The sequence below is a fragment of the Mastigoproctus giganteus genome, chromosome 7 (assembly GCF_048544385.1).
Source record: "Mastigoproctus giganteus isolate SK-2022 chromosome 7, ASM4854438v1, whole genome shotgun sequence".
Taxonomy (NCBI): Eukaryota; Metazoa; Arthropoda; class Arachnida; order Uropygi; family Thelyphonidae; genus Mastigoproctus; species Mastigoproctus giganteus.
This window is the reverse complement of record NC_143581.1, coordinates 124,985,781-125,057,869: the sequence shown is the minus strand read 5'-3', so window position 1 is coordinate 125,057,869 and position 72,089 is coordinate 124,985,781.

Sequence of the window (72,089 nt, the reverse complement as noted above, 5' to 3'; positions counted from 1 at the left end):
CGGCCTTTCTATGGACGCCCCCCTCTTCCTCGTACTGGGGCATCAGCCAGTGACTTAGCAATTGAAACTAGTCAACGGGAATGACATATCGAGCATTTTTCAGATATTCTGGAATCTGAACTGGGAAGAACTTCTATAAACGATTCATCTATCTCTTCATCCTACCAGAATTTCAATGACTCTAACTCTTGTGAAAATACCTTTCTGCCATGTCACTTGCCAACAATTAAACCAAATAACTTATGCCTTACTACAGCATCAAAAGATGCAATTACTGTATTCTATATGAACGCACGCAGTCTTGTAAAACATAATGATGAAATCCTCGCGCAACTGACATCGTGGAATCTCCATCCAGACCTGATGGTTTTTACTGAGACCTGGTTCTCCCCTGAAGTTTCAGTCCGATTTCAAGACTATGCTCTCTTTCACAGTTGCAGATGTGATTCTAAAGGGGGTGGAGTTGCTATTTACGTTCACAATCATCTGCGATGCTCTGCCTTTCCTATCACAAATCTGCCTGATCAAGCTTGTGAAATCACTTTTATCCGCATTGCTTCTCTGGTGATTGGGTGTCTATACCGACCTCCCTCAGCTTCAGTCAACAGTTTCCTTGTAACTCTTGACAATATTCTATCTCACTTCACAAGCAAATCCCTTAGTCTTCTGCTGATGGGAGACTTTAATATTAACATACTTCAAAGCTCTTCCTCTCAAGTGCAAGACCTCCTAGATGTCATTTCTTCCAATGGTTTTTCTCCTCTGACTGATGGAATTATCCCGACTAGAATGGGAGAGTCCCACAATTCCCTTCTTGACTTCGCAATTGGGGAATGCTCACTAACCTATGCAGTACTGGATGCAACCATTTCTGATCATCGTCCCATCTTAATGGTAATTGAAAATGAAGAAATTGTGGAAGAGATCATGCACACTCATAGATCTGTGACTCCAGGCTCTCTCAATCAGCTCTGTTATAATCTCCAGCAGTCTTCGTGGGATGGAGTGGCTGCTACAGATGATCCTGAAATTGCGACGAACTTCTTCTTTGAGCATATCCTAAATAGTTACGAAAAATGCGCATCATACATCAGGATCCCAGGGAATAAAAAGACCACTAGACCAAGATGGAAATTATGCCCATTTATGTCAAACAAAATTTGTAACATGCTAAAGAAAAGGGACAAACTTGCAAGAATTGCTAGAGAAACAGGAAAGGAGGAGGATAAAAACAAATACACAACGTACAGAAACAAAGTCACCGACAGTATTAGGTCGGAGAAAAGGAAATATTATAGTTCCCAACTTAAAGGCGTCATTACAAGCAAGGAAAAGTGGGCAGTCTTGGACAAGCTACTACCTGGAAGAAAAACGAAACCACAGAGCTACGTTGGAGATGTAGTTGAGAACGAGGTACTCATTTCGGATGACCAGGAAAAAGCCGCAGCATTCCGTAATCACTTTATCTCAAGCGTGAATAACCTTTTTAAAGACGAAGTTGACTCTAGAGATAATGCAACGAAAGAATCTGTCAAGCACTCAATGAGGAGCTCTTTTTTCCTCGCTCCGCTCTCAGATCAAGAAATTTTAGAAGCAGGACATCAATTAAAAGAAAAGGGAGCCCCTGGCTTTGATGAAATATCTCCTGCTCTGCTGAAAAAGGTCCTTAACTCAATTCTAACACCACTGAAGTATATTTACAATCTTTCCGTTCAATCTGGTAAATTCCCCTCTCAATTCAAAAAAGCAGTCATTGTTCCTGTTCCTAAGGGGAAAAATTGTAACTCTATCAACAATTTTCGTCCAATAGCTCTACTCTCAGTTTTTGCAAAATTATTCGAAAAAATTCTTCACGGCAGACTCATGAGCTTCCTGGAAGTCAATCAGCTTATCCATCAACAACAGTACGCTTATCGTTCAAAAAGATCCACTGACCTGGCAATTGTTGACTTCTGCTCCAGGATCACAGACTGTCTTGAAAAGGGTCACTATGCAATAGCACTGTTTCTAGACCTATCAAAAGCTTTTGACTGCATAAATCATAATATCCTACTCAACAAGCTCAACAATCTTGGCTTGAGAGGAAAAATTAACCTTCTCCTTGAAGACTACCTTAGTGATAGGCCATTTGTCGTTAAAACAAACCAGTCTTTTTCAGACATTTCTTATTTCTCTAGGGGAGTACCTCAAGGCTCACTTCTCGGACCGATCCTATTTGTTCTTTACATTAATGAATTTCTCTCTCATCTTCCATCTTCCCACCTAGTAGCGTATGCCGATGACATTTCCATTCTAATCACTGATAAAGACCCTAACCAACTTCAATGCAAGATCTCTGCCCTGCTCTCTGAAATGCATAGTTGGCTTCAAAAGAATCAGCTGATACTAAACCCAGAAAAATCCAAATATATGGTGTTTAGGACGAAAAATAAACCATTGAATATTGATTTCGAAATAACATACAAAGGAAAACAACTGGAAAGGGTGAATGTTACCAAGTTTCTAGGAATCTGGCTAGATGACAAGCTGAGTTGGGATAAACAAATGATCACCTTACGAAAGAAAACTTCGTCACTAGCAGGAACACTCGCCCGAGCCTCTGCCTGGGTACCTCCTTCCCTTCTCATACTAGTATTCCTTTCCTTAATACAGCCTCACTTCACATATGGAATCATCTCATGGGGTACGACCAGTCAATATAACCTTACGAGAATCAATTCAATTGTCAATCGATGTGTTCGTTCAATTTTGGGCCTTCCCTGGAATGCATCGGTGACTTCGAGATATAAGGAAGCGAGACTCTTAAGCATCTACCAACTGATACAAAAAGCTGAAGTCTTTGTCTTTGTCTTTGTCTACAATGCTTTGAAAACACCAAACTTTCCTCCTCTCTTCAGATCCTTTTTTATAACAATAGAAGAAGAAGGAATAAGATATAATTTAAGAAATGAAGCGAACCTGAAGGTTCCGCTTTTCAGAAAAGCCATAGGCCAGAAAAATATAAAATACAGAGGCGCAAAAACCTGGAATAATCTTCCTGAAAACATCAAAAATGCCATTTCACTAAACGAGTTCAAGAAGCTCCTGATTGAACACATCACCAGGGGGGTCTGATCTAAATCACCTTCCACTCAACTCCTGAACTTTCCACAATGCATACCAGTTTGGAAATTGTGTAAACAAGTTGAAGGAATAGCTGTCATAAATTGTAACATTCTATGCAATTATTTCATAATTTTTCTTTCATACTTGCTATTGTAAAAGTACTCACAATGTAATTATAAGTATGTACTGTTGTTAACCACGCGACATGTGTGGTTGGTTTACGTAGTCTCGGTAATGGAATGTAGAAACATGTCCGATTCATGATGTATCTGTTTTTATTGTTATCTTTTTCAAAGGGAACACCCCCTAAAAAGCCTCTGGCTTATGTGTTCTCCCTCCCTTCTTGCTGTTATCTCCCAACAATTGTAACACAAAATAGGGATAAATAAATTATCAATTATCAATTATCAATTATCAATCGAATAGCATTTAATAGCTTCTCATAGGATCTGGGAAAGGATCTTCATAGGATCATAGGATCTTCCCTGGATATGGGAAAAGCATACCAAAGGAACCTCGTGAGGTACAGAAATGATGAAGGAAACAACATCGACACAACAACGGAAACAAAACGGTACAGAGTTACTTTATTCGAAAATGGCAACATAGCACTGGCTGCCGTGATAGAGATGCATCACTGCCAAAGATGAAGCAAAGGGAAGAGGTTGTCCTCAGTAGGAGATATGGCCACCCTAAAGTCGATGCAAGCTTTGCACCGCCTGTCCATACTTAGAATAATGTTGTTGATAAGTTCTTGCGGTAACATCATCAAATCCTCTGTCGGCGCTATCTTCAGCTAGTGAACATTTTCTGGTGGGTGTGGATGTGCCGCTAGGCGTCTCTCCAGCGCCTCCCATATGTGTTCGATGGGATTTAGATCGGTTGAATGGGCAGGCCAATCAATACGAACAATGTCCTCACCGTCCAAAAGCATATCAACAGCTGCAGTGCGATGGCGTTATCATCCATAAACACGAACTTGGGGCCAATGGCACCTCGGAACAGACGCACACGGGGAAGGATTACCTCAGTACAGTAGCGTGCATCGGCTACAATACCGCCTTCAAGTATGTGGAGTTGTGTACGTCCATAAATGAAAACGCCTCTCCAGACGAGAACACCTCGACTACCATATCGATCCCTTGCAGTGATAATTGCGGGGTGGTACCGTGTGCCAACCTCTCGCCAGATTAGCTGACGTCCAGATTGAATCTACTCTCATCAGTAAAGTGTACCTAAAGTAAAGATTTTGTAGTTGTAACCTTTAGGAATAGCATTGGTCCTTAAGTTTCCACACTAGTGTATTACTTCGCTTTGCCCTAACTATTAATAAATACCTCACAAAGAAACAAATATCTTTTTTTTATTTGTGATGCAATAGGATTCAGGTGATAGGAAAAAAGGAACCGGACGCAAACGAGTCTCTACGCCAAAACAGGATCGCGTTTTGAAGCGCTTATTCTTTAAAAACCGTAAAGCTTCTTCGTCTGAGCTGAAAAGTGAATGGGAAGAATATACAGGAGTGGTAGCAAGTGCAGTAACAGTCAGAAGACGCCTCTTGAAAAATGGACTTGTAGCCCGTCGTTCTAAGAAGCCCCTCCTCACACAAAAAATGAAAAAGGCCCGATTAATTCGGTGTAAGGCGCATGTGAAATGGACCCCCGAGCACTGGAAGTCAGTTATTTTCTCGGATGAAAAGAAATTCAACCTGCATGGCTCTGATGGGAGACAAACGATTCGCCGTAGACCTGGTGAAGAATCTATCCAGACTGTATGGTGTTTACAGCGAAATTCCCTACCAGCCAAATGATATGGGGGCGGGGGGTGCATATCGTATCGGGGAGTAGGTCACCTGCACTTTATAAAAGGTTCCTTAAATGCCAATGGATACCTGGCTATATTGGAAGACAAATTGCTGCCAACCATTAGAGACCATTTCAACCTTCTTCTTGTCTTCTAAACAAGCTTCCATCTTATGGTTTGCCAACTGTTTTTTGTAATTCGTTATCCAGTTTTCTCTCTGATCGCTCACCGATGGTGATGGTAGATGGCTCTTTGTCTTCTAACTTCTCCACTAATGCTGGTGTCCCCCACTCTTTTCCTCTTGTATATTAATGACCTTCTTCCATTGACTGGAAATTTTGCCGATGATAGCACATTGCATTCACTTTCCATTTTGAGAAACCTTGCTCTACTCAATCAGCTTCAACTTCTCGAATATCCGCTACGCAATTCCTTAAGTGCCGATCTCCAAGTAATTTTCCAGTGGGGCAAAGGCAACTTAGTTGATTTCAATCCTTCTAAAACTTAGTCTTGTCTTATATCTCGCAAAAAGGATTCTTCTGCTCCTATGCTTATCTTTGGTGACACTCCGATTTCTAGGCAAAATGATATATCTCTTTTGGGGATTACCCTGACTTCTAATCTCTCTTGGCACAAGCACATTACAAATATTGCTTCCTCTGCATCTAAAAAACTTGGTTTTCTCTTCCGCTCTCGGCGTTACTTTTTTTCCAAACAGCTGTCCTCTCTCAGGTTTCTTGATTCCATTCAGAAGAGGGCAGTTAGGTTAATTAATGATTCATCTCTAACAGAATCTCTCCACTCGCTTTCTCATAGACACACTGTTTCTGCTGCATGCCTCTTCTACAGATACTTCCATGGGCACTGTTCTTCTGAATTAGCTTCTATAATTCCCGCTCTCTCTTTAAAACAGTCCGAACACGTGCCTTCACCCGCCAACATCCATTTACTGTCCAACTTCAAACCCACAGAACCAACTTTTCATCATCCTCATTTATTCATTCAACTGTCGTTTTCTGGAACAACCTTCCTTCATACGTATTTCCTGAAAATTACAATCTACAGATGTTCAAGTCCAATGTCAACAAATATCTTCTTTCGTCTTCTGAACCTCCATCCCAAGCACGGTACTAAGTACTATAGGTTCTAATACCTTTCGTGTTTGGGGTTTTCATAATAAAAAAAAAAAGATAGTTGTAAGAACGATCCATTTCAACTGTTAGTTGGCCATGGAACAGTCCGGACGGACCTGCAGTTGCCAGAAAGAGACAAACGACCCTTCATGAACTTCATAATTCGTGTTTGGAACCACGAACTATCAGTTGATTATGTTCAGAAATTAATCTGTCAATGCCTCGACGGTGTGCTGCTGTCATCAGGGGCCAGAGGCGGTTCAACTAAATATTAGTTAGCACCTGGTGAACTTTTCATTTTGTTTTCCATTTAAAATGATAAACTGAAGCAAATTGAGGGCTTCTGATAACATATCAGCCCTAATTGTCGTGTTTACCAAAACTGTTGCATAAAGGTTGCAAATGCTCATTTTTGAATATTTTGAGAGCAGCTGTCAAATATTACTTAGCTTTGCCTTAACTATTAATAAATATATTTTGTTTATATTTCTATTTGTGATGCTAGTCATTAAGGTAACATACCATCATGAAAAAACGTTAGAAATGTGAAATTCCTAGGTTATGCACTTTCTTTGAACACCAGTGTGTATGTATATATATATATATGTATGACATACGGTACATATATAATACAACAGCTAACGTTGCCCCTTCTTGTTTAGTATGATACTTGGTTTGGTAAATAAACATACCACTGAACTGTAGTAGAGATTGCAGTAATAATCCAAGTTTTTTCAGATTAATATACACCGAATTCAAACGCGAAGTTTCATCTCGCTGATGCCGTTGGTACTTGCTACGATTCCTCATAAAACACGTGATTAGCGACCATGTTTGTTTATATAGTGCATTATATCAGAGAGCGCAGGGCCAGCACAAGGGTATGACAACCCTACGCCACATCGATTGATGGCCCCCCTCGCCGACGGGAAAATTTTCATATTTTAGGATGATTAATTTTACATTTTATTTACTTACAAAAAGTAAATTATACGCAATATAAAATATGTAACTATAAATTATAATTATGTAAATTAGTAAACTATGAATTTAATATTTTTGTTTTTAACATGTTAACGCATGAAATACATAATTTTTCTTGCAGACTTTGTTTTCGGGAGGGGGGGGGAGCAGTGGCGTTGGCACTCCTAGGCCAGTGCCTAATCGTCCTTACCCTAAAGCCGGCTGTGACTGAGGGTGAATTACGACAATGATTACGCGCCAAAGTTATCAAACTGTTGGTTTTAGTTCCAAATTTTTTTATCAGAGGAACTAGCTGGAGATGGAACATTCTAAAAAGCTGACTTTGAGAGCAAGAGAGGCCCAAGCGCCGCAGAATGCGGCTACGAAAGGTAGTCGAGAGCTGTGTACTGCAGCTTTGGCGGCTTTGAAAAGCATCATTTGGCGCCGATTTTGTGGCAGAGCATTGGGAAACACGTCAACAGCCTTATTGTTACAATCAACAGTTACAGAAGACGGGGGGCGTTATATCGTTTACTTTCTTCTCCCCCTGCCACTTGTCTGTTAGGGTTAACGTAAGAGTTTCGGAGGCCAATAAAACGCCTTACGCGTGTCGCGTGGTTTGGTGAATAAACACACCGCAGTCGACGCGTCCCTTTCACCTCGCTATCGACCTTACCTCGCGGTCACAGCCTTTCAGCGCTTTTCGCGCATGCGTTTTAAGGTAGACCGTGAATGTTCGCCTCCTAGCGCCGAAACATTCGCGCCGCAACCGGGCTACGGTTGAGTAGTACGTAGGACAGGAAGCTGCCGCCGCTTTTTTCAAATTCCGAAGCCGTAAAAACAATACAAAGTGTACGAATTACGACAGAAAAACGTGGATATTGTTCGGTGTGACCAGACAGTGCTAGCGGAAGAAGATGGGTTTTGTTTTCGCCAGGCGTCAGTTAAACTTCACACATTAGCGGCTTCATTGAAGGAGTTCTGTATGCGCTTGCCCCAAGGTTTTCACGATGACTACGGTAGTTTATGGATTAACCGTTATCAGGTAAGGACTTCTCAGCTTTCACAACAGTTGTTTTGACGGGGTCACACTCACGGAGGGAGAAATTCGAACCTCGTTCATATGGTTAATGAAACGGCGTTCAAATTCACGCCCGAATCATTTAAATTCTGATTTCTCTTTTTTTTTGTCACTATTCCGTACCCGCTGAAAGAAAATTTTGTTGCATTGGCGAACTAATTGAATTATTCGCTGTGTGGAACCTACCGCTTAAACATTTTTTATCGAACGATAGATATTTTGTAATTTTAACTCGAATAGCGATTCTCAATCGCAAGTTCCAGAAATTTTAGCTTCTAGGAAGCCACCCACGATTCCCAGGAATCTAAGGGATCGTGGGCGGTTCCTAGATGCTCCTAGTTGTCGTGCTATGTTTCTGTAGATCCTTGTAGATTTTATTTTTCGTCACTAATTTTAGTTTGCGAAAGGGTTCGGGAGAAGTGATCACACGCAGATGGAACTTGTTCCATAAAAAAATCGGACGAATTTCTTCTTGACGAATTCGGTACAAACAAACGTAGAAAACGTATTTAGATTCAAAATGCAAATTTGTGCCGGTGTTGAAATGGAGGAGCTCTTGTGCATTTTCTTCCCGTGCAAATAAGTAGTTTAGGACGAGCGTTTGTTATCTTCCGATTAGTGGGAATAATAACAGTCACAACCACAGTTTGTTACTTAAGGGACAAAAGTGCTGTTTTTTGGTATCTCCCCCTACCTCCAAATATATTTTTCAAAACGCATTTCGCTCTCTTTAATTAAAAACCAGAAGTCGGCGCCTAATTGAACCCCCACCCCTTCCTTTTCTATCTGCAATCGTTGTCTCCTTCAATTGAACTTCTTTATCACGGCTAAATTGTTGAAGATATCTTACTTTCTGCGGTTTTGGTTCTTCTAATGGGATCGCAATCGCTTTTAAATTAGGCTAGAAACGTATCGCGAAGTTTTGCGAAACACTAGGAATTATGATTCTGTTTCTTTATCTCAGCTTTTGATAAAGAGGGTTATGACAGCTGTAGAAATAGTGGCTGTTCCATCACAGCGTGTTCGTAACGTTAGAATGAATAGAAACTGCGCGTGAAAAACAGCACATTGACTGCGTTTGCCCCCTCCCACCCGTGAGATGGAGTGCAAAATCTGTACGATGCATGTTGCAGCCGGACATTGTAACGAAGTTGTTGCGAATAAGAATTGTCATTCTCAGCGAGTGTCCTTATTTTTACTAAAACAAATGTACTTTGCAGTTACTATTTATCGGCAAAAACTTAAACTACTTTATTGTATTGGAGCTTTGCGTTGATAAGTGTGGACGAGGCTTAATTTCGACATCCGGTAGTCACTTTCAATGAAATTTCACTTTCAGATATGAAGTACTGCGTTGTGAGCATTTGTTTGATTCTTTTTGTTCTGAGAACTTAAGATTCATTTGAAACTAAATATGATATAAAGGTATCGCTATGTTATTTGCAATTGGGACATGGAGGTTTGGATTCTTGTTTGTTTTGTCCACTTATGTGCCTTTAGCGGAAATACATGCATTCTACTGCAATGGTCACGGCACGGATTGAAGGCGTCCGTATCAAAGGAGAGACGAAAAATGCGTTGGGGATGGTTTGAATTACTGAAAAAAAATGAAAAGGCGTCACCCCTTAAAAGGAATAAGTAATTGGATTTCTGTTAAGTCGTGAATCAATTTTATTTCTTAATTTGCGCAAGAAAAATTTCAGCCGCTATTTCACTTGGATGCAGCATCAGGTGATACTTGATCAAGGTCATGATGCGGAAGGACCTCTGTTATCCGAGGTGACCGCCTCACATAATGGAAACTCACCTTTGCAATGGGTCCTTGAATTCAATTATTACTGTACAGTATTCGTTATTACTTATTTCCAGTAAAAATACACATGTACAAAGTAATTCAAAAAGATTAAAAAAAATAAATAAGCACAAATACAGCTGAATATATTGTAGTAGGCACTAAATTAACGAAGTTGTAATTTTACAAATTTCGCTTCCTTTAACAATCTTACAAATTTTATTACAACGAATATTCTTACAACTTTTCTGATCCTTAATTTTTCTGGAAAAGATCAAAGCCAGATTAGCGTCATCTTGTAGGGGTGATTCCCTTATTCCATTCTGAGATCAGCGTGTGGAAGATGTGTATTAAATTCGGTCGGGGGGGGGGGGATCAAAGCCAGGTTAGCGTCATCTTGTAGGGGTGCGATTCCTTTATCCCATTCTGAGATCAGCGTGTGGAACATATGAATTAAATTCGGTGGGGGGGGGGACGCACTCGCCAAGAAATAATCGGTTCTTTAGTTTGTTGGACTATCAGGTACTCTGTATTTGAGCCTGCTGAAGGTACCGCTTGCTGGACTTGGCCTTTCAACCTTAAAATAGTAAATCCATTGTGGCATGTCACTTTAAAGCTTTACGACCTTTGGGTATTATCCTTCAACAACTGTAAAGAGAGACTCCTGTAGCCTCATTTTGTTGTTTCTACAGATATCGATTATTTGTTTTTTCTTGAATAATCCATTCTGTTTATACTCCTGCGTGACCTAGGTCAGGTCATTTCGACAATGAATACAATCATTGGCAGTATTTACCGATAAGTTGGTATGAGATTCAGAGCTTGAAACTACGGTGTTTGCTACGAATATATATCTTTTGTTTACTTGACTCAGATATCCCAAACTGTGGTGGTGGAGGAGGGGGCTCTTGCTGTTTTTATAACCTCTTTGTTTACGAAATATAGGCAAATAATTCAGGGACACGAAGCGTATTTTATTTCGGTCTTTGAGAATTAAATGTATTGAAGTATATATTAATTTATAAAAGAAAGTTTGTATAGTCAGCCAAATTTTGTCAAATCTGTTTATTTGCAGCTGTTATGGAAGATGGGGAGGGGAGGGGAGGGCTTGAAATTTATTTTAAAGGTGCAGGGTATAAAAGTTTGGAACATGTAACCTAATCTGTGCGACGATCACATAGTTATACAATTAAGTTTACTCAGTGACTTCTCTAAATTAATTTTTAGTTGGATAATATAGTTAGGAATATTGAATGGAATATCAGAATATGAATTTAAATGACCTAATTTTTTTTTTTTTTTTTGGTCAAAATCCCGAAATGCATATTATTTAGTGAATTACAGAAACATGTGCTGTGAATTTAATACACAAAATATTCTTCTTATAACGAGTTTCATAACTGCTGAGGTCTAAAAACAGTGATCACGAGCCTTGGCGAAACTACCATATTGCCAGATCTGCTATCGCGGGGAGCCCGATGGCTAGTGTCGTATTGTGGTTATAGATCACTTGGGGGACGTTTGGCAAGCTGGTTGGGGGTTAGTTTTTATTTCGCTTCTGATCATGAAGCCAGATTAGTGTTTCTTGTTTTAACTGAAACTGCTTACAATAAAAACCCTCACGAATAACTAAAGCTTATGTCTTTAATCCAGTTTGCAGACAATCGTCTGGTAACTGGATTAAAGATTTCTCTAGGGAAATTCCTCAACAAATAGTTTTCGATACGCATTTCTTATTTTTTTATTTTGTGCCTGCATCTATTTTCAGTATTTACCATTTTGAGAATTCTGCGTCGTTTGAATTTCCACTAACACGTCTTATTATCACTTATTACCACCAAGGTCACGAAGCCTAATAGCATTCTGTCACAGTGAAAAACTTTTTTTTTTTTTAGGCGTATTTGCTATTACATGCGGACGGACAGACGTCTTCACTATGGCTGCCCGTCCATTCGTCTGCCATGCCGTCTGTATGTAACAACTCGACTCCTACCGGACGGATTTTCATAAAATTTTATATTTATTTCTTTTAGAAAGGTTCGCCGAGCCACCCCAAATTTCATTAAAATCGGACAAATAGAAATCTGGCAGTTATTATTATTTTTCCCCCCCCCCCATGCAGTTCGTATGAAAATAAGAAATTCATAGATTAAACGTGGTTTTAACGTGGTATCGTTAACATTTAGAAAACAGTCCTGCACGCTTCGCGAATATTATACAGGGTGTCTCAAAAATATTGGTACAAACGTTTAGGGGAGGCAGGTAACATCTAAATTAATGTGAATCGCATAGGGACCCATAACCGGAACTTCACAGGAAAGCAGTAGCAGAGGCACAAGAAGCAGAAATGACATAAGACAGTAATTAGTGGCAAACATTTATTTGACATAATATTAACAATGGAGTACGAGATGGATGTATTTCATGATGTTACAACAGATGCTGGAAGGTTCCACCATGAGACTATCGCTCTTTTGGCAAACCTTGGTAAAATCCTTGAAAGGTTAATGGCATTACGGGTAACCGACCTGCTAGTGCAGCAGGATATGATATCGCCTCAGCAATATGGGTTCACTCCTGTGAAATCCTGTGAAGATTGTCTTGTGGCATTTCGAACGCATATTGAGAATTCTACATCCAAATATGAATTAGCAATCTACGTGGATTTCAAGGGGAATTTGATACTGTTTGGTGGGAGGCAGCGATGGCTCAGTTAAGAAACGCTGATTGTTCCAACGAATTATATATGCTTTTCAAGAGTTACTTTTCAAATATATGCTAGTGAAGTCCAAGCACTTTGAGCTACGAAAACAGGTTGTGAGAGGGTGTCCTCAAGTCCCGTCTTGGGACCCCTTATTTGGAACCTAGTCTTACAGAATTGGTTGGCTCGCACATTCCCTAATTGTAAGGTGCTGGCATTTGCAGATGATCTGACAATTATAATTGCAGGACGATCTCGCTCACTCTTAGAACAGAGAGCTAGTAGTGTGCTGACAGACTTAAGTTCTTGGGCTCAAAGCTTTAAGCTTGCTATTAGTCCTTATAAAACTAAAATGATGTTATTTAAAACAGCTTTAGATATAAATCGACCTCCTCAGATCAAGTTGAATGGTGTACAGTTACCTATGGTCCTTAATACCAAATACCTGGGAATTATTGTGGACAGTAAGTTATCATTTCACCAGCACTTATTTTATTTAAGCAATAAAATCAGAAAATTTTCTGGTGCTATCATTAAAATTTCAAAGTCTGACTGGGGCCTATCACATAAAACACTGTTTCTGTATTACAAGGCAGTATTCCATCCTATAACTACGTACGCTGCAGGAGCCTGGTTCCATAGAGTTAAAATAGCTATCTTTCGGTAGCTATTTTTAACTAAATTCCATACAACGCATCATGCTTCTTGGTATTCTAAGAGTGTGCAGACCGGTGTCCACTGCCGCGCTGCAGGTGTTAGCCGGAGCGCTACCCTTGGATCTACATTTGTTATATTGTGGTTTTTGCTACCGTATTAAGAGGGAAATTCCTACAGAACTTTTTGGTATAGAGATAAATATTCGCTCTGACTGCAGAGGCGAAAAGAAAAGATGTATGAATGAAATAATCAAGTTATGGCAGACAAGATGGGATACCATACCTACTGGAAGAGTGACCAACTTGTTTATCTCAAACGTGACTTTTCTAAATGATAAAAAGGTTCGCAATTGGTTTACACATAGTTTACAGTCGTCATTTTGTTAACAAGGCACGGGTCAATGAATGAGAAATTATATGCATTAGGACTAAGTAACACGGACCTTTGTTTTTGCGGGGCCAGGGAAGGCTGGCGGCGCATACTACATGATTGTCGAATATATGACAATGCCAGGACAGCGATACGTGAAATTCTTGAGAGTATAGCTCCAGGAGAAGAAGCTATATTTTTAAGAGACTCTAGTAAGTTTCAGATGCTCGAGGTATTTGCTAAAGAAGTATTTGAACTAAGGAAAAGTATGATTCCAGTGATACGAGGTTGATCAAATCCATCTGGCTGGAGGCACCGAAGTGTTTTTATGCTGCCGTTCTTACTGGTTGCACAACTGGAAGATCTACTCTTTTCTTTATCTCTCTCTTCCCCCCCCCCTGGTTTCCCTTTTCACTTTTTTGTATATATATGTATGTATGTTTGCGTATATATGCTAAAAACCAATATATATACTGTACTTATTTATTATTATTTATTTATTTATTTATTTATTATTATTTTTATTATTTTTTGTTATCTTAGTTAATTATTTTTATTATCATCCTTTCGGGTTTCTTTTTCTTTTTCTTTTCCCCTCTGGAGTGGCCCCAGAGAAGGATTTTTATTTTTTTTGTCTCATACTCTGAGACCATATGTGTCCCATCTACTGGAACTGGGCCACCTTCCTGTGGCGTGGACGAGTACCCAGAATCATCTGTTCAGGTGACTGATGCTTCTGGGTAGCCAAGTGGCCAGAACATAACAACAGAACACACACATAATACACACAAACCGACGTCACACACACATATCTGGCCCATTTGTAGTGATACTGTTCTTCATAGAGACACGAGGCGGAGTTAAACTGACGTTCTAGGAGCTGCGCCTTACATAAACACATGTCCACATATCGATGCATTCTCTTCGTGCGGCGACTACTGCTTGAATGAGTAAACCAGAAAATTTCCCTCTCGCGAACTGATGAACAGCGCCGTCTACCGACTTACGGTGACTCTTCCGGTTATGGGTTCCTATGCGATTCATATTCCTTTAGATGTTATCTACCTCTCCTAAACGTTTGTACCAATATTTTTGAGACACCCTGTGCAAGAACTCGTGAATGTAGTGTCGCTTGTGAAGAGATATATGGACAAGAAGAAGAGACCTAAAAAGTATAGGGAGAAGAGCCCCCCCCAAACATGCACTTAATTTTAAAGTATTCTCAACCAACCGAAAGATCTGAAATATCAAGGATTCCTATATGCGATCATGAAGTGTTTTTGTTTTTTTTTTAATTTCTGTACTAAGTCCTGTTCTTAACAGAAAAACGCATGCACTTTCTCCAGTGGATTTTGTATAGCTAAACGGTTACAAAAAGATTGCAGATATTCTGCCTCGCTTGTCAGGGACTGGCGTCTCCGTAGCCAGGTGGGAAGGAGCAGCAGTGCGTAGCACACGCTTCTTGATTAGACCGGGGTTCGAGCCCGTCACCACCAAATACGGAGGATGCGGAAAGGTCAGGGAATGACCACCGCATATCCCGGAGCAATATGGCCTTAGTTGCTAATGCTCCTAAAAAAAAAAATTGTCAGGCACTCATGCAAAATATTTGGAGGTCGGATAGTAAATTTTCCTATAGCATATCAAAATCAAGCAAAACCATGCTGGAACTCACACATCATAACTGTTAATCCTAATAAGGAATTGGATGTATTTGGTTTCTGTTGAAGTTCTAAGCGACTCCAATTTCTCGATACGTCAAAGGCTTACCTTCTCCCTCCCCATCTACAACTTTTACAAGGAGTATCTTTACCGCTCGTTTAAAAGCCGATAAGAGAAAGTGAAAGTTTGTATCCTTTTCTGTATAAAAATAATGAGAGTTGATGGGAAATTCACCAATCATTGGAGCTTGCTGGTCCGGCTACATAATTGTTGCCTCCTCTAGTTTCGCAGTCGTTTTAAAACACGATATAAGCCACGGTCCATCTGCAAAATCAGATAAATTTGCTTGAGAAGGAATACTTAATTTATAGCTGTGGCTTGTACAAAATCATACAGAATAAAGAAAAGAGAACTTTCTGATTTTTTCGTTTACTGATAAAATCATTTCCTTTTGCTATTTTTCAGCAACATAAGTGCACAGAATCCTAGTTCACAGATGCACAGAAAGCTGTATTCATGGATTGACTGATCTGTTTGAAAGATTTGGATGGCAAGAAATGTGCATTACAACAGTGAGTGCCTAAAGCGGCTTAAGACAGTGACATAGTATGCCACTATGGCTTAAGACATACGTAAACCTTTTTGTATTTAGGAGATTAATGAATTCATTCATTAATACTTCTCTTTGATTAAATCTCTCAACATATTTGCAATGCGTATTGCTTTTGTATAATTCACGATTAAACTCCATATTTATGCGTATTCATTTTGTTTTCAAAAAAGTAAAAAATCTATCAGAAATCGGAAAGTACTACGTGTGCAAACGGACTTTTCGCGCTCAGTTGAGGGAGTAACTGCTAGTGCAATAATAAAGTTGACAGCGTTGATACACCTTATTGTGTACTCACTCCGAATGACGCAGCAACGATGGAAACGCAGGCAAACAAATAATGAGCTGCAATGTATTATCCGTTTTCTTTTTTTCCACGCCAGATTAATTGAGGGGCGCTGTCGAAAGAGAGGACTGCTGCAAAAATGCGTTTCTGCAACCTTGGCAATGCTAGAGCAGACAGCGATTTAAATGACATGTATGAAATGTGTGACCCATTGATTTCATAGTCCATAATTGGCCAATCTGAATGCTCCTTCTGAAACATTGTGGGTAAGGCCACAAAATGTTGGTGTCCTACAGAAGCGGCGCCATCTGATTGGGAATTAATTCCAGGGCATTTTTTATAGGTGAAACATTTTTGACCGATTGATAAATTAATTCATTCACAAATACGATTAACTGACAATTGTCTTAATTGTTAGAATATTATGCAATCGACTAGTAGGACGGGGATGACTTATTTTATAATTTATTATTATAAAAGTTTTTTTTTTTTTTTTTGCATTCAAAGCTACAGTTTTGTTCTTTATCAGCAGATATGTCAAGGGAAAAGTATGTTAACAATACAAAACTGCATAACATGTTATAAAAGAAAACCAGTAATATAATACAAATATAAAATGATGTGGCCATTTTTTACTCACCCATGTGAATAATAAAATTAATAAAATTATAAAGTAAAAAACGTTAGAATGGAAAAAGTTGGTAACTCACACTCTAAAATAACAGTTAGGCCTCTTTCATAATAAAGGAGTTCAACGCCAAGTGAATCCTGATATTTAAACCATGGACAGGAACTTAATTGTCATATCAGACAATTTTAGCCTTTAATTGTCATTGATGAATATGGGCTTGGCACGCCCAGGGTCTTGAGCTGGATAACATCATTCTTCTCTTTCTTGGTGATTCCCTTCTACTTCTGACTTTTTTTTCTCTCTCTCAGGGTAACTCAATTTTTTTTTGGCTGGTGTAGCATAAGCCTTAGTCTTCCTTGCATCACATGGCTAATAATAATAAAAGACACTTAAGACCAAAGTACGACCTAAAGGATGTATTAATGTATAAATAAAACAAAAATACTGTTAAGTCGAAATATGTCTTTGAGTTTATCTTGTGGTCAGCGAAGTCCTAATATCTTATGTATTCTTGCGGATGGTGATAGGAACTACACCTGAGTCCCCATCGCAGGTGCAGAGAAAGTTTCCTTAAGCGTTTTAACCTTTAAGTTAGTGCTCAAGGGTTAAACCGCTTAGACGGCAGCTCTGCGGAAAGTTATATTGCTAACTTCGATCGCTAACACTAATTGGAAGATGTGTATGAAAAGGATTATTAAAAAAATAATAATAATAACAGAAGGATAAGTAGTTAATATTTTTCAAAAAAAATATTTTTTGCGCTGTACGAAAAGTGAAGAATGATCTTACGAAACGGAAGTACAATAGAATATTTACTAAGAAAATTCCCGATTTATTCAAAGAAGGACTACGATTGAAGATGGACCCTTCTACTTTTGATTAAAATTTTAAGTTATTGATGTTCAGCACACTAATTAAAGTTTTTTTGTTTTTTTTTTAAATTTCGCATTCTTTGTGTTCTTTTTGATTTGAACTCTTTATATTCACTCTTTTTTTTTGGATATAAGCATTGTCATAAAATTTTCTTTCTCTTTTCGATTTATTCGTGTCCTTATTCCATTCAAACGAACATATTTGCTGAATAGTGGATTAATTTCCTTATTTTTACGTATCGGGACTTGAAAATATTTGCTTGCACCATATGTCTCATGAGTCTAATAAGTTGTATAATCCTAAGCTTGAATTAAGGGCACGTTGCCATAAATAAGATTTACAAGCTAAAGTTATGAGAAATTTGACAATTCTATACTTAGCACATTTTTTGAAGAAATGGAACTTACCTCCTAACCCCTTAGTTAAAGCATGAAGGTAAGAATTACATGGAAAAGAAATTCAATAACTGAAATCCTAAATCCCCTGGAAAAAAATGGAAGGGCACGTTTTCCCAATGATTCGTTGTTTAGAACAGCGGTTCTTAAACTGTGGTCGCGAAAAGATTCTGGGGGCGCAGCAAACACTGATAAACATGTGTAAATTAAATATTTATTATAGAACTAGAAATTATTAAACACTACAACCTTTAATTCTATATTTGTTTAGTTTATTGCAGAAATAAATAAAATAAAACCCTAGTCACTAGAATATAAAAAACTTAACTTAATTTAACCAGTACTGCCAAGGGTTGCGGATAAAAAAAGAAAGTTTAAGAATCTGTGGTTTAGAACTTAAAATCCTAAGCACGTTGTTTATGATTTTAAGTTCTAATCCCTTAAGTTCTTGACTTTCTAACCTTAAGCACATTGTTTAAGGTTAGAAAGACAAGAATTAATACTGATGTATTTATAACGTATGTATATATTTTTACACAAATTCAAGGCATGTCAGAATTATGTATACACACTTTAATAATCCATAATTTGTGAATCTCATAATAAATTTGAATACTATTTTAATTTAACTACTGAATTGAATGTTCGACTTATATAAAAGAAAAAAATCATTTAAGATGTTCAAAATATTCTTCATACCGCAGGTATGTACAAAAAACATCTTTTTTCAACGCTCCTAAACAGTTGCACGAGTCAGTTGAAATTTTGCGTGTTTCCTTTTCTATCACTATCCACAATCCTCCAATGTTTTCTATTTTGGAGGGTACATCTTATCTTTTAGGCACCCCTTGCATAAAAAAGAAAAAAAAATCGAATGCCGGAACTTTGGAGGATATTTAGAAGGACTCCCCCTACTTCCTACTTTGAAGGAGATTTAGGATCTATCCATTTTTCACGAACCATATCCTATCCAGCTAATCATGGACATAGCATGAAAATGTGGAGGTGCGCCATTCTGTTGAAAAAACAACATCGTATCGATATTGGATGCTGCATAATTCTTTATCACCAGTAACAATGCCATTGAATGAATTTATATCTGAAAGATTCACTAATCCCGTGAGAGGAGATTCCTATCCACACTATTATCCCTAGGAGGTTAACATCTTTCTGCAAGGTGAGATAAGAATTTTCACTGGACCGGTAAATGCAGATGTGATTCAAATGTCCGTTTAGTTTGGATGGGGATTCGTTTGGCTATACAATTGCATTCTTAAAGCACCGGTATCTAATTTTATGACAATACCACAACAAACACAAAATTGTATTCAACGATATGGATCATCTTCCTGCATTACATGTAGTAATCGAGGTCTAAAAGGCGTCAAATTTTTGTCTTTTAAGATTCTTATAACACTTATTTGCAGTTCTCGTGAACACTACCTTGTTGACTTCTGCGGGGGGGGGGAGTTCAAATTCATTCATGACAACTTCAACATTTTTGATATTTCTTGATGCCCTTTTTCTTCCATTGCTTGTATTATTGATATTGTGTGCAGTTCCACGATTATCAAATCTATCTCGCAGACGGATTATGTTTAGACGAGTAGTGCTCTTGTTCCTCATTGCCTTTCCCACGCACGCTGAACCTCAATGATATTTTTAAATTTCCACTACCATTTAAGAATCCCCTTTCTCTCATCAAAACTTAATTGCTCGTTGTCCATCAGTTCTGTGCCTATCTGAAATAATAATAATAATACAAATCGATCACCTAATTCACGAATTACGGATTGTTATCTTGTGTATGAATTATTTTGCCTAATACTGTTTACATTGACTTGCCTTTTAAATATATAATATTTAAAACTTTATCCATACTTTATCCATAAATTTAACCACATAAGTAGTGTAACCGCATCGCTTGATTATATCTCATATTGTGGCTACCTTCACAACGAGATACCAGGTATTGCACTACTTCGAATAAATAACGCTTCTTATAGAGGAAACTACTGTTATTTATTCTCAGTGGGCATCACCATCCAGACGCGTTTCGGAGCTTGTCGGTGGGCAGACATGCAATTTCGGTTGCAAAGTTAATTTCACCATATGAGAGATGCCAAATGGTGAAGATAATGATAATATGTTGAAGACATAAATGCACAAGGCATAATATGTTATGGGTTGCGATTAACTACATATTATTGGTATAAATACACCATAGTTTACCCATAAATTTAACCTACATTCGTAGTGTAACGGCATCGTTTGATTATATTTCGTATTGCCTTTTAAAATAACAGAACTTTTAATTTTCGAAAAGGGTTCATGGTATTCGTAGTTATGTTTTGCGTGTTTACTTTTCGGGTTCTCGAAAAGTAAGCTTTCGATATTGTCATTTTCTTGTGCCTTTCCAAATTGAGGCGTTGTTTACAGAGAAGCCAATTTTTACAGTACTGCACTGAACAGGTAAGACGGAATAGCTCGGTTACATAAAGCCTTCCTTGTACACGTCTAGCATCAAATAAGAGAGATATCGCGTCGTCACCTGCCTATAAGCTTTGCTTTTGTAACCTTCTAAAGGGAGTGCTGTATAGGCTTACCGTTTTGTTGACAGTTTTCTGTGGCAGTGTAATAAAATGTCACAATGTAAACTTTTAAAAGGAAGGGCAGAAATAATTGAATTAGAAAAGTAAACAATGGTGTTCAGGGCAATGCAGAGTTTACTATAATACACCATCACACGAATGTGAAAAAGGGTTTAAAAATAAAAAAGGGATCGACTTATATGGCGAATATATCATCATTGCGTTCTGTAATTCGAACTAACCCCACCCCTATTAGATCTAATTACTGAGATTTCACTGTAGTCCATTTTTTTTAAATGAAAAAACATGTTGCTTTCTTGTGACTTCCACTCTCCTACTCGTAACCGCATCGTAACAAGTTATCCGAGTTCTTAATCTGTAAATGACCCCACTGCATTTTATAGATAAGCTATTTCAGTAAAGGTTCTCATTCAAGGTATCAAAGTATGATAACTGAAATCACAACTGGGTTCATGGCATCAAGTTGTTTAAATAAGAAATAATTTTGCAATAACGATCGTACTTTTGATCAAGCCAATTCTATATGCACATAAAACATCTTTAAAGTTAATTGTTTATCTCTTACTTAACTCTTTCACTTTCATGAAACCGAAACGCATGACTGCCTACCGATAAATACTTAGTGTGGAAGAAACAGGTTCACATTATCCTTACAAAATGTTTTTCAACAAAGTCACCGTAAAAATGGTGACTTAGTTGAAAAACACTGAAAAGGCGAATTATCCAAGCATCGATTATTCGGATCGATCAAGGAGTGGAAGATAGTGCCACCTACATGCGCTGTCATATTATCAGGATGTTTTACATCAGTTAAAATATTTTAATAACAATAAGAATTTAGCTAATGAGAAGGCTGGAATTTCGTTTAGCAATATCAGGTGACAAAAACCCAAATGAGATGTGTTTTTATTTTCTTTTAAGACTATTGACGTAATTGATTTTGAAATAGAAATATCATTAATCAGAACAAATGATGCAAGGAAGGGAACTTATTCTGTATCGACCAAAAAGAAAAAAAAAAAAAAGAGAATCACAATTTTCCCATTTATAAATAACAGCCCAATTCTCTGTCAGACTCAATTACCAAGGCAGCTTATTCCAAGGATCAACAACACGTTACCCGAAGATGAACTTCATATGATCTAATCTTCTATTACTTCCAAATTTTATTTGAGTACACTTGTTCTTCTTTCACTTGACAACTTGAAAATATTTCCTTCATTCATTCTGCTTATTTCTTTAAGAGCTTTAAACACCTATCAGTTCACCCCTGAACCATCTTGTCTCCAGGCTCTACAATTCACGTCTTAGATGGGGACAACATCGTTCTCATGCTGTAACTCTAAGTATTCCCAACCTGTCTAGCTGCTCTTCTTTGGAATCCATCTAGAAGTTACGTCCTTTGTTAGGTGAAGCCTCCAAATCGGAATAAAACGTTTAAAACATGATCTCTTGGCCATCTGTTGAGAGGTTTGTATGCGCTGTATCTGCATTAAAATTGTAGTTCGGAGTTGTGTAGAGGGATAAGAGTTATTATTCGATCTGGCTATTGTGTACATTTGTTTTGGAAGATGCTCGTAGGTTGGCTGCCTTCGACAGCCTCTAATTCTGCTCTTCTCATCGTTGTTTCAAAGAAGAATAATAGCATCCTTCTCCCACGCAAAGGTTCTAGCGATGACTGATAGTACACATTGAGCCGTGGCCGGCTGCAAGGAAACTTTGCATCTGTTTTTATTGTAATGATTAAATCATTCTCATGCTGAAATTCTGTAAATAATTCATGTAAATAGTTCTCGTGCTGTAATTCACCTTTAATTCTGTCCCCTAGTCTACAATATGTCAACCAGGATCTCTTTTCCTAAATGCAAAATTTAGGGAAAATTTTGCTTTTCATTTAAGGAAAACTGAGCAGTATTAAACTTCGGTTGCCAACTTTTCATATCTTATTATGTAATCAATCTGAATCATTCTGAAGCGGCATAACTTGATCCCGATTGTTTGCTATCATACTTACCTTTAAATCATCACTAAACGTTGACAGCATATGCCTTCATTAATATCTGAGGAAAATGAAAAACACGAGAAGTTCAAATACTGAATTCTAAGGGCCACCGCTCGCTACATTAGTCACTCTGAAGAAAGACGATTATTGCGGATTTGAGGATCATCCCAGTCCACATCTTTTCATCATCCAGTTTATACAATAACTTCTTATGGGGGGAATATTATCAAAATACTAAAATCTAGATATACAAGTACAATATCGAATTGCTAAAACATCTAAATGATTTATGAATTCGCAACAGTAATTAACCAGAATTGTCAGGCAAGACTTTCCCTTCACAAAGTATGCAGTGGAGGACTTATTTTAGGACTTCACTTAGTCCATTTCAACTCTAACATAAAAAATATTAGAATAATGATAGTAAAGAACTGATTGATTTTTAAGCACCTGCAGTTAGTTCATAGAAGTTGCTGCCTCCAAGAGAAGCGACATGATGATTTATGTTAAACACCAAAGCAACCAAGGCTATGACAAGTCAGTTCAATGTTTTCTACAATTGTGTGTATATTCTCTTCGGTCGGTTTGTCTCTTTGCTTGTCGAAAAACCTCATATTTCTGGGACCTTTTCATGTGGAACTCATTCAAGCTCTTAAAACGCTTGACACTGTCTTTGCAGTGAAAATTCTTAAGTTTTCTTCACTTTATTAAATGAGTTTTTATATCAGTACAATCACTATTTCTAATATTTCATGTTATGTGCGCTGTGTATTCATCTTCTTCGCAAAAGATTTTTTTTTTTTTTTTTTTTTTTTTTTTTGCCTGCCCAGGGAATGTTGCAGCCTATCTTCTTCCTTATAAAAGAATTTATAAGGAAGCCACACATAGCCATTTTAATGAACGGGGAGATAATAAAATAATTTATGCTCAATTTTATCAATAATTATCGTGATTATTTTAGTCTGAAAAGAGCACAACCCAATGTTCCGCTTCCTCGCATTACCTCTGTCAGCAAACAGAACATACAACTTGCATGGTTGCTGTATTGCGATTTCCTCATGTTCCCAAAGTGTTAACTGCAAAATACACGCGTTTCTATTTATTAGAATAATGTTAATTGTCACGCTAAATCAACAATTTATATATTATTAATTTTAACCGCATATATTTATTTCAAAAAAAAATAGTATTGAATGAAAATCGGAACAAAACACCATCCCCAAAACTTTCTTTTTTTGGTGGACATTGCGCTGAAATCAGGATAATTTTTAACAAAAAGGAACATCTGGCCAGCCGATATCTCCGCCAGTTATACTCTTGTCCCTACTTGGGACAAAGGTCCCAACTACAGACGAACGCTGATAATCGTGGTCAAACGACAACAAGACTCCCCTAACCTATCCGAGATTTTGCACGCATAGTATAAAAGGTGAGTGAACCTAGACTAGAGGGTGCTCTTGCGCTGCATCACTTAAAAATAAACAAATTGCATTCAGCCAATACGATAAACAGCCTAAACATTTAATGTGCGGTAGTGTGTATTAAATCACTGCTTTAGCCCTTCCTTTAACCACTTTTGAAAATCTTGGGACCGCTCCTACTCGGCTTAATTTCATTCTAGGTTGCAGTTCAGTTGTAAATAGCAGTACTGTTTATGTTATATTTTTTAATATTGACCACTTCCTCTTTTTCTTATAGCAGAATCGTCAAAATAAGTAAACGCGTTCCAAAATATTTCCTTCGATACAAACGTTTACGGCTGAGTATGACTTCTTAATCCACAGGTTGTATTGAGGGCTGGCTCGTGGTATTGGGGGATGAGAAAAGAAGCGCGAGTCTTATAATGACAATATTTTTGTTTGCGTTTAATTTAAACGATTTTACTTTTTTTGCAAAGTGATTGGTAAAAGTTAAGAATTGTACCATTTGATTTTCATATATAAAAAATCTGTTCGGCATAAATAAAATGCAGTTCGAATTTGAGCTTTAATGCAGTGGTTCCCAAACCTCTGAGATCTACGGACCCTACGTATGAACACTGGGTTTTGTGAAAAGAAAATTCAAAGTTTTATGTTTAAAACAACTCAAATTTATACCTATTTTTACATAAATATATAATTTAGTTTATCGTCAATTTGACGTTGTAGAGCGGATATCATCTTTTAAGGGCACAAAAGGTGATATTGTTGTAAACGTTGGCACTAATCATATTAAGAGTAGGAGACCGGCGGAATTCTTAACAAGTACAGGTCACTGTTGAAAAAAAGCCGTGAATTAGGATTGAATTTAAAAGTGCCTGCAATTCTGCACAGACAGGATAGGAGGGGGTATATGATGAGAGCCCTGTCGATCAATTCGGCCCTGGAAAGATTGTGCAAGGCTCTCAAAGGGTAGAATTTTTTTCAGCCTGGTCTGTACTTGTTAACAGGAGAGACTGCTTCTACAGGGATGGAATACACTTCTTGCACTGCTTCTATTGGAATGAGCAGCAGCCTGAAAAATAAGATGCAGGATATTTCAGAGACTGCTGGGAATCATTGGGGTACAGGTAAACACATGGGTTGTGTTAGGGTAGCTAAGAAAAAGAACAGGTGCATGTATACTTGCGTGTACACCAATGCTAGGAGTTTAGTAAATAAATTTGATGAATTTTGAGGTATTGCTCAAAACATCAAAGGCAGATATTGTTGGGATATCAGAGACGTGGTGTCACACAGATATAAGGAATGCAGAACTGGAATTTGGGGAGTACAATGTCTACAGAAAGGACAGACAGGATAGGAAGGGAGGAGGGGTTATGCTATTAGTTAAGAAATACATAAAATCCAAGGTAATGAAGCCAGTCGACATAGATGGCAGTGCAGTGTCGAGTCACTTTGGTGTGACATAAGCATTGGGAGATCAAAATTGAGAGTACGAGTGTGCTATAAGACTAATGACTCTGATAAGTATAATAAGAAACTGTTCGGAGAAATAGAGTGGGCCAGTAAATCAGAGAATCTTATAATGGGAGATTTTAATTTCCCAGATATTGACTGGAATTTGGGGGCTGGTCACTCACACACTAGCAAGGCTTTTGTGGATTTATTGGATGATTGTTTTCTACATCAGCATGTTCGGGAGGCAACTAGAGGGAGTAATACTCTTGATTTGATTATCAGTAGTGATTCTTCATGCATTAAGAATCTGCAGATAAATGAACCACTAGGTGGCAGTGATCACAGTGTGCTGAAGTGGGATTTACTCAAAGAGGTAACTACCATTAGAGGTAAAGGGAAGGGTTATTGCTTTCGTAAACGCGACTACGATGGATTGAGACAGTATTTAAATTCTATACAGTGGGACCAACTGATGATGTTACCAGCAGCAAATTTAAAATGGGAAGCATTCAAAGAACTTATCTTGGAAGCTACTAGGCTTTACATACCAACTAAGAAGTATTCTTAGTTGGTATGTAAAGTTTTAGGCCTAAATGGATGTCAGATGAACTAATGAGACATATGGCAGAGAAGAAAAATGCATGGGATACATACAAATTAACACGTGACACAGAAGCCTATGATAGATACAAATTGATCTGTAACCAAGTTACAAAGGAGGTTAGGCAGGCGAGGGCAGATTACGATAAATCTTTGGCAAGGGATGCAAAGAAAAACAGCAAAGAGTTCTTTACTTATGTCAACTCTAGAAGGAATGGGATGAATCAGATTGGTCCACTTGATATCGATGGGTCAACTGTTGATGATGCTGCTGCTCAGGTAGCTAACAAACTGAATGAATATTTTGCATCGACATTCACACATGAGGAGTTATTCAGCGAGGGGAATGCCAGAGGTGTATTCAAATCTGGCAGTAAGCTAGAGAATCTTGTAATAACTGAGAGTAAAGTGGAGGAGAAATTGTTGAAGATAAACACAAGAAAGGCACCTGGGGTGGATGGGATCTATCCAGTTATATTAAAGGAGGCATAAAGGAAGTAAGCAAACCCTTAGCCATAATTATGAGAGCTTCCTTGGACTCAGGGGAGGTACCCATGGACTGGAGATGTGCAAATGTGATCCCAATTCACAAAGGAGGACCAAAGGCTGACACAAGTAATTATAGACTTGTGAGTTTAACTTCTGTTTCCGGAAAATTAATAGAGGCACTGGTTAAAGAAGCACTGCAGGATCATCTAGACAAGACTTCAGTTATAGCTCGGACACAGCATGGTTTTGTTAAGGGGAAGTCTTGACTGACCAATTTGATTGGATACTATGATGCAGTCACAAAAGAATTGGATGCAGGGAATAACTTTGATATTATATACTTGGATCTTAGAAAGGCTTTTGATACTGTTGCACATGAAAGACTGCTGCACAAATTGAAGCAGTGTGGCGTTGGAGGCAAATTGCTGCTATGGATAAAGGGGTGGTTGAGGGGGAGAAGACAGAGAGTGGTAATCAATGGACACTGCTCATCGTGGACTAATGTTATTAGTGGAGTACCTCAGGGTTCGGTATTGGGTCCATTATTGTTTTCTGTATTTATAAATGAAATTGATGATGGTATATCAAGCTTAATGCCCAAGTTTGCAGACGATACGAAGGTTGACAGGTTTGTCAAGGACACTACTAACACTATGCTGCTGCAACAGGATCTGGAAAGGTTGGGCTGAGAGGTGGCAAATGAAGTTTAACATTGACAAATGTAAAGTACTACATATGGGAAACAGCAACCCCAGAGCAACGTATCAACTCTGTGGTACTACACTGACAGTGGTAGAGAATGAAAGGGACCTGGTGGTGGTTGTGCAGGCAGATATGACGGGCTAGCCAGGTAGGTAAAGTGCCTACCTGGCAACCCAAAGGTCGCGGGTTCGATTCCCGCCTCGGGCTTGGATCACAGTAAAATACAAAAACTTTGGGAGATGCATTATGGCCATAGAAGCTGATGCGCCAACAAGTAACAAAAAAAAATAATAATAAAAAATAACAGGCAGATATGAAGTTCTCTGAGCAGTGCAGACGGGCTGCAAGAGTAGCTAATGGTGTATTGTTATGATATATAGGAATTTTTCTAGCAGGGATAAGGAGATGATTATTCCCTTGTATAAGGCAATGGTCAGGCCACACCTAGAGTACTGTATACAGGTCTGGAGGCCTCATTTCAAGAAGGATGTAGAGCTGCTGGAACGAGTACAGAGAAGGGCAACAAGATTAGTGAATGGAACAAAGGGGTGCTCTTACGAAGAAAGGCTTAAGTTTTGCAAATTACAGTGTCTGGAGACTAGGCACCAGCGAGGTGATCTGATAGAGGTGTATAAAGCCTTGAATGGTTTGAGCATGCTCAACGCTGATGGGATTCTTCCTCTTGCTCAGAATAATCACCTGAGAGGGCATAAATTGAGGAAAGACAGATGTAGGATAGACGTGCGGAAATTTGCCTTGAACCAACGGGTGGTTGGTTGGTGTAACAGACTTCTATCCATTGTCGTGGAAGTTGATAGCCTAAATAAGTTTAAGGCTTGGCTGGACAGGTATTTCGAACGAACAGAGGGGTGAAGTGGAAGTGGTTATTTTTTATTTATTTATTTATTTATTTTTTTTTGGCTGATGCTGCATAAGCTTGCTTTCTTGCATCAAATGCCTCTACTAATGCTACTTCTAATTTGCCATACATAGAACGAATAATTTGACCTGTTCCACCCCCCCACCCAGAAGTGGTCTACGGACCCCAGTTTGGGAAACTCTGCTTTAATGTATTTGGTTGCGTAATGGGGAGTGAGATAAGAGCTTTTATAAAATATTTTGTAGATGTGGATGGGAGATTCAATAAAGCTAAAAAAAAAAAAACAAAACCGTTAGGCAGTTAGTGAAATACATTAAACTGCCCACCAGGATTTTAATTATGTCCTCGTTGTCAGCTGACAATCATCTCGTACATCGCGGATAATCTCGTACGTTTACTTCATCCGAACCCAAAATAATTTAGAATACTGCATGACAGCTCCAAACGGACACTTCTGATCGTATACGTTTCTTTACTGAGAGACCTATGAAACGAATTTTTTTTTTTTTTTGTGTGCGCGCGCGCGGGCGCGCGCGTGATATTTTGCTCACGTTTTCAGTCGAAACGAGACTCGCATATCAGTCTCCATTCTTTCTTCGGTCATTAACTTACTTCAAAATGTCATTGCGACGTAGAAGGTGTATTATCTCGGAGTATCGGCACGTGGCACCACTTAGAGGGTTCCATTAATTGTAGCAGTATTTGTAACCATTCTGTTTGAAGGGCGAAAGTAATTACCAGTTCCGTGGCACGCGATGATAAAGTTGCTACGATGATTCCGGTTACTACTGGTCTGCCGACCCTAAGACTTGTACACATTTCACCTGCCACTAAATCCACACTTAGAATAATGATGTTTCACATTGTATTTAACGTATACTTATCTCCATTAACCATGTACAACTCGTTAAGAAATCCACCTACCTAGTACAGATTAAAGATCACTTATAACGCTCAAAATGTTTTATAGATAAAATCTGCTTTAAATATACAAGGCCATAAATTCACAATAACCATATAAAGCTCTGTAAGAAAGGAAATATCTTTGCACACGAGGACTGCAAGTAACCAGGGTCGTGGCACAGATGCTTCCTGAGATAAGACAATCAAATGCCGCCCTCAACAAGGGTGACGTATGAAGCAGTCCTTCAAGGCCCTAGAATAAACTTCTCTAGCAGCACTCGTACAATTGTTTCGTCAACGTAGTGTTTAATAAGGGTAAAATACTTCATAAATATTTTCCGGAAAGGGGGGGGGGGTTCAAGTATTGTTCCGACAGGTGAGAGGAAAATTCTGAACGAAGATAAAATACTTTAATTTTGAATATTTTTAAATATTACAAAATATTTATACAATATTTAAAATAAATAAAAATATAAAATGAAGATAATAAATTATAAAAAATATATATTAAAAAATGATATAAAATATTTTAAAATATTAGATAAAATAATAAAAATATTTTCTACAGCAGCATGTTCAAGAGGCAACCAGAGGGAGTAATTCTCTTGATCTGATTGTCAGCAGTGATTATTCATGCGTTAAGAATCGGTAGATAAAAGTACCACTGAGTGGAAGTGATCACAGTGTTCTGATGTGGGATTTACTTAAATATGTAACTACCATCAGGGGTAACGGGAAGAGTTTTTGCTTTTAATGGTGACTGTGGTGGTCTCAAACAGTTCTTAAATTGTATACAATGGGACCAACAGATGATGTTACTAACAATAAATTTTAAATGGGAAGCATTCAAGGAATTAATCTTGGATACGATGTGATCACAAAGGAACTGGATGCAAAAAATAATTTTGATATCATATACTTGGATTTCAGGAAAGGTTTTTTGTTACTGTTGCACATGGAAGATTGCTGTACAAATTGGAGCGGTATGGCATTAACGGCAAGTTGCTGCAATGGATAAAGGGATGGTTGAGTGGGAGACGGCAGAGAGTGGTAATAAAGGGACATTGCTCTACGTGGACTAATGTTATTAGCGGAGTCCCCCAAGGTTCGGTGCCTGGGCCCATTGTTGTTTTCTGTATTTATCGATAAACGCATATCACGCTTGATAAATAAAGGTTGGCAGGGTTATTAATGACAGTAACGACAGTACGTTGCTGCAACAAAATCTGTAAAAGTTCGGCAGATGGGTTGAGATATGGCAACTAAAGTTTAATATTGACAAATGCAAAAGTACTGCACGGCAGAGCTCATGTGCGTGGACTATGAGCAATATAAATCACGTTTCAAGCAATCGAATCTTTTTAGTATTGTCATTTATTGTGGTCACTTTTTGAAGCCGCACTAAATAGCGGAACTTTCTAAAATTTTCATATTTTTTTGTATCGGTTTCTTATTTTTCTGTTGTGTAATTAGCAGGTGAGTTGGTGACTTGAGTAGCCCTTCCCACCAATGACAGTGCAGTATTTTTCTTGCTTGTTATTCGTTTGGACAGGACTAAGTTCAAATCTTTTGGGAGAATGTGAGAATTTTTAAAGGCCCTTCATTCAAGGCTGTATATTCGCTGATTTTCGCTGGTTTATTCAGGGTATTTTAAACAATAGAACATGTAAATAGACTTGTATTGATACGCCAATAGGACTGTAGTCGGTAAAATTTCCGAAGAACAAGTCTGTGAACCGAATATCATAAGCTGTACGCATGGCATGAGTTGTCAGTTATTGTGGATCTGAATGTCAAAGATGACGGCTAGTGTACTAATTTTTTGATTGCTAAATCAAAAATGAGTAGTCAAATGATATTTATTGAGCGATAATTAGCACGAGTTCATTCATTGAATTTTTTTGGTGAGAAAAATTTGAAATTCTAATGTGTGATATTCTTCCTCCTTTCGAGGCAGGATTTTTTTTTTTCTGGCCCCATTCGTTTAGCCTCAGCAGTGCAGTAATGCTGGTGACATTCGGAGGACCTGTGCAACCGTCTATGGGTGCGAAATTAGACCATAACAACAGTACACGTATGGTTCTGGTCCGTCTCCTCGTGGCATAATCGGGTACTGTGACGCAGCTATCCTAGTGATGGATGCTTCCTGTAGCAAAATGGCCAGATAAAACTAAACACACTACGTAAACATAGCCCTTATTCACTTCTGGATTGATGCATTTTGCAGAGTTATGTATCATCACCATGTACTACGCCGGAGTTGAACTAACGTTTAGAACCCACCTACATAAGCCACATCACACCTTTACGTGGGCTTTCAGCTGTTTTTAGCTTTCGTTCACGAAATATACCGAAATGAGACGGAGGACCAGTTTGCACTTGCCAGTGGTGGGCAGTAATTGGGATCCCTGTTTCAGAACTAATGAAAGTTCTAATTCAGAAAATGAACTCATCTTTTTATTATTTTAGGTACAAGAAACCGTCGTTAATCAAGAGTATTATATGCTTTTAGGTTGCTTTGAATGACAATTCTCGTCTTCTTATGCGCTCTAATAACACGCAATTCACACGTGATTTTTGTAAAATTTAAATCTTTTTGCGTAATCTTATATTGCATTACCGTTTATTTCTTATTTCAAATTTTATACCATTTTTCCAGTTCATCTCTCTTCTATCCCTTAATCTTCTGCGACCGAATCGGCTCCATTATTTATGTTAATACGTGCTATAATTTTTGAAAGGAAGTTCACTGTTGCAATTTTGTTATTTTGTTTTCGAAATATCGCTCATTTAATTATCTTGATGGTAATTTTATTACACGAATTAACTAATTTTGATTATTGTGACTGTAGATTGGCACTCATTTGAATTATTATTGCTTAATAGCAAGGTTTAGTGCAATGGGAATAAATTAAAAATATTTTTAAAAAATATGTGCGGCCAATTCATTCATTCTTTTAAGAAAAATATTGCAGTTATGACAGATTGTCTGAAGGGTGAGGAGGGAAGGACAATAGGAGGAACGTGCTTATTCTGAAGTTAAAATATTTCATTACAAAACCTTTGTTGATGGAAACTGCGCGGACATTTCACAAAAAATTGCCACTTAAAAGTCTAATAAAATCTTAATATAGTAATAAAAATCTGTTTCATATTTATGGACTGTCAGATGATCTGTAGGGATTGCCCTGCTGAGACGAGGTAGCAAATTCAGTAACACCAAGCATTACAATGTTAGGTCCAGGTTAACTTTCGAGAAGTAAGAATGTTATCGCATGACAGTACTCTTCCCTGTTGCTGTCTCAAGGTGATTGTTACCAGTTTGAAGTCTTGAGGTCATAGTAATACAAAAAGAAAATAGTAATAATTTCTTTATGAGCGATGCTTCAGCATTGTATGATCGAGTTGTTTCAATAAGGAATACAGTGTGCCAAAATAAGGTATGAAAAATTTTTTTTTCATCCATCTCCAGAATAGAAGCCGAAATGCGCCAAACAAACGATACAACGATATCTTGATGGAATCTTTGGCTGGTACTCGATTCAACAACTTATTCATATTATCGATGGTATAAGGCAAATCAACAGTACAGTAATATTGAAGTTATAGAATCCGTAAATTGGATTGCATTAAGATCTCTCCGATTCGGGATTTGTAGAAATTGACCACGATTTATATAACTGTAAAATCTGCATTTTAGAAAGTAGCCCCATTTAAAATAAGCAGTTCTGATTGACAAAAATTCGTAATTTCTGCTTCATTCTCATTAGTAGGGTCTTTTCGGCCGTCGTTGAATGTGTTGATACCCTCTTGCCCAATAATCGGTTTCATCACTAGCTTCATTAACGTGGGCAGTGAGGGCACTCAGGTGATGCTGTTGCTCACTCGTTTGCATTAGCGATTGAAATTTATGAAATTAACTACACCACTAATCCGCTGGAATTGGCTTGAATTTGTGAGAGCAGAGCCTAGTCGTTTAGTTCATGGATCGGCTAGGCTATTGTATTATCTGATATGTTTAATTATGTTCCTAATTAAGACGAGAAACACGTTCATCCTGTATTCACCTATGCTGTTCACCTGGAACGTGTCTTACGGTAATTTAATCTCGATGTCAGCTCCAGTTATCGGGCGAGTTCGGTAATTACTTAACCAACCTGTTCACCTTCGGGCGAACTGATTAATAATTGTTCTGATCGATATTTTAATGCCATTGTAAGGAAGTACTTAAAAGCATATCCCTCACAGTGAGGAAGAAACCTTTGCCTTAACTGCTTTCATGCCGAAGTGTGAAATTTTTTGTTTAAAAAATCCATTGCGACAAATTTGATTTGACATCGAATATTTTACAGTGTGATGATACGATTTTAATTTCTCAACCTTAACAAACTGATATTAAAACTTTCTGGAAGATAATTTGTAGTTTGATAAGCACATCATTACATCACTCACTATCCTGATAAAAATTGCAGATTTAGAATTGTGCTGTGCCATCTGATCCGACTTCCAGGCTTTTTGGCTGTTACGCTGTAAACCAAAATCCCAGAAAGTTGGGCAGGTTTCCGAATTTGTCATTGAGTGAATCTCGATATAATTTATAAGGACTTACAAAACGGCTTTCCGGAAGTGCGCCATTCGAATAGTGATGATCGACTAGAATAGAAATTTATGCATTTATTGCAGAAACCGGAAATTTTTTGTCATTTTAATAACATGCGGACTTTACTTTTAAATTCTATGATAACTGTAATGGGCAACATCGCAAACCGCAGAAATGAAAGATTAGTTCCTTGAAAGCTTTGTTTTTATGGGAATGACGGTTTTTTGTTTGTTAGAATATTGCTATTTAAATTACCCGGAGGTCTAGTGTAAGTGTGTGTTGTTGTCTTACGGCACCAGGGGTTCCCCCATCTCCGCGTTGCTTTCATCGTGGTGAACCAGTTCACTGAGAAATGCCAGAGATTTAAAAGTGTGTGGGAATTGTTCATGTGTTGTTCTGTACCGTTGTTCATCTGGTCATTTAGCCGTTGGATCCCTATTGAGGCCCAACGTTGTCCCACTTACGCCCCGTGGAGGCAGACCAGGAACCCAGTAGCTGTAGATTCACTCTGGCAGGTCCTGCCGCTTAATTTTCTGGGATTTCGGCGGCTAGGACCTTAAATAAATAAATAAAAAATAATAATAATAAAATAAAAAAATATAATAATAAAAACAAATAAGTAAAATAAAAAAAAATAATAAAAAAATATAAAAATAAAATAAATATAGAAAAAATATGAATAAGTGAAAAATCTTCGCTATAGTAGGGGTAATATCGCTTTGGTTTGCTAGGCCGAGTTTTGGGCGTAAGGTAATTTTATCATGTTAAGTTTTTGACGTGTGGGGCTTTCGCTATGATGAAGGTAGAGAGGGGAGGGAGACCGAAGACTGGGAGGAAAAGACAGAAATATGGGGCCAATAGAGTAGATAGCCCCAGTTTTCAGTTAGGCATGCCCATGCCCCACCAGAGTAGAAGTTTGGGGGTGGAGGAGAGGGAACAAAAAACGTCCCCTCCCCCCAAGGAAGTGGGAATAATAGGTGAAGAGGACTAAGGTGTCCTCTTCAGATCACCATCAGGCTGTTTGCAGCTGTGCTGCGTTCTGTTCTGCTTTGTCACACGTGGGGCGAGCCCCGTCCTTGCTCCTCTTTTCCGTGTGATCAGCACTCTTCTTGCCCAAGTACTGGTCCTCTGCAGGGTTTCAGTTTTCTGTCACATTTGGCAGCGATTTTTTTCAATCTCTGTGTACGTTGCTGTAGATAGCTATTAGTGTTTTTCTCCTGGTGAATAGATCTTGCGCGTACTGGGAGAGTGCCCTATATTCATCCTCAGTGTCCAGGAAGTGGTGCTCCAGTCCTTTTGGGAAGTATCTCAACCTTGTTATTAGTAGCCTGCTTAATTGTTTAATTTTCAGTTTATCATCGTATGGCTATGAAAAAAAGTTTTTTTTTTTCCTTTTCTTTTTAATCCTAAAAAAAGCGCGCGAGACTAAAATTCGCTACTCTGATCCCTAGACAGAAGCTCAAAAGCGATGCTATGCGCATATGAACTTAGGGAATTGAGAGTCAGTTTTAAAGTGACACGTCGCTTCGACTGGGAGGATAGCATGTGTAGACATAGTGTTAATTGTGTGGCAGCACCGGGGGGGGGGGATCTTCCCGAACTCCGCGTATTAATTCGGTAATGCATAAGTTCACTCTAAAGGCAGAATGTGTGAGTGCAGTGTTGGAATATGTTATTCTTCTGGCCGTTTTAGCTGTTGGGTCCCTGCCCGGATCCCACTTTGCCCGTCACTACCACGTGGAAGTAGGTCAGGTAGAAGAAAGGGTTGTGAACTCTAGCTGGACCCGACAGAGTCGCCTGAACTTTCTATGACAGGCCAAAAAAAGACAAAAAAAATTGAGAGTAAGGGAGATAGATGGTTAAAGTGAGTAATAAAAAGGGAGGACGAGGAAAGAAGGTGTCCTCCAGCTGAGTGAGGTAGGGAAGAGTGAAGAGTTTCGTATATCCTGGGGTTGAGAGCCTACCCAGACCCAGGGAAATAAAATTAAATCATCATATCAGGGTCACCCGTAATTGATTACATATACCCATATATGTATTTTGTCTGGAATTGCATGTGTTTTCTCTGGTCGATTTGCCTGTTTTGCTGGACGGAAAAACCTCAGTTTCTGGGGGGGGGGGAACCTCGATATATCCACCCCTGAGCCGACTAACTCAGCCACCGAGTGAAAAAAGCCCATTAAAGTTCCTCGCCTCATCGACGGGATTCGAACCAGGCCTTTTCCACCTGGTGTGAGGAGGACGGTGACGATATACCGCGCAGACAGACCTAGGGAAAGAAAGAAAAGTTGCAGGGCTAGAGTGCCATGCAAGATGAGCGCCATTTTCATGGGACATCCGGAGGTGTGGTCGAGAGACAGCTGAAATCTTACCCAGTCCAAAAACTGGGTTAGCAGATTCTACCCTGGAGTTAGGGTTTGCATATTGGAGTGGGTACTTGGTCTACTACGCGAGGTGTCGGCAAAAATCCAGCAACTAAGGTGGCTCAGGTGGAGTCTGGTTTCGGGGATCAGGAAGTGCTCTGTTGTCTTGGCATTGAGCGGATTTATAGGGCTACCTCACAGCGTTCTTAGTCTAGTAAAGAGACCTTGCGCAAAGCAGGAGAAGGCTTTGTGGTAGATCTCATCATTGATGTAAAGATGTTCCTGTTCACGAGGAATGTCTTGGATCCTGGTACGAAGATCTTCGCTTGGACATTAATAGGTAAGGTGTTTCCATTGTCAAGTGAAATGTCAATTGACAATGGAAACACCTTACCTCTAAAGACTCAGGGAATTGTCAATTCCCTGAGTCTTTGTAAAGCTTTGGCATTCAATGTCCGTGTTTCACAACCATGTGTTAGGATAGGGAGTTAGGATATCAAAAACTTTTCGTTTATGACAGAGTGGTAAGTTTGTCTTAAAGACTATATTAAGCTATCCAAATGCATACAATACGATCTAAGCCAGAAGGCCGAGCATTTTATGGTTATAAGCCTCAGATTGCGAAATACTTAACTGACGTATAAGTTAGTGCACGCGCATCATTTCTACACTCAGTCAGCTACTAAGTAACTTCTTCTCTGTGCGCCATCTCCTAACGGAAGTCGGCGACAACCACGGCAAATGGCTTTCTGTCTCTGGTAGCTCTGAACAGCTGCTTGGTGTTCAGCCCTGTCCAATTCGTAATGTTATCAAGCCACGATGTACGTCTTCTCCTAGGCTTTCTTCTTCCTTCCATTCTCCCCCCAATAATTAGCCGCGGAATTGCGTGTTTGTTGTTCCTCATCAGGTGTCCAAGATACGCCATTTTTCTTTTCTTTATGTCCTTCAGCAATTCGTGGGTTTTTCCAATTCTCTGCAGGAAAATCTCATTGGTTATTCTTGCTGTCCATGGCATCTTTAGCATTCTTTTGTATATCCACATTTCAAATGCTTCTAGTTTTTCGCGGTGTTAGTTTTCAGTGTCCATGTCTCGGCACTATACAACAAAACTGACCGAACGTAACATCTCGTCATCCGGATTCTAAGGTGGAAATCCATGTTTCCATTGCACATTACAGGTCCCATTTTAAGAAAATAGTGCCTGGCCATTTCAATTTTATTTCCGTATCCAGTTCATTTTTGTCATTAATCCAACAGCCTAGATATTTGATTTTGTCAACCCTGTCTATCAGCCTTCCGTTTAACATGAGGGGAGGTGTTGGCTTTGCCCCATTATGGACCACGAGTTTAGTGTTGTTGATATTAATCCCGAGGCCCATGCTTTCACTTTCTTCACACACGATTGAGGAGTATCTGTAAGTCCTTCATATTAGTTGTACAAAGTACAGTGTAATCTGCATAGCGAAGGTTTTTAATCTTCACTCTACCATTGATATATATTTCTTCTATCTAGTGCTCTCTTGAAGATGACGTCCGAGTAAATGTTAAACAGAAGGGGGTAGAGTACACATCTTTGCCTCACTCCACGTTCCATGTTGATGTTTTCTGCCATCAACTACAACATATTCCATTTGGTTCCTGTAGAATTGTTTAATTATTCGGATGTCCTTTTCATCAAGGCCGGACTCCTCGAGGAATTTGATGGGTTTGATATGCTGGACTCGATCAAAGGCCTTCTCAAAGTCAATAAAACAAAGATGGGCATCAGTCTGTTGGTCTTTGCACCTTTCCATCATGACCTAGGCACAAAATAGTGCTTCTCTTGTACCCAGTCCTTCCCTAAATCCAAACTGCGCATTATCCATTGATCCCTCACAATTCCTGAAATTCTGATTTTGAATTATTTTTAGGGACATTTTGAGGACTTGGCTTATCAAGCTGATTAGTCTGAAGTCTCCACAAGTCCTGGTGTTTAGTTTTTTGGGAAGAATGATGACCATTGATAGTCAGTCAGTTCCGAGGGATGTTGCCTGTGTCGTAAATTCTGTTAAATAATTCAACGATTGCACTCCCTCGAATAAGTAACGCTTCCCCAATGGAGAAGACTACTGTTATTTATTCTTGGCGGACACCACCACCACCCAGACAGCACCGTTTAGGAGCTTGTTGGCTGCTCATCGTGTGTGAGCACGTACCCTGGTGATGCAATGAAGACAACCCAGTTGCAAAGTACAACTCCACAATATGAGAGATTCCTAGTGGTGTGCAAGTAATTAAGATCATAGGGCACTTTAGGGCTATAAGTCTCAGTTTGCGAAATAGTTATCTGACATGTAAGACAGTGCATCATTTCTACCTGCAGCCAGCTACTAAGTAACTAGGAATTGGCATTCATCCACCGAGAATAAATAACCGTAGTCTTCTCCATTGGTGAAGCGTTACTTATTCGAGGGAATGCAATACCATAGCAACTCGTTGTGAAGGTATTCACAATATGAAATGTACTTAATGATGACAATTCCTAGTTACTTAGTAGCTGGCTGCGTGTAGAAATGATATACTTGTGCTAAGTTACACGTCAGCTCTCCAAATGCTTGCCATCCCAATTTTATTCGCCGTTCAATTTCCATCTGTTGAAATTTCTTGTCCAAGGTAAACATACCTTTCCTCAATTTTCTAGTTCTTGTCTGTCGGCCATGATTTTCTTTGGTCTGGTAAATTTGTTGAACATAACCCGTGTTTTCTTGGTATTCTTCAAACCAAACTTCTTGCTTCATGCTGCAGTTGTTCAATATTTTTCTGCAATTCTTCCCCATCATTAGCAAAGAGAATGATATCATTTGCAAATCGTAAGTGTTTTGGTAATCTCCATTTATCTTGAGTCTTTTATTATTCGAATTTAGTTTGCAAAAAATTACGCCTCCCAAAGTAATTGAGGTTTCATTAAAAACTGTCCGGGTAGCAGTTAGAAACGGTATTACATCTGAATTTATTTCAAAAGAAAAAAAAATCAGACAGATTTGCGTGGTTACCTACGATGCGGTTGAGTCAAAGGGTCTTGCAGATCTGAAAGGAAACTGCAAGAAGTGCGTCGAGCATTGTTGAACAAAATACCTTTAATGAATGCATTCACTGCGGAGGATTATTTTCTGTAAGCAGAAAGAGATGAGTGAGCTGAGAATGGTCTGTTCTGGTTAGGATTACTATTTCTTTTCTATTTTTATGGAGGCTAGAATTCCATGATTGTGGTTTTGGTTGAAACAATTTATTTGTTTGCATTTTCCATAGAAGTGTCTTGTTCCATATTCTCCGTATATTGTGTATATAATCAGGATATGGAACTAGGTAATTTGTTGAGGCTATGCTGGAGGGATGCTTTTCATAATCACATTCATTTCCTTGAATACCCTGTGGTGGACTGGGATCCTATTGAACATAAGTTTGCTGATGCTCACGAAAATGTCTTATGAGCTAATGTCTTATGAGCTTTAATAAAGGATTATAAGGTGAAGAAGTGCTTTTCAAAGCTAAAAGTGTACTCTATGAATCAGTATATATATGCTTTTATTTATTGACAGGAGTGATATGTTTTCCAGTACAAGCTTAATGCCATAGAGCTCAGCTGTATAACTACTGCATTCGGCAGGAAGTGAAACTGAAACAGCTGTATTAGGAAAGACAGCAGCTGCATCCACTTTATTGTCATACTTCAATAACCATCAGTGTAGATCTTAGTAAAGTGGGGATACTTTTGTGAACGAGAAAAATGAGGTCGTTGGATGTCAACATTTTCTATAGCACCTTTTCTCCATTGCTGTGTCTGTTACGGGTGTTTAATGTCGCATAAGCTGTTGTAGCCTTCTTTTTTTTATGTTGATCTGAACTTTATCATTGTTGACCTTTATTGATGCAGTCGCCTTTTCATGTATTGATTGGAAAATATTGATGTAAACTCTGTCTACACCCTTGGTTGATTAGAATGTTGATTGTTTGTTTTGTGACCGACCGACCGAATGAATGTTTATGAATACTTTTTCATAGTCGATGAAGGCTCTGCATAATCGAAGGTTGTATTCATTGTGCCATTTTCGGATAACTTGCTGCATTGTTTGAATGTGATCACTGTACTGAAGCCGTTTCTGAAACCTGCTTGTTCTTTGGGTTGTGCCGCATCAATTATTGTGTCTATCCTTCTTGAAAGTATCTTTGTGAAAATTTTGTAAAAAGACAACTGGCAATAGGCTTTCTGATAGTTTTTTTTTTTTAAATCTGCCTTATATATATTCATCTTTTGTGCAGTAGTATGGCTTCTGCATTTTTCCATGCTACAGATACTTAGTATTAGTAATGGCCGCATGGTGCAAGAAAGCCTATGGCTTATGCTGCACCAGCCAAAAAAACCGAATAAAACAATGATAAAAAATTAATAAAAAATAATAGTAATTAATAAAATAATAGGAAATTAAACCTATCTTCCTATGCGCTTCCCTGACCCGAAGGTACTATCCAGATGACCTTTGAATTTCCCCAAACTGTCAGCCACACATGTAGACAACTTATTCCAGTAATGTATAACTCGCTGGCTAAAATAAAACTAACAATCTAAACATTTCCCCCCGTAACTTGAATTTATGTCCCCTAGTTCTAGCATCATTTATAATCTTGAATATTTCGTCCTCATTCATTTTACTGATGCCTCTCAGAGCCTTAAACACCTCAATCAAATCTCCTCTAAGGTGTCTAGTTTCCAAACTCTGCAACCCACATATTCGAAGTCTTTCTTCATAAGGACGTCCTTTTGCCGATCTCACCAGGCGAGTTACCCGTCTTTGCACCCTTTCAAGAAGCTCGATGTCTTTCTTTAGGTGTGGTCTCCATACTTGAACACAGTATTCCAAGTGTGGTCTAACAAAAGCCTTGTATAATGGAATTATCACGACCTTATCTCTACTTGCAAAAGTTCATTAGATCATCGATAGGACACCATGGGCCTTCCTTGCAACCTGTTTACAATGATCAGAGAATTTCATGTCTGACCGTATCGTAATACCCAAGTCCCTTTCCTCCAGTACTGGGTTTAGTTGAACTCCACCAAGTGAATAAGTTATTTTGGGATTACTGTTTCCCAGGTGTAATACCTTACACTTTGTTGGATTAAAGCATAGCTGCCATTTTTCTGACCATTCCTGAAGTCTATATAGGTCTCTCTGAAGAAGCTCAGCTTGACAGTGATCATTAACTACTCTACCAATTTTAACATAATCTGCAAATTTGGACATCACACCCTCTATCCCTTCATCGATGTAGTTTATGAAAATTAAAAACAACAGTGGTCCCAGAAGTGGGGTTCCTTGGGGAACCCCACTTCTTACATCAACCCATTCTGAGGAATAGCCATTTATCACAACCCTCTGCCTCCTGCCCTGAAGCCATCCTGCTATCCATCTAAGGATTTTCCCAGTGATTCCAACCTGTTGCAGATTATAAAGCAACCGCTCATGTGGGACTGAGTCAAAAGCTTTGCTGAAATCTAAATAAACCATGTCGAAATTATTCCCTAAATCCAGCTCATAAGTGACCATTTCAAAATAGCGAACCAGATTTGTTAACATGATTTTCCCTTTACAAAACCATGCTGAGTATCCTTGAGAATTTCAATTCTATCCGTATGATCCTGAATTCCACCCTTGATCATTGCCTCCATGATTTTCCCTACCACTGAAGTCAGACTGAAAGGTCGATAATTTCCCACTTCACTCTTAGAGCCATCCTTATGTATGGGAGATACATTGGCACTTTTCCAATCCAACGGAATCTCCCCAGAGTCTAGTGATGCTGGTATAATTAGCCTCAATGGTTCAATGCACTCACTTGCCGCCTCCCTTAAGATTATAGGGTGTATTCCATCAACTCCAGGAGCCTTACTGGGTTGTAGGCTCGAAAGTGTTTTCATTAAATAATCTTGCAAAATTTCAATATCATTAATTACATATTTTTCCACTTCGCTCCCACAATTTCCCATTGCCACAAAAGGTTTTTCATTTGTAAATATCGTTGCAAAATAACTGTTGAGTTCATCTGCAACGGCAGCTGGTGTATTTAATACAAAAAATACTATCCCCTTTCTCTTACGTAAAGGTCCGAACTGGTTTGTCCTGCTCTTCTTGGCATTTATATATGTGAAGAATTCCTTATCCCCCCTCTTTGCTCTGTTTGCTAGTGATTTCTCATAAACTGCCTTTGCCTGTCGAACCTTTTCTGTGGCTCTATTACAGATCATCTTGTAGCTGTTATAGGCTTCAGTACTTTTTATTGCTCTGTAACCTTTCCATGCCACCTTTTTCTGCTCAAGTAATGTGGCAACTTCACTATTCATCCAACTTGGAACCCTCTTCGTGGAGTATTTTGTTAATGGTAATTTTTGTTAACGCATTCAAGGCATCTGTGATTAATGTTTTAAAAGCATACCACAGTTCAAATGTATTCATTCTCTGTGCGATATCTACCCAGTTAATAGAGGCCATGTAGTACCTTAAGGCATCGTAATTTCCTTTTCTGAAATTAAAACCCATTCCTTTGCCTTTTACTGCTGCAACCTCTCTCACCATCATCCACCGTAGAACTCCGTGATCGCTTCCTGCTACTGGTTCCTCTAATGTCATCCCTGTTATGTCATCTGATTCATCGGTGATGATGAAGTCTAGGATATTCTTTTCTCTAGTACTTTCCCTGACATGTTGATACAAATAACAGTCATCTAGTTGATTTAAAAATTTTGTTCCCCATGTCGAGTTTCCTTCCCATTAGAGGCAAATTGAAATCACCCATAATAAGGCACTGACGCTTACTTGCCCATTCCATTTGCATGTAGATGCTTATGTCATAATCTTCACAATCACCTGGTCTGTAGATTACTCCTACTCGCATTATACCTTTATTTCCAACTATCTCACAGCATACAGATTCTATACTAGCACGTGAAACTTCTGAATCCGGGAAAGCTATCGTCGCACTCAGGCTGCTTTTGATAAGAAGCATTACCCCACCACCCCTTCTACCTACCCTATCCTTCCTAAATACATTATACAAGCCATACTGAAACTCGTCATCCTCAATTTCCGGGTGGCACAACGCCTCCGTACGCCCTATTATGTCTGCGTTACTTGTTTTAACCAGCAGTTCGAATTCGCTCGTTTTATTGACGACACTTCTAACATTATTGTATAAACAATGAAGACTTGCTGTTCTTGTATTTGTATATGTACCCTAACAGAACCCTTGAAGTTTTTAGGCTCTCTTCCCTGGCATTAGCTACCCGCTCACTTGAAACGTTTCTGCCCCCAGAACATCTAGATATGTCCAGTTGGGAGTAACAGATAAGAACTCTTGAGTTATTTGCAAGAGTTACTTTGACCAATATTATCAGATAAACGCGTGTCAGTATTACCCACATCTCCCCTAACTAGCAGTTTCCCTGAATCTTTAAGGTATCCTCAATAATACTGGCAAAAACTTTTGCACCACCTTTGTTTAAGTGAATCCCGTCTCTTACAAAACAAATTCCTTCTACCTACAAGTGTGGGCCATGCTGACAGAAATTTCCCTCCCTAAAGCCTTTCAGAATCCTTCAAGTCTTGAGTTAATCAACGAGGCTTTTTTTAACATATAATCCCTCCTATCGTGTCTGGGCAGAATTGCAGACACATAGACATTGTGGCCTAGCTCGCGGCATTTGCTCAGCATGGTCCTGTATTTTTCCAACAAATCGTCAGATCGTGTACGTTTAATGTCATTTGTTCCCACATGAATAATAATATTCTCTTTACTCCCCTTAAAATCTGACAATCTGTTGGTGACATCAGTAATAGTTGCTCCAGGCAGACATACCCTGGTTCTACTCCACTTATCCGTATTACAAAAATGCCTTCGACTTTGTTAAGTAGAATGCATTTTGAAAATAATCTGGTCAGAGCATTACATACCAGTTGACCTCCAGCTTTCAACATTTCAACAGTGACTATCAGGTCCTGCTGCTTTGCCATTTTTCATCGATTTTATAGTTAATTTAAGATTTATAGCCAAGTTAATTTAGAATTAAGATTTAATATTATTTCTGTTTATTAATAGTTTCGCCCATTGCACAACCACTTGGATAGAAGGGGGGGGGGTGCATAGAAAGATATAACGTCAAACCTACAACGGATAACACAAAAAATTACCGGCCGACCGGGCTAGCCGGGTGGGTAAACCGCCTGCCTGGCAACCCAAAGGTCGCGGGTTCGAATCCCGACTCGGGCTTGGATCAAAGTACTGCAAAAACCTTTGGAGGTGTATTATGGCCACAGAAGCCGATGCGCCTATAACTACCAAAGGAAAAAAAAAAAAAAAAAAAAAACAAGAAATTACCAAATTACCAAATTTCTCCGTATTACAAAGAAATTTGGTTGTTTAACATATGTTTAAAAAAATAGTTTGATTGATAGATCTATTCATAAGAAACATCCAAATTCACGATGCATTTAGAGGGAATTTATAAATTAAATTTGACTTTGCAAAGAAATAGTTGTATCGACAGTTCATAAAAATAATTTCAAGAACTAACTGGGGAATTATATACCGGTCAGTCTGATTTCAGTGGTAAGGAAAATCATGGACGTGATGATTAAGAATGCAATGGCAAGGTAATCTAAATACAAAATGGTGTTTTCAAGGGAATTCAGGATGATTTTTATAAAGGGACCATGAGCAGTCAGTAGATGCCAAAAATCTTACTTAGACTTCTACATTTAATTATTCATAACATCCAATACAAAATAAATTCACATCAGTAATGAACAATTAAATTTTATTTTGTTTTTAAGTTTTTCTGTTCAGTGTCGCTGTTCGCAATACCATGTTATTGTCAGTTGGCACAACTGGCTGACTTCTTTCCTTGAATTAGCAGAGAAATGGGTGGGAGGAAAGTACTAGAAGTGTCCGTTAATATTTCTGTAGCACGGAATGTTTTCCTAACACAAAAAGCCACTTTGACGACGGGGGACACACACACGCGCACACACAGGGTCAGTTGGAAGACCCAAAGCATGTCAGATTAGCTTACAAATCAGTGGGGCAGTGATTTCCATAGATGACTTGAAGTTTTGGCTTTATTGGCGCGCAACATGTCAATTGGCAATAAAGTGAGCTTTCATCCTGACTTGTCTTCAAGAAAATAGTTCGAGTATTGCAAGAATGCATTTCTAGCAGAAAAAAAAGGGGTGGGAAACAACCATTGTGTGACAAGTGTTGGTGGAAGCAAACATATGCAGAGGTTTTGGAGCATCTTTTGATTTATGTTATAGGGAATTGCTTTCATAAAGTGAAAGTGATTACGTAGGTTAAAGATTGTTGTAGTACATTTCCTTTATGAAATTATCTGCTAATAGTTTTGACTTCAGAAGTGTAAGAAATTGTCTTCCTGGGATGGGGAAAACGATTGCACTTGAAACAATCCAGAAAAACAAAACAAAAGAGAGATGCTATTATCTAAATAAACTGTTATAAAAATATTAAAAATAGCAAGACAATAACTAGAAGTCGCTGGGCCGTAATTAATGTCAGGTCAGGCTTTCTATAATAATGAGATTATTATTTTTTTTCACAATTTAATTATAAAGGTGAGTAAGTGCAAGGTTTCAATCATCCCTTTATTAATTGGACAAAACTCATCATGGAGGACAACTTTTAAATAAATCACACGTTACGGAAAGTAATAGGAAGGACAGGAGTGATCATTACCTGATAATAACCACACTCCAAGTAGTGTCATGGGGTTGACCTTACAAATAATCTCAGAATGATCATGGAATGCTACGGTGGAAGACGGTGTTGGTGTTTAATGGCATTTAATTTCAATTTCAGGAAAGAGAATTAAAAGTCCAAGATGCTTCATGTCCTGTATCAACTGGAAAACAGCGTGGAGAATAATTATTCAATAACAATGCTCTTCAATTGGGATACGATTAGAAATGGCTGCCTTCTCGCGTATTGTTTCTGAGGTCTACTTTTGTTTTTGATCCTCTTAAATTTTATGCATGAAGTGATTCAGGGCTCGCTTAAAATTTTTAGATGAAATGAAGATTGGGGATGATTTAGCGTTAAGCAGCTCTCCTTCAGGAGGACTTGTATAAGCTTCAGGGATGGTCAGTTAAGTGGCAACTGTGTTTTGTTGGTGCAAATTCAACTTTTCATTTAGGAAATAAAAGTCCAAAAATAAGTTGTATGCTTGGAGAAGCTGAATTAAAAATGGTGTGGAAGAAAGGGATTTGGGATTGATACAGGTAAACATGAAGTTTTCTATGCAGTGCAGGCAGGTGACAAGGCAGGTCTAGAAAAGATTGCAAAATAAAAATAACAAATACTTATACATGGCGTAATATTGACAACTGTGAGAACGTGCTTGGAATGCTACATCCAGGTATGGAGGCCACACTTAAAAAAAAGTAGAGGAGTAATATATTTAGCAAGACTCGTAAAAAGTTGTTCATGCCAAATGAGACGTTGACTTATAATATGTGGACTATATAACGTAATCATCAGATATCTTAAAGTGGAGCTGAGTGAAGTTTATGCGCCCTGAGAGTAGGGGCAGAAAATGAAGATAATTAATTAATTGAGGCTATACTTTTATATCACGTGGCAGATATAAGTAATTTGGACGATTGAAACGCCTCAATGCCACACATAAATAATTCTGGCTACGTTTCGGGAACTCTTTCCCGTCTTTAGTGAGTTCCCGAGTGAGTAGCCAAATTGTTTGAGTGTTTGGAATTGAGGCAAAATAAATGTAACATTTCAATAGTAAATTACTAAAATCTGCAACGTCTTATGTTGGGCTCAATTAATTAATTATCTCACAATGATGAACAATCACGTAGATCCTCCTCTTTCAGTTAATTAGAATTGTAGAAAGTTTTGCTTTAGCCTGCAGGTTCTTAATAATTGGAATAAGTTGCTTTCATGGGAGGTTGAGACCGACTGACCAACGGCTCGGGGAAAAATTCAAAGATCGCTTGGATTGAATACTATCCATGGGCAATGGCCAGAACTGTGGCAAACTCAAGTCAATAATACACTATTCCGAATTTAAAAAAAGAACCTCAGTTGTGTACTTGTAGTTTCAGGAGAAGCAGGCGAGGAGTCATTTTGGCAAGATTCCGAATTGGTCATTCTTATACAGCCCATCTGTTCTTGCTTATGGGAGAAAACCCTCCTCAATGTTCCTTTTGTCAGACCCAACTAACAATCAAACATATCCTAATAGAATGCTCAGTACTCAAGTATCCGGAAATCCAGTTTTTATTCTCTATCCAATTTGCAGGAACCTTTTAACTTTATTACACGTGCTTGGCAATAATGCAAATTTTGAAGAACTGTTTCTATACTTGAAACGCATAAATTTATCTAACCGTCATCAGCTTCCATCAGGTTCTACCGATGTCATCGGTTCGCTTTTTCTTTCACCTTGCACAATATTATCATCATTTGTGGGCCTTCATGAAGACAAAGCACCTCTGACTGATAATACAATATAATATAAAAGATTCAGTCATAAGTAACTTATGAACAGGGACAGTATTGCCCAGGAGGCCCTTTTGCCAGAAATCTTCAATTACAACAACTATCCACGGGATGAGTGAAACACAAGGATTGTTTTTTTTTTTCCTTCTTCTGCATCATATTATAATTAATTAAAACAATATTTAAAATAATTATATGTAGTAATTTTATTAAACCATTATTTATAATTAATTAAATTAATGAAAATGAAGGGAGCATTTCTGATATTTGCCCTAAACGTCTAATAGTTGCTTCTCATCTGAGATTTACTCTTGGCGCATAATGGCCTTTGTCGCTAATGCACCACAAAACCATAAACGTAATCTGACTCATCTTTTGTTTAAAATAATCTCCCAGGTCGAAGTTGCATCGAAACTGTGCTCAAATAAAAAACACAAAACCAATATAAAATATATATTATGCAGAAAAACTAATGATAATCCGATTTAAACATGTTTTTGGAAAACAAAATTTATCCTAAATCACGTTTTCCTCGAAAAGTTCTTAATTTCTAGCTTCCATCAGGTTCTGCCGTCATCGGTCCAATGTTTCTTTCACCTTGCACATCATCATCATTTTCGGACCTTCATGAAGATAAAGCACCTTTGACTGACCTGATTCGAGAATAACTATTCACTTAGCTTAATTTGTTCATAATGTTAAGTTATACTGTATGAATATTTTTTTCTATTTTTTATTTAATTTTATGGATACTGTACGTATATTATTTTATTTTTTTTACATCTGATTTTTCTGTTTTTTGCTCGCTATATGGACTACTTCTTTACCTTAATATTGGGCTCCACCCTACTACGAGTAGGGTGGAGCCCAATATCAATGCCAGAGGTTTAAAGGTATGTATTTTGTATATGTGTAGTGTCGTGTACCGTTGTTCCTCTGGTCATTTAGCCGCTGGGCCCCTAATGAGATCCAATGTTGCCCCACTGCACCTCATGGAGGCAGACCAGGTACATTATAATTATTTACTCTGGCAGGTCCTGCCACCTAATTTACTGAGATTTCAGTGGCGTGGACCTTAAAAAAAACCGTAGGGGAACGCTGAATTAATTTGACATGTTTAAATTTAGACGTGTGGGGGCATTCGCTTGCATATAGATAGTGGGGAGGAAGACTGAAGACTGTGGGGGTAAGAAGTACGGGGACATCAGGGAAGGTGACCCCAATCAGTCAATGAGGCAGGCCCATGCCTCATCAGAAGAAGCGGGAGGAGAGACAGAACTCCTCCCCTTCCCCCCGCCAAGGGTGATGGGTTACAGGTACCACGCAAGGGAGCGTGATACAAATCGCCAGTGGCGCTGGCAGCAGAGCTGCAGATTGCCTATTATGAATAATTCATCTGCAATACTTGTAAAAGCGCTGCCATTTTGGCCATGGAGGGTAAAATTGCTAAACATTGTACCTGTTATACATGCACGCCACTTATTGTGATCACGGATAACGCGATTTTATGAAGTCCACGTTTATTGTAATCAACGCTTCTGTTTATGTTATCGCTTTATCGCTGTTTATGTAGTATAGTGGAAGTGATTACGTAGCATACAGATTTGATTTTGATCTCTGACAAAGCCACCGTTCCCGAGTGGCCAGGCACAAGGGTGCATAAATACACGCGCTTTGAGGTTTAAGATCGTGTGACTGCTAAATACGGTGCCGCTTCTTGCATTTTCCGTTTTTCGAACTCCTCTGATCGTGTGGTGGTCCCGGAGTATAAAGAGAGAATTTAATTATCACGTTACCACTGCTGGTGTTAATTAATTTTTTGGTACTTCTTGCCATTACAAACTGTTAATCATTACTTAGGCTATTTATTGTTTTACTTGTAGTTTATTTGTTAATTAACTTTATTTTAAACTGAATTACCGTACTTAAAATACAAACACCTAGCAGGTCCTCCGTGTATTGTTCCGTACTTTTTAGTACTGCAATAAATATAATTTATTCTTCTGGAGAACACGAGGTCCCTTTTTGACTCAATGGAAAAACTCATAATGGCGTGCATCGCTGCTAAAGGTTATCACATTTCCAAATAACATGTGCTGGTTTTCTTCACGAAATAGCGATCTTTTGTTCTGATCATTTCTTCTGTATATTTGCGTTGAAATAAAGCAATCTACGCTTCTGAACGCGACGGTATTTCCGATACTGAGCGTAGATGGATATCCATAAGAGGGCTGATCCAATAATTCTTCAGTTTGTAGGTTACAGTTTACCGTATCAAGGAAACATGTGCGTACTCGGCGTCTCCACATATGCACTTGTGCTCACTCGCTTGCCTTCACCTGTTGTTGCCATCTGTAAGATAGCAAGGTTGCTGACCGCGGGATAACCTTCCCTGAAGGCATAATAGTGGTTTTCCTTAATATAATCCGTACAAGCAAGCTGAGAGGCACTTGTGCTCGATTCATTCAAACAATTTGACAGTGCGTTATAGTAAGGCAACTTGTTTGTAGGTGAGTGGGCAGTACAAAAGTTGGCAGAAGAAAAATATCCGAACCTCTCTATTGACTTTCTTCAATAAGTCACTCAGCGCTGACCTAAAGACCCGTAGGTTAACTGCTAAGATAATGTCATGTATCAAATTTCAATTTACAATAAACACATGCTCGTATTAAAATTTTGCGCTAGGATTGCTTAAATTCTTTAACATCATTTAACCGATATTAGTATTTGCATCATCAAAAGGTAATATTGCTATCAGTTCTTCTGATAAAGAAACGGGAACGGGTTAATATTTAAATTAACGTGACTGCTAAATACTGTGCTCTTTCTTGTGTTTTCTCTTGTGAAATCCTCTGACTGTAATCACCCCGGGGTGTTCGTGTGTGTGTGTGGTATATATAACCTAGCTCTAGGAAACTTTAATTTCCTATAAAGTATGGTATAAATAAATTAGTGTTTCCTATTGTATGAGACTGGTTGTGTACAGCAATCATTACATTTTCTTAATATGAAAAATCGATTTGCGTCAATTATTTTGGCAGCAGTTTATTCCTTAACTTTTGTCCACCGCCGTAATTTTAATGTCCGAAACTTGTCATGTTTTCTATGTCCGTCTGTACCTGAATTGAATTTAATACCGTCGGTATCCCCTGAAGTTGCACGGCTACTCTTGCACTCTGGCCATGCGTCGTTGATGAAAGCAATTTATGTGGAAAGTGGTGAGCAGCATACGAAATACTCACCAAGAGGCCAGACGCATGAAATTCAGCGCAGAAAAGCTGCTTGCCCATTATCTTCCCCGAATGCAGGAAAGATAATGAATTTCATAAAATTGTTATCTCTAAACGTCTGTGGAATCAAACTGCAAGTGATTTTTGCGCTACATTCTGCAGTTTTCTTTATTTCCCTCCATTCCTTCACCTCAAGGGGATAAGCTTCATTATTATCTAGCGTACCAGTTAAAGTTACACAATATATTTCTTCAGTACTTAAAAATCCTCAATTGATAAAGCAAATAAAGAACAAATATTGATATATTTGTATGTATCAATATATGTCTGATATATTTTGTAGCAATCTCATATTGCGGAGGTTATCAAGGATTTCTGCGATCTTGCACGTTAAATAAAAGTAAACTATTGCTCTAAATTTACTTGAGATAAACATTCATTTATTACTATTGCTTTCTATACTACTTTTTTTTTTCTTTTTTTTTTTGCTCCCGAATATGTAATATCCTAAAAAAAAAAACCATAAATCTGTCATACAGGAGCTGTTCTTCTTGATTGCCTGCATTGAAGAAAGTTTTTGATTAAATTATCTTTTTATTCTTGTACCAACAATTCAGAACAAATTGGCTCTAAATTGAAGATGCGACAAAGAGTAGCTTTTCTTACAGCATCCCATGGATTTCGGATGCCATACGAATTTCAGATTGCCATACGCGTGCTCAGTTTCCTTCTTATTAGCGCAGTTTGGAAATTTGAAATTACACAGGTTTTGGATGCTTAAATCAATAACAATTCCCTCACTTTTCTGTAGATGGTGAAAAATTAATTGCTGAGGATATCTGTTTCTCTAAGGGTCACTGTTTGCAGATCAGAAGTGGTGTTGCATATGACTGTGCACCACAAGAATGTCGAGTAGCAAGATCTGTCGAAGTGAAGCATTTTGTGCAGTTCTGAAAACAAAACACATATTCTGTTCATGCTCCAGGACAACTACATAGTCATAGGAGAGGAGATAAATAGTATTAATGTTTCCTGTTGCATCAGACCATGAGCACTGCTATATGTCGCGGTCATATGGACAAGAATGAGGTTCGACTGAAACGCGCATACTACTGCGCTCCCACATTTAACTTTAGCCTTAATGTCCTGTTTCTATTCCGATGAGACTACAAAGTCAGAGCAGGTTCTGCCATGGTTCACCATAAGAACCATGGCGGAGTTGCCATGGTTCTTACGATGATATACAAATGTTGATATACAAAACTCTGTAAAACGGCCAGAAATTAGTATAGTCCTGTGTATGTGTTGTTATGTATTCATTTTGGCAATGAATGTTTCCTTAATCATATTTAGCGGTCACGTGAACTCTAACCACGGTCAGCTGAAACGCGTGTACGTCGACTCACTTGCGATTGACCACTCTAGTATCGCCTAATTCAGTATAGAGCTTCTCTGATTTCGTTTAATTCATATTAGATTTCTGTATGCGTACAGAAATCTGATGTCGATTAAATGGCATCTTCAGATGAAATTGTCCTCTATCTTCTCTCATTATCCAGTTGCTTTTTTGCAATCATTCCAAAAAATACCGTAGTAAATTCGTTTCTCCCTGGTAGAGCAGTAAGGAAAAGAAACCTTTTTATGATGCTGAATAATAACATTGTTGTTCTTCTGATGGTGTTATTCATCAGCATAAAGAGTTTGTTCCCATGAAACGGCACGTTCTACTAAGCCTAGTTAGTTATGAAATGAATAACAGAAGACTGAATCACATGAAGTTCACCTATGGGAAGCAGGTTGTTGAACGTCGTAATAAGTTGCCTTCCGATGTGGGAGAGGCAGTGAATCTGAATAAATTCAAAGAGGAATTGGGTTGTCAGAATGGGAATAGCGTAAATATTGTATGTATTTTATTATTTAATTTAATTTTTTTTGGCTGATGTACTAAAAGTCCACTTCATCGTATCATTTGGCCAGCATTAAATCGCCTCGATGATCAATAAAGTTTGAAAGGTTCCACATGTCTCAGACGCTTCTCACCGAAAAAAATAAAAAAAGGCGAGATTTTAAACTTTTAATTAAAATGAAATCATTCAGCGTGGAGAAGTGCCTTCCGTGATGTGCTTTTATTTCATATTAGAATAACGGAGTTTTTTTTTTGTTGTTGTTTTTGCGCATTCTAAAAAAAAAAAAAAAATCAGAAGAGAGCAGAAAATAATCCAAACTGTAAGAAATTATGGGTGAATACCTTTCGTTGCAGCTGCGTGCCATTTCGATACATTTGCTTCATTCTTACGCATCTCTACAATTTCGGAACGTCACGTATTCTGATGCCATTTCCGAGTGCCTCTGTGGGACGTAAACTAATTTACATTGCCCGCATTCAGCTAGCAATATGCTCTGTGAAATTAATAGGACTCACGTAGTCGTAGGTTAATTTGCGTCCCAAGAGAAACTCTAGCGTTTGTGTGAGCATGCTAGAGGTCACTGAGCAGTGTAGTGTGAGAAACTGAAGTGACCTCTATTCTTGACAGATGTATTTCGTTACGAGCTGCTCCCCACAACCTCAACAAATTTGCTTGAAGAATGCATTCATTTAAAAATTTCTTTTTACTTTAAACTGCATACTGTATATGATAAATGTGACTCAAGGTAAGTTGTTTCCAGCATCACTGAGATGAGCAATCGCTGACACAAATTCCCTACACAACTTTAAGCTTGTCAATGGATCGTGCTCTTTTGGTATTAAATGCAGCAAACCTGAAGAGTATTCATGCGCAACTAATGCAGTATATCGTTTTAAACAGAAACGCCAAACAAGAATGCAGTTTCATAATGTCAGCTAAGAGGAAGTAAATACAAAGCGGGGCCTCGTTTAGTGTTGTCATTCTCAAAATAAGCGAAAATTCGATATTAAACTACTCAGTGTTTCCCATAAGAGTTAGTTTTAAATTCGTACATTTAGGAAGTAATTAAAATTCATCCTTCCTTCCTTCCAACAAAAATATGCTTTCATATTTATAAATATACGTATCAGAACACAATACGTATCAGAATATACCTGTAGATTTTAATTTTCAGGAAATAAGTGTGAAGGGAGGGTGTTCGTTCCAGAAAACAGAAGTAGAAGGGATAAACAAGGAAGAGAACAAGTTATTTCAGTGAGCTTGAAGTTGGACAGTGAATGGATGCAGCACGTGTTCGGAATGGTTTGGAATTAGAGATATCAATTCAGAATAGTGCCCACGGAAGTATCTTTAAAAAAGGCACGCATGAGAAACTGAAAAATCTGAGACAGAGTGGAGAGACTTTGTAAGAGGTGACTCATTATTTAAACTGATATTCTATCTTTCGAATGGAATGTATAGGCTTGAGAGAGGTTTTGGGGGCACGATCCCATTTCATGGTATGCAGAGTGAGAAGTTTTTTTGGGGAGGGGGAAACAACACTTAAGAGCGAAAAGAAAACCTAGCTTTTTTTTTTTTTTTTTTTTTTTTTTTTTAATGCGGAGGAAACGATATTTATGACGTGCTTTTGTTATAATGGTGATTAGAAGTTAGGGCAATCCTAATAGCGATACGTGATCTTGTATAAATTTGAGTCATCAGAGATGAAAAAAGGAGAAAGGCTTTTATTATGAAAAATAAGGCAGGGCTGAGTTGTTTTAAAGGGATTAAAATTAATTAACTTGAGGCATTAAATGAATTTGTCCCAATGAATAATTGCTTTGAGATCGCCATTTAATGACTTTGGGGTGGATATATGAGGAGTTTGAAGTTATTTGTGCAGCTGTTTTAGTTTTTCCTCCAAACTGGAAGATGGAATGTAGTCTGCTATCGTCAGGAAAATTATGGATAGAATTTCCAGTTAATGGACGGTAATTAATATACAAGAGGAAAAGACTGGGAGAAAGAACTTAATCTGGAAGAACACTGGCATTAGTGGTAGCATTCTACCATCACTCGCAGCGAGCAGTCAAAGAGAAAAACTGGATGGATATCCAGTTGCAAAAAGAAGTTGGTAATTCATGAGATGGAACCTTGTTTAGGATTCTTAGAAATGTCACAATCAACTGCGTTGAGCTTCATCAAACTTTGCCATCGAATTTACCCAAAGATTGGTAACAGAACGCGTATATCACCAGTTTCTTGATATTGATGAAATCTATTTTGGCGAACGTTCATCAAATGGAAGGTTTTGAGACAGCTTAAAGAGTTGACAGATGAAAGGCTTTCTCCATTACTTTGGAAAGAATAGAGTATAATAGGATGGGAGAGATTTGTCACTCTTTTTAGGGAATGGATGCGAGCAAATTTCCAAGCAGGATGAAACACACCAGTGGAATAAGAAAGTTTAAAAAAGTGACACAGAATATGACCGAGCACAGGTTTTGAGAACAAGTGGAGAAATGTCATCAGGATCTCGAGCTTTCTTGGCATCAAGATATTTCAGAATCCTTCTAACATCCTTCTGTTAGTTTACAAGAGAGGCAGTGAGCGGAGTGTTCTGTGTGTGATAGGATAAGGTTTACCAAGATCAGCAATACAAAAGTTCAAAAATAGGATATTAAAAACCAGCTTTATCTTTAGCTTAGGATGCGATAGGACTATTAGATTTTAACAGAGGTGGGAGTACATATGGACAATAGTTTCTGCCAATAGCTTTGGGAAGACACCAGACTGCTCGACAATCGTTTGGACAAGAAGCACGCGTTTTACCCTTAGCCTGTTCAAAATCAAGTTTGAGTTAATGAACTGCCCAATAGGGCGCAACAGTCGACTTAGATTGAGAAAAGGAGAGAGATTGATACAGTTGTTCAGCAGTTACACAAGCCATCATATCAGCCTTGTACAATGTGTTTTTGTTGGACAGTCCTTTGAAAGCATCGTGGTAACGAAAGACAAAACATATATATATTATCCAAAAATGGATATTTCGCTTTAACTGCATAGCAAAATGTTGCAAGCTAGGAGACTGTATTTTGGTGGACAGAGTTAAGGACCAAAGAAAATATTCAACTGTTAACGGGTAGGATAGGATAGAATACTTGGTGGAGGGGGTAATTTTAACTGTGTTGTCCTAAAGTTTCAGAATTTTTTTATTATAGAAATTACAGGAAAATTATGTAAATTTTATTAAAATTTGTTTTTGTGGCTTGAGAAAGCAGTAAGGAGAGCATCTATCCAACAAAACAGGCCGAATGGCTAGCGTCTAGGTAGAGAGCTCCACTACTGTTTCTTAGAATCAGTGTGACCACAAAATAGGTAACAGTAACACAGCGTCTAACAGTTGAAATCAAAGTACATGCAAGCTGTTTTTGCTTTATATATTATCTGGAGTGCAAAACTTAAAACTTTAAGTTTTAAGGAAAGAGATTTAAACTTTTACATGAGAATTCTTCGATAAGTGAATGTTGAGCAATGGGTTTCTAATCTAACAGAGTAAATACTTTTGTTTTTTAAGTCATTCAGTTAACTTGAAGCGCATAATTTATATCAACGATTCTGGTTTTACATTTTAATCGGAATCCGTAATTGTAATTTAAGTGCAATTGTAATAATAATTGTCTTAATTACAAATAATGCTTTAAATACAGAGAGAAAAGACTTGTTTTCAAGACCGTGCTGAAATGGAGACTCATAACTAAATTAAAATAATTTCTTTAATTTTAATTTGTCAGTGTATCCTGGGACACGGGTAGAAATATTCATGTCTTGAAAACTATGGCCTTAACTCTTCATTAAGGTTGGCAAGTTATTTAATAGTGTTCGTTTTAGTAGTCTTATCATGCATGTAAAGAATCAATCTTGAGTAAAAGTAAATTAATTATTAATTTACTTTTATTGAAATGTCGGGATTTTTTGACCAATTCTTAATTTACGGTTTGCTTTAGTTAATATCGTGTTTATCAAGAATTTCGCGACGTTAAGCGATGTTTCCCTACAGTAGAAGGAGCGATGCTAAAATATCTACTTTCTCGCACTTGAAATCAAAGCGAAACACAAGCTGACCAGTGCACATCATGGTAAGCTTAGTAGTATTTGAGATAGGTAACCCAGAAATTTGTTTTGCATACGGGTATTAGGGAAAGTTGAGAATATTCTGAAGAATGGTTTTAATCATTCTGAAGAATGATATAGGCCATCAATGCTAAGAGGAGGAAGACAGAAAAGAGTTGGGTTTTATAGCAGTTGCAACGAAGGACATGAGGCGTCACTGTTAAGTGGTCGGTTTCTTTTGCGGGGTCAAAAACTAATTTCAGCAGGGGCTACAAACGTGTTAAGTAAAGTAGCAGCACCCACCATTATCAGATATTTCCCGCTTGTTTTAAGTTGCTTGGCTAACTCAATTCTGGCGTCAGTCTATGCGGTTTTTGATCTCGATGCACTATCAGAGAAATTTACGTCTGCAGTTTTTCAATGTTGTGATACATTTTTGTTCTTCAGATAACATTTGTAAACTTGCAGACGTAAAAGAAGACTAGAAAGGCTTTTTGGGAGCATTCCCAAAAATGTTAATTTTTATATTGTTCCAGTTTTTTCGAAGGAAATGGTGTGAGAGATAATTGACACGATGTTAGGATTCAAGAATATTGCTTCAATATACATTACTTCGAACAACCTAACGAACATACTCTGGGATGCATATCATTTGCGATCTGAATAAATCTGTTGAACTCCATTAGACTCCTATACAGTATAGAGCGCCATTTTCTCTCTAGTGGCATTTTAAAGAATTTTATTTTTCGCGTCATTCTTCACATTGTCTAACTGTTGCGCACTGTATTTCAGCTCTCTGAGATTTTCCGTTTTTCTCCTACGGTCTTTAAAGTAATGCAGTTTAATTTGAATCACCTTGGTAATCACTGTAATTGGCTTTTACTTGTTATAATCGTCTCATAATAAACAACTATCACACCACATCTGACAAATTTATAATTTATTGAGTTCTATATTGGCTTACTTTTTTATTTCAGTTTTGTGTTCAGAATTTCAACTGACTTTCGCTGCTTATTTTTGGGTTTTTGGTCAGGTAAACAAAACTGACTCATCGACTGCACAAGGTCTCCGAAGTGTAACGTCGCGTTTATGAAATATTACTTCAAATGCAATAATAATCAGATTTTGATGCTGTCAAATGAAATTATTGAAAGAACCGCTAGACAACGATTGATTACCGCAAGTTGAAAGGGTTTGTTCCTGACATTTAATTAATGATTGATTGTTGTAGGCCGGTTTTTAATAATACTTGGGTAGGAATTCCAAACAACGGATAATTAAGTGAAATGGTATATTTTTAAGACATGCACACTGCTATGCATGTCCTAAAAAGACGTACGCATTAGTGTGTATGTCTGGTTGTGCCTAAGTGTATGCATTCATATAAATATTACATACATTTCCTAAGATGTTTCCTTGTGTCAGTTCAGTGCTCTTCTGACATATCTTAAGAGAAGTTCATTTTAAACATCTCTCTATTGATATTTCTTCTAAATGAAAAGTTTTTCAAATTTTTTTGAATTCAAAGCCCAATTTTCAGCACGGTGTGTACTTTTCTGCAATTATAATTTGATTGCTCAATGGGCCAAGCTACTGTTATGACCACTGCATTAATATCCACAAGTAATCAGTGTTCTGCCCATCAGTATGCATTCTTCAGCCTGTTTACCGTAAAGGAAAGCTCTCTCAGGATTGTTGAATGTTTCCCCCTTACATTTGCATGTTTCTTGTTTACGTTAGATTCTCATTGCTATTTGGTTGTGCTGTTAATTCCTCTGCAATTAGTTCTACCTGCTATTTATCAATAATAGAGCTGAGATAAAAGAAGCTACCACTTTCACAATTCAGGTCGTTTAATAGCGTGCCTGGGACAGACATTTCCAGGAGCGCACTAAAGTGTGAGATTGTTACTCCTATTTTTGAATATCCGGGATCTTTGCTGAATGTGCCTCGTAGCCAATTTTTTTCACTAAACGCCCTATAATTCATTATTTCCAGTCATTTATTTCAAGGAGAGAAATGGCACTAACGGAGGATGATGATTCTGATTTCTAACGGATAGCGTTGACGGCTTGCTTGCTTAGTGCCTGTCTTAGCAATTAAATTAAAAGGGCTTTAGTTCTGGAGTTTGCTTCTTGGTTCAGAGCTCGCTGGACTTAATGCAAGTGTTAATGTAATGAACCGTCGTCAAGGGAAGGGTTTTAATTTCGGTAAGGGTAATCATGATAGCTTTAAGCGTTATCTGAATTATCTTCAGTGATATACATGGGAAATGCTCCAAGAAACAATTCCAGAAGCCACCCATATTTTTAACCAGTTTAAAGCATTATTGTTTCAGGCATAGACCAACATGTATAACCACTGAACTGATGAAGTTGGTAAGAGAAAACGTCCCATAGGATGAATATGAATTATCAAGAGATACGGACCTCAGTGACAAGTATAAATTAATCTGCAATGCAGTTACTAAGGAAGTAAGAAATAAAGTATTAGCAAGGAGAGAAAATTTTATGCATATATGAAGACTGCTAGGAGCAAGGGACAAAACCGTATTGGTACCTTACTGGATAGCCTTGGTAATATCATCGACAATCCAAAACGAATATCAGATGAGCTAGATCAATTTTTTCCTCATCGATATTTACACATTAGCTTTGTTTTAAGTTTGACGGTATTGATGGACTCATTGCTTACTATTCCCTATTTGTAATAGCCTGCCCATATATGGCCTTGGAGGGCTTTGCATACCATCCAATTTACCTAAGTGCACAATTGATCGGCTTGCAATGTATTATCTCTTTCTTTTACTGGAGCGGAGAACAAGTGTCGGGAAGTAGATGATTGTTTGATCACTGAAAATGGATTGGTAGAGAAACTGTCATCTGGAAGTGAAAAGGAACGAGTTTCTGATGGATTTATCCTGTGGAATGAAATGAAGTAGTAGATATTTATTGTCTCTGTCTGTTATAGCGCATGGTGTCTAGACTCAGGTAACCGTTCCAGCAGATTGGAGACTTTCAAAGGTAGTTAGAAGGGCGAAATTGGTAATTATAGACTTGCAAATTAAATCTATGTGGCAAGGAAATTATGGTATTAAGAACGTGCTGCAGAATTACACGGACAACGCTCTGTGAGATTGCCACATTACTTGCTTCCTTCATATAAACTTTTGTAAAACACATTTTCTGTTTCATTTGAACTGCTTCTGTGTTCCATTTTTGAGATTTTAAAAATGCGTAGGGATCCTTTTCCTCACATGCAAGTTGAGTTCAGTTATAATTTCGTTCAGAGCTGCTGGATTAAATATTTCTTTTAAGATTACTCTCGACCTTTATTATGCAATTCGGATCCAAATCCCACCTCGAAGGAATTTTAAGGTATTTACAAAATTTAATCCAGTTCTCTCCCACCCCATGTTTTTATAGGTTCGGCATTCGACAAAGTGGCTCATTCATTAGAGCACATGCACTTGCGGATACAATCGGCATTAGCCGATTGCATCCCCATGGATTGTGTTGCTTTAGCACTAATTTTCACACCTTAAATTCTGAATCGCTCATTTTGAACTCCTATGGTTTTCATTCACCTGATCGCTCCATATTTCGAAGGCATCTTAATTTTAAAATGACTTCGAAATATTTACTCTGATATTGGCTAAAGTAGCTGAAAATTTTACAAACTTGATGTAGAACTTTTCTATGCATATAGAATTTTACCCCTCAGTTATATTTTCTATCATTCGTTATTTTTCACACCCCATCCCTGCGCTTCAGTAATTTCTTCTGATAATTTTTCCATCACTTAAGAATGAGCGGAAGGGCTGTTAATATTTACTACTGCATCACTTTGATCAGCGCATTATTCTTTGAATTAGTAACAGCCGTATCTTATATTTTGCACTGTCTTATTTTGATTAGAAACTCGAAGTTGTCCGCTCTAGTGAATAGATTTGATTTTTTAAGCACTTCTCTTGTGGCAGTACTTTGCCATGAGACGCTAGCCAAAGTCGAACAAACCTCGAAAGAAATGGGGACACATTTAAGAGAAGGTAAGCTAGAACTCTGCGCCGTAGGTCAAGGGGTTCTTGATTTCTGTTTTTCAAGGTTTGACGCTAAATGCTAAAGAAACAACGGGGAATATTTCGCATGAAACAATTCTGAACTCGAAGGACAAATATTGAAAAATTTCTCTCGCTTCAGAACTGTGTAGCGCTTCCAGCTGACCTTTGTGGACGAATGCACTTAAGGATACTGAAATTCTAAATGTTTCTTGCTTGGTATTGCATGGAAACTACAATGTGGTCTATAACTTATTCTATTATATGCAATTAAAAACTTTTAACCAGAGTTTTAATTTTAACCAGAGTAAAACGATGTTATTTTCCTTTGTTTATGGATGCTTGAGCACGCTTAAAGTTTCTCACCCACTTATTCGCCTTTGGAGTGAAAGCAATTTTCTCCTCTTCCATCAACATTAAGTCGAACCTAATCATGTTAGAATTACCACAGAGAAAGTCCTTTTCCCCGTTTCTTCTGTCTACACCACTCACTTGACTTGAGCGAAAACGATATCACGCATCAAAATAGCAACGCATTTAACAGCCTAAAATACGCCATCTGTCTTACTATGTTTCAGGATGTTTTTTGTGTGTTACTTGCGACTCTACTTGAAACGTGTCACACGCAATGAAGGGGCTTCGTGTAAGAGTAAACGTGATGTCGTTTTTTTGGCAGCGTTGAACGAGATAATTCTTTATGCAGCAACCTGGGAATCGTCACACGTCTGAAGAGGATGAATCTGCTTTCAATGCAATGGAAATTTTGGTTACACTCGGTAAGTGGTTCAAAGAGGAGAAATAGCGATGCAATTTCTTCATCAACTGCTACAGTTTATTGCAGTCGACTGTAAGGAATCTCCCTCGCCCCTATGTTATATTATTATCGTAATAAGCTGAGTGGAGTAGGATTTATATTTACCAAATAAATTGAGCACTGCAGAAACGTCGAAAAAATTGTGCATTAAATATACTTCTAGGGAGATCAAGATAATTGTAAAATGTGGGAAAAATATTTTCTTATAATTGTAATGCCATCTAGAACGTTGCATTTTTTATGGTTTCCTCTTTTTTTTTATTTCCTTTTCTATTTTGATTTATTTAATAAGTTCTTATAGGCCTAAGTTCCGAAGATATGATAATAAATATTTATCATTCCTTGTGAACAGTGTATGTATTTGTCTATGTTGCAAGAAACGATGCTACAGAGTGACCCTTCTTTCGGTTAGTAATTTCATAATAATGACAGGGCTCCAACTACTTGAAATCACTGGCTTTTTAGCATTTTTGAGCGTAATTAAGTCTTTTCTAAGTTGCAGAAATTAATAGATGATAGAAATGCGAACATTTTGTGGCACATTTGCCACAAAAGAAAAAAAAAACATGAATGTGCAGCTCTGTAACAAAATTTCAAAAAAAACTTCTGTTATTGCATTTCTGGAGTTTCTTTATGAAGCCCGGAACTAATAAATACATCTCTCTCTCTCTCTCTCTCTCTCTCTCTCTCTCTCTCTCTCTCTCTCTCTCTCAATCGTCTGACCTCAATGGCGTCCAGAGAATAAACATAAAAATGTTATTTATTACACCTCCACTGTGCTGATGTACTTCACTGGTGAAGAAGATGCTGAACTTCAATGAATTTTATGTATGCTGGGTATATTAATATCATTGTATTGTGTGCACGTTAATGTTTAGCTATTTCTACATTTAGTTAACCCCTGCCCATGATCATTCGGGCTGCGATGGGTACTGTTGCTTGGCTTTCTTCAGTGCAGTCTGTGTACAGATAGAAGCATGCAATACAGGATTTAATTATTTTCGATAAACTGATTCTGAATGACGTTAGTTCGAAACATCAGTGGTTTGCTAGAAATGAAGGAAAAATAAATATGCAGTAATACGTACTATTTCTGGTTTATTAACGATGTTTAACTTCAGCGTAGAAATAAGTGTTAATCTTTTATTCAGGTTACAAAGCTGAAACAAGCGAAAATTCGCAAATTAAAGTGCGCACATTTCAGACGCGTTAGCAAATAGTAATAATTCATGATTTATAACAAAAGAGCAAAAAACAAATATTTTTATGCTCGAAGAGAATATTTCCTTTCTATGCATTCCTCCAAACCAGTTTATGACAACAAACATAATATCTAGTGCTTTGTAACAATTTCTGTTATCCAGTGTAATCTTTTTGTTTGTTAATGTATAAAAGCTGATACCCATTAGCTGATACCTCGGGATTTCGTAGTGAGCGATTTTGATAAATGAATATTAATGTAATTCCTGTAACCAAATATTGAGCATAATACAATATATTGAAAAGTAATTCAAGTGGTTTACTAGTATTTCTTCCAGATATATTTCGATTAATTTTATCGTACTCCGGCGAGCTCACGTGCCGAAATACAGTGCATTCCATTATGGAATGATTAAAAAAACAGGCAATAAAACTGTCGATAAGTTTTAATTTCGAGATCCTGCCCAAGGTTTCAGAAATTACGAGGTTGCATTGTACTTATTTATCTATTTTAAATATGCCTTTTGAATTTTTCTTTGGTTGTAATCCTGTAATGTACGATAAATATCAGAAAAGGTATTTCTATGCTAGATTAACACGAAAATAAAGTACATATACTACAGCATTTTTTTTTAAATCGTAGTAGCAACACTCAGTTTACGATAAAAGTACCTATTTAATATCGGTGTTTAGATACACCATAGACACTCTTAAAAAAACTACAAAGTAGTTATTGTGCGATTAACTTCACAACTGGGTCGTCATCATGTCTGCAATACTAGGGTACCTGCCCACCCACTGATGATAGGCCAATAGCCTTGAAACATGTCTGGGTGGTGGTACTCACTGAGAATAAGTAACAATAGTCTTCTCTATTAGTGAAGCGTTACTTATTTGAAGTAGTGCAGCATCATGGCAACTCGTCGTGAAGGCGGAGCACAATATGAGAAAGAGCAAATGATGCCCACAACAACTACTTTGTAGTTTTTTTAAGAGTGTCTATGGTGTATCTAAACACCGATATTAAATAGATACTAAACTCTTAAAGTATTATGCCATGTGCATTTTATTATTTTAGATAAAAGTACCGTACAAGCCATCGTAACGGCAAGGGCCGCGAGCTCCCTGTTCCTCCAAAGTCAGAGAGAGGGTGAACGTGCAAAGGAGAGGAACAGGCAAACCGTAGATTTTACAATTTACAGACACAATATACTGACGCTTCGGTCTTAATGGCTTTGGTCAAAAAACGAAATAAAATCCTCATCAACCACGTAAATGTTGAAAGTATTCATTCTCCTTATTTTTCTTTTCAAAAGACACGCCTTGTCAAGTTGTTGAAATTGGCCAAAAAGTTAGCAATGTCGAGGCTTTGAGTTCGTAAATGGAAAATTGCGACTGCCACCTTATAATTTCGCCGATTGCTGCAGAAACATGCGGTTTCGCAAAGATTTTGCTTTTTAGGAAATCTCAAACACACAAACATTAACATATTCGTGCATTTTGGACTTAAGCTTTTTTTTTTTAATTAAAAAAAAAAAAAAAAATTTATTCAAGCTTTCAGAATCATCGATGAGCTGGTCACAAAGAAAATTAACAATTTAATACTAAATATCAAATTCTCCATTTGGAGAATTTGATATTTAATATTTCATTGATGCTCCAATCCCCGAATCTGGTATTTTTCATTGCTCTCTCTCTCTCTCTCTCTCTCTCTCTCTCTCTCTCTCTCTCTCTCTCTCTCTTCACAAAACGTTTATAAGGTACAGCTAACAGCAATACGAAAAAACTTTTAGCAATTTCAATGGGGCGGTGGAAGAATTTATTTTCATTTTATGATTACTGAAAACCAATAAGAAACTTAGCTCTATCTTTTACGCTCTTTCAAACCGGATTTTTTGGCACCTGTTTTCGATTTTTGCCACCGATCTGGTTCTCCGCGTAGCATCCTATGGATGAACTGTGTGAAGTTGAGTGTCGTTAATTTGTGGTACAATAAGTTTAGTTACTCGGTACATTACATAATTGTAATTACAATTCCACTTCTGCCTTTCACGCAATATTTAAAAGAGTTGTACAAGTATTCTTTTCTTTGGAGTACTCGAGTTGATTCCCTGGGTTATGGGCAAAAAACTACAAAGAAAAATAGTGAAAATCAAAGCCAAAAAAAAAAAAAAAAAGCTTTTAATCCATTGCTTAAAATATGTTTTTGTTGGTGCTGTCTAACTTCATGAGTGCTTGTCAAGGAAACCTGAGAGCTCCATAACTATGTCTCAAATGTGATTAGCCCGAATGTGCTTCTCCCGTCACCCAACTTTATCAGAGCGGAGCGCTACGGACATACGCACGAACTTCAGTACTGAAAGAAGGTGTAAAATGTAATGGATGAGAAATAAATGCACTTAGGCACTACATAAATTGCCCCTGTATTTTGTAGATTACCGGAATAAGTTTCCCGAATTTGACTGGAGTGCAAGGCTGTTCGGGATATTTCAAAACGTGCAGTTTCTTACACCATTTTTCTTTCTCGGTGTCCTTATTTCTGTCTAGATTTCTGCACAGAGTTTGAGAAGTATCCATGTGAACAGAAATGCAGGCGCAGTCAGCCAATCAATAAACTCAAGACGACGGTCCCGCTAAGCGTCCAGCGGGTGCATCTAGGAGCCAGACAGCCAGGAGTTCTAAAGGGCAAAAGTCTCTTTCTCATCCAGATTCTTTTTCGGTGTTCGGGTTGTCGTCGGATTTCCTCTTGGGGGTGGGTTGGGGGGTCAAACTTAATACATTCAGTTTGCTGCTTGGACTCTTAGGAGACTGTTTCACATAAATCGTTCTTCGCTTACTGTCCTTTTGGTGGACAATAAAATATGCTTTTAGTATTCAACAGAAACAACAAAAGAAATTTTAAATTTTACTGATCGGAAAACCTAATGTCTGCTTTGATCTGGTAGTGTTCTTAATTGTTGCCTTTATCAATTTAAGTCGTGCATTTGCTTAATCGCTGGCGCAATGAAGCAAATACACGGCGCAGGTAAATCTGCAACTATAATTCTAAAAACTGTGATCACCATTTCTCCTTTTCCGACCCGTCCTCTGGTGTCAGCTGTTTTTCAGATGCTTCCACTTCTGTACATCACCGTTTTTGGTGATAACTTGTAATGCTTCAACTTTCCCTTTGTCAGTTGTTAAGGAAGTGCAGTCGAGTTGACAGGCACTAGGGCGCATAAGTAAACCTGCTTTGAGTGACCGGGGTTCAAGTCTGTGACTGCTAAATACAGTGCTTTTTCTTATATTCTTTCTGTTTTATGAACTCCTCTGATTGTGTATTCGTCCCGGAGTATAAAACAGAAAATTTTCTTTTATTTATTCTGTTTTGGTCAAAACTACATATTCGATTTTTAGCTTTTAATTTATCTTACTATACTAATTCAGTCTCTAGGTGGATGTTTTTCACAGCCAATGACAAAGATCTCTCAGATTTTTAAGACGAGATTATAACTTAGCTTACTTTTAAAACAGGGTACTTGTGAAAATCATATAATGTATGTTTTGCAAATTGCAGTCTTAAGATAGGTTCGATTTCAACGCAGATACGAATTATCTGATTGTTCTTCTGGGATGTATTTACTTGGGAAACGTTTCTCATAGTCTGTCCCTTTCAATATGAAAACAACGAAATTATCTGAATACTCTTTATCGTTTTAATTTCATTATTTAATGTTTCGTTGTAGTTTCATCCTCAAGTGCTCGCTTGTTTCGGGGTATTCGTTCCACTGTTAGTTCTCTAATTATTTGCTGTCCATCGAAAAAGGCAAAACTGAAGCGCACACAGCTTCTGTTATGTTGTGATCGTTTTCTATACAACGGAACTTCACTAGCAGTAGCGCGAACACTGCTGATCCAATTTTAACAACTTAAGTTCTGTTTTTCTTACTGCTTAAATTTTGTTACTGCATTAATGAATAAAATATGATAAAAATCATTTCGCCTGAATATTTAAATTGGGACTTTTCACAGATAATATTTGGGGGTATCGTAATGAAATTTTAAAATTCACATGCACGGCACACGTCAGTTGATTCGGTGCTAATGTAAAATTGAAAGAAACCGTGTGCAACAGTCGAAGCATGGAAAGTGCTGTACAACATGCTCCTGTAATTTGAATTCTCGATCTCCAGTCACGCGCAACTTGTTTAAAATTTAACGAATACAAATGGCCATAGGGATTGCACCATCATAATCTAAATGAAATGCAGTTCAATTCGAATCCAGTCAAAGCCCACCTATCCATCCAAGACAGAACCGATATTTCAGATTACGAACTACTCCATGCAGAATAAATTTCTCGTAGAGTAAAACATCAGTCGTACTATCCATTGAATTAGCCTACAATCTCAACGTAAATGGAATTTAGAATAGTATAATACCGTTATACATGATCCATCCATACTCACAGCTGACCGCGAGCCTCCGTTTCTCGAAATTCTATCTAACGCTCGTTCAGATCACACTTGTTTTTCTGGGGCATGTTTTGTCACTTTCGCACGAGTTCCAAGCCAACACGCGTCTCACGAGGACGTGGTTTTCACTTCCAACCAAGCTAAAGGACTAAGCAAGCCTATCTTTTGTAGTGACCGATTCCAACTATACCAGAAAGCCACTGCCCGATCAGTTGGGCCACAGCCAGTGCTCGCACTAAAAAAAGTGCTCAACAGATGGGTCATTTTTCACAATATAACCACCATCATTTTGTTCCATCTCGTAGACTGTACTCTAAGACGAAACTGAAAATTCTGCTTTCGGCTTCCACTGTTGGCGAAACTGACGGTATGGTAGTTTAACTGCAGCATGAAATGAATTTTCATCAGAATTCCTAAGAACGTGGCATCTGTGTCATGTCATTTCTACAATCGTTTGCAACCTCTTCCAAATGTTTCTCCAACAGTTTCACTTTGGTGCATTAACAGAACGGTGGTTAATTGAGGTTTTCCTTTTGCTTTGTTTTTTGGCTACGTATTTGCTTTATCTATGCTGTCCTGCATACTTTCCGTAAATATATTTTCTGGTTTTTAGGGTCTGTAGTCTAACGAAGGACCCTTGTGTCACTCGGTTGTTTGTCTGTTCGTCCGTCCGTCACAGCATTGTATCTTTGGAATCACTTAACCTATTAACTTGAAATTTTTCAAGGATTTTAACATCATGTGGGCCAACATAACGCCATATTGATCGTTGTTGACAAAAATGTGTCTGAGAAATGTGGGGGGGACAAAAATGTTGTCGACAACCTGTAGCTTATTACATACACACCGTTGGAAAGAGCTCAACGAGTAGGTTTAAAATAATTTTAAAATTAAAAATGGCGGCGCCAGACAGGAAAATGTGAGTAATTTTCGTGTCCCCCCCTCTATTTCTGTCGCTAATGGAGCTAAAATTTAAAAATCACATTAGCTACGCGTTATTCAATGCTTATCAAGGGAAAACTATTCCGATTGAAATGTATCATTTACTTTTTGTATTAAAATTTAAAAAAACAATTTTTTATTGCACTTCGATTCTTTGTACTAAGTAACTTTCCCTTTGGTGACAAAAAGGTTGCTAAATATTGTTAAATAATTCTATAAAGGTCATTTATAAATTTTGCAACGAGAAGTATCTTTTAACAATTTTCAAAGCTGGAGTTGTCCCTGTAAGGAGGTACTCAGAGAGCCAGTGTTGAGGCGGCGATGGTGGAGAGGCGCCTGCGCGGAGTCTTGCACGACCCTCCTCTGCCAGTCGCTTCTCCCGCACTTGTCATTCACAACAACTGGAAAGACTCAAATAGACTCGTTTCTAGTACCCAAGCCGGGGTACTAGAAACATTTTTCAGCTACCATAAAGCTCTCTATTGGAGATACTACACTAACGACCATTCGTGACTACGGACCCTTCTTCCTGAGTGCCCGGCACTCAGTAGTTGACCGATTGTTTACTTCAGTGTAGAGACTGTACTGCAGTATTGATATGACATCCAAAAGGAGAGGTGATGGCGATAATACAAGTGGATCAAGTATGACCTCATAAAACTCATAGTTAGGAACTGGAATTAGAAATTTTAAAGTTGAGAAAGGTAAAGACTATGCTAAAACAGTCGAACGAGACATCCCGAAACAACTGCGCAGGGGTTGTTTCGGGATGTCTCGTTCGACTGTTAGTACGCCTGTTTATGTAAGGGACAATTCTAAAACATGTGGGAAAGGCAGATAAGCTAACATCCATAAACACTTCTAGATGTGATTGATGTTGTGATTATTGAAATGGAAAGACATTTTAAGCTTTGAATAGTTAATCAGTGTCTGAAACACGTTCATATTAAGCGAGATCATAAATATTAGCAAAGATTTGTATGTCGATTTGAAGAAAAAGTAAAACCTATACTGATGAATCTCCATTTCAGTGCTGATTATGCTTGGTTTCATAAATTTAAGAGATTGGAAGATTTGTGTATCCTTTAAATTCACTGGTGAATGCAAATACGGATGCTGTTTAAGCATTAAAAGGGGTTTCGCTGAGAGGGGGGAATTGAGAAGCGCCCAAACAATGTAAGGTAGGGAACTACTGATCTTACCTTAAGACTTCTGGAATGGGCTACAGCACGTGTAATACGATAAGCAATATTGAAGGTGCTTTGGCCGAGGTCAAGTAATCGGTTATTGAATGGTCACGGATGAAGTTTTGTCCTCAGTTTTCCACAGAAAAGCTGTTGCACTAGGCAGGTAACTCCTCTTTAAATGGAGGACGCAGATGAACAAACTTAAATTAAGAAGAGTTCGTTCGTGGTGCATTATGAACAAGAGTCCGTTAAACAGGGTGCAGTTCAAATGAAAATGGATAAATTCCCGAAGAAGATTAACTGACCACAATCAGCATAAATTGGAGTTTGAGAAATGATGGGTTTTGATTGGGCAAAGACTCCATCAGAAATGATAGTTTGTACAGTTTCCTGCCACGTTTTTAGTTATTAAACCAAGTCCAGTAAGTATATCGAAAAACTTCAGGTTATTTTTCGTTGGGTTGTTTCTTTAGGCTTAAGCTATTTTATGCTTTTAATTTAATATTGTTGTCTTAATACTTTGGAGTTATGGTTTCTTTATATACACGAGACGAAACTTGTTTTATTTTTCCGAGGCAGTGGAACGCATTTCCCAACGATCACTTCTATGGTCAAACTGCGTTAGTAAGTTGAACTTAGACTGAAAGCATTTTAGGGCTAAAGCCTAATGTGCATAAAAGTTAACTGACGTACAGTGCAAATGCATCATTTTAGTACGCAGCTACCTACTAAAGAGGTTAAAAATTGGGCATCATTTAAGTATATCTCATATTGTGAATATCTTCACAACGACTTAAATGATATTCCTCTCACAGGAACTAGTTATTGTTGGTGACTCAATTGTCAGGGAGACGGGGAATATATTATGCAAAAAGGATAGGGGAAGCACCACCAGTGCCAGGGGCAAAAGTTGATAACGTTGTAGAGCAGATATCATCTTTTAAGGGCACAAAAAGGTTGATGTTGTTGAACTCGTTGGCACAAATACCTTAAGAGTAAGAGATCTGCAGTTTTATTTACAAGTACAGGTCAATGCTGGAAAAAAGTCGCGAGTTGGGGTTAAATTTGAAAGTGTCTGCAATTCTGCCAGACATGATAGGAGGGAGTATATGATGAGAGCCTTGTCAATCAATTCAGCCCTGGAGGGATTGTGCAAGGCTCACGGGATAGAATTTTTTTTTTCACCGTGGTCTGCGCTTGCTAACAGGAGACTGCTTCTACAGGGTTTGGATACACTTAAATAGATGGTGCAAGAATATTTTCTGATGCTATCGACAAAATGATAGGTGGGTCAGAAAACTGCTAGATTGGGGAGATTTACAGATAAAAGATTAATGGTAGCCGCAGGCAGAATCAAAAGTGATTCTTGCACTGCTTCTAATGTAATGGGCACCAGCTTAGAGAGCAAATTGCTAGGGATTGCAAGAGCTGCTGGGAGTCATCATGGAACAAGTAAATACATGGGCTGTCTTAGGTAAGTAAGAACAGGAACAGGTGCATACTCATATATTTGCATGTACATCAATGCTAGGACCAAAGTAAATAAATTTGATGCATTTGAAGTATGTCTGTCTTTGATGGCTTTGATCAAGGCATCAAAGACATTGTTGGGATATAGAAGCCAATGGCAGATATAAACTAGTCTGTAATCAAGTCATAAAGGAGGTTAGGCAGGCGAAGGCAGATTACGAGAAATCCTTGGCAAAGGATGCAAAGAGTTCTTTACTTATGTAAACTCTAGAAGGAAGGGGATGAATCAGATTGGACCAGTTAACATAGATGGGTTGACTATTGATGATCATGCTCAGGTAGCTGATAAACTGAACGAGTATTTTGCATCTAGATTCACACATGAGGAGTTATTCAATGAGTGACGTGCCAGAAGTTTATCAAACTCTAACAGGGAGCTAAGTGATTTTGTAATAACTGAGAGCAAAGTGGAGGAGAAATTGTTGAAGTTAAACATAAAAAAGGCACCTTGGGGTGGACGGGATCTATCTAGTTATATTAAAGGAGGCAGCAAAGGAAGTAAGCAAACCCTTAGCCATATGTATGAGAGCTTCCTTGGACTCAGGGGAGGTCCCCATGGACTGGAGGTGTGCAAATGTCTCCCCAATTCACAAAGGGGGTTCAAAAGGTGACAAGTAATTATAGACCAGTTATTAAGGGAGTAAAATAATGGAGTCACTGGGTAAAGAAACATTGCAGGATCATCTAGACAAGACTGCAGTAATAGTTAAGACACAGCATGGGTTTGTTAAAGGGAGGTCTTGTCTGACCAATTTGATTGAATACTATGATGTGGTCACAAAGGAACTGAATGCCAAAAATAATTTTGATATCATATACTTGGATTTCAGGAAAGCTTTTGATAGTGTTGCACATGGATAGTGTTGCACATGAATTGGAGACATGTCATTAAGGGTAAGTTGCTACAATGGATAAAGGGATGGTTGAGCGGGTGACGACAGAGTGGTAATCAATGGACACTGCTCTTCGTGAACAAATGTTATTAGTGGAGTTCCCCACGGTTCGGCGTTGTGACCATTATTGTTT